The sequence below is a fragment of the Lygodium microphyllum genome, chromosome 28 (genome assembly GCF_053477565.2).
Source record: "Lygodium microphyllum isolate KBCC chromosome 28, Lygodium_microphyllum_v1.1.10, whole genome shotgun sequence".
NCBI lineage: Eukaryota > Viridiplantae > Streptophyta > Polypodiopsida > Schizaeales > Lygodiaceae > Lygodium > Lygodium microphyllum.
The window spans coordinates 80,011,505-80,083,593 of NC_141162.1; the positions used below are offsets into that span (position 1 = coordinate 80,011,505).

Sequence of the window (72,089 nt, forward strand, 5' to 3'; positions counted from 1 at the left end):
CAAATAGCACAAAAAAAAAAATCAGAAGTTGGGTAAAAGGACTGTAGGTACATCTCCAAGTTGCGAAACTAGTAATGGATAATGAGTTGCATGAACTCATGCATGAGCTCACCTTTCTCTCCCACATACAATGGATTAAGGGGAAAGCAAACCCTTAACATACTTATTCAAGAACCAAACGGTAATATGGCTCAATAGTGGCCATGGATATTGGGGGCAAAGAGATAAAATGCACTGAAATTAAGGGTTGAACACAAATCTATTAGCCATTTCTGACCTCTACTCCAAGGATGAACTTAATCCAAAGTAAGAATCACGTATGAACTCAAAGCTAAAATGCACATACTAAGCCTAACCCTCAACCCCATGTTAGAAACCCTTTAGGGCAACACCTACTAAGAAATAACAAAAAATACCTGCAATTCTTCCCATTGTTGCATTGAGTGATGCAATAGGAAAGGAAATGTTGATACTGGGGCATTTTATCTCTCTACCTCCAATATTTTTGGTCATGTAGTCTCGATAGGTGGGTTACTCCATGCTCTCTTTAATGTGACATTGACCAATGGAATGAAGGTTAGACCATTCGAAGTCAAAGGACTAGCCAATCAAGATCATAGGTGTCTACTTTTCAATCAACTTCATCACATGGATTGATTACAATATCTTGCTACTATAGGTAGACCATGGATGAGGGCTACCACTACCACTACCACTACCACTACCACTACCACTATACCTCTCTCTCTCTCTCTCATTAATAGTTAAAAACTACTCCTACTCCTACTCCTCTTCCTCTCTCTCTCTCTCTCTCTCTCTCTCTCTCTCTCTCTCTCTCTCTCTCTCTCTCTCTCTCTCTCTCTCTCTCTCTCTCTCTCTCTCTCTCTCTCTCTCTCTCTCTCTCTCTCTCTCTCTCTCTCTCTCTCTCTCTCTCTCTCACATTCATTAATAGTTAAAAGCATATGTACATAGATATATATGTGTAATACGTTAATTGAAATATAATTATATGTCTTTTATTAATAATTAATTGATATATAATTAATTAATTATTAATATCCAATAAATTATATTAAATTTCTAACTCCTACTCTTGCTCCTCCTCCTCCTCCTCCTCCTCCTCCTCCTCCTCCTCCTCCTCCTCCTCCTCCTCCTCCTCCTCCTCCTACTCCTACTCCTACTCCTACTCCTGCTCCTGCTATACTGCTACTGCTACTGCTATTGCTACTCCTCCTCCCCCCCCTCTCTCTCTCTCTCTCTCTCTCTCTCTCTCTCTCTCTCTCTCTCTCTCTCTCTCTCTCTCTCTCTCTCTCTCTCTCTCTCTCTCTCTCTCTCTCTCTCTCTCTCTCTCTCTCTCTCTCTCTCTCTCTCTCTCTCTCTCTCTCTCTCTCTCTCTCTCTCTCTCTCTCACATTAATAGTTAGAAACATATGTACATAGTTATATATGTGTAATATATTAATTGAAATATAATTATATGTCTTTTATTAATAATTAATTGACATATAAATAATGAATTATTAATATCCAATCAATTATATTAAATTTCTACTAATTATAATCCATACATTACAATTATCATTAATAAAAATAATACATGAAAGATAATTATACATCATAATTATTGGTTTAAAAAATAGCATGTTAATTAATATTATAGATTATAGTTATATATCAATGTATATACATACTACATATAAACATTAAACTATTTTTTAATTATCATTTACATATTTGTTATGCATATTTTATTTAAAAATTAATTAAAATATTAATAGTTATTAAATGTGTAATCAATTATATTAATGTCCTAATAACTATAATCAATACATATATTGTTAACATTTATTATTATATATATTAAACATAATAATACATATTAGAATTATTTATATACATATTAATTTTACATACATACACACACATACACACACACACACACATAATATTAATATAATATAAATAATAACTATACATATAAGGTTAATGCATTGACAATAACTTGAATTATTGCAAGGAATCAAGCAAGAATAAATGGTAAGTTCCATTTTGAATGTACAACATGCCAAAACTATAGAACTCACTTTTTCAAGGAATAGCCAAGGCATAACAAGGAAAAATGTTCACGAAGAAAGGATGTTGCAGATTACTTGCAAGTAGAATAAGAAGATTATTAGTAAGGGCCACATAATCAATCTTATGTTGTAAGTGTCTACATCAATATCTAGTTACTATCCATGTCAACAACATAAAATACGCTTACCGTGTTCATGTCCATGGAGATATCCCAAGGGGGTTAAACCAGAGCTTGAGAAGTGTAGAACAACACCTATTATAGAAGGTGAAAAGCAATGTAGAAGTGGAACCCAGCTAAGAATGTAGCTTAGCATAGCAAAGAGGCATTTGTATATAAAGGCCTTGGGCTAAGAGCTAAACTAAATGCAACTCTTAACTTTTTTAAGTAGCCTCCAACTAGAGAGGTACTAAGGGACTTTTAGTAGTCCAAGGGGTCAGTCCCAATGGAGAAATGGTTACTAGAGAAACCAAGTAACTCACTTTCCCAATTCAGCCTTGTAAACCAAGACCTTGGGCGCCAACTAAATGGTTTGAAATTTTTATTTAAAGAGAAAGGATTAAAAAGCAAACAAATATTAGACTATACCCATGAAAGGAAGTTATTATGCAACTGACAAAGATGAGGGATAAAAAGGAGGAATAAGAGCAAGGCCACAATCACTTAAGAGTGTATAAGAGCAACAAATCATTTTGGAAAAGAAGTTTAAAGACAATATGGTGGATTTTAATCAACTTCTTTTTTAAGACTTATTTATACATCATGAAAACCATAAAAGACTATAGATTACAAGTCACTACAAGCCACGGTGACAAAGGGGCTATGTAGAGTGACCTAAGAAAGGTGAAACAAGCTACAATCATCGCCGATTGTATTATCAAATATTATAATGGGTATGGCAAATGTGTAACATACACCATATTTAGAAGGATTATACTCAAATCAGTTTCTTACTTATGAATAAAGAGCAATTCAACATAAAAAGAATGGTTGATACCAATGTAATGCTAAAAAATAAAATGTAGTAGTAAAGACTAAATGGAATAACCACAAAAAGGTTTAAATCAACTAAGAAATTAAAAAGGTTTGTAGAAGGGCTAATTTAAGTTCCCTACTTATTAATAAAAAATAGTTTAGCATAAAAACAATGTTGATACCAATGTAATGCTGAAAAATAAAATATAGTAGTAAATATTAAATGGAATAGCCATAGAAAGGCTTAAACATAAACCAGCTAAGTAATTAAAATGTTTACAAATGGGCTAAGTAATGTGACCAAGAGAGTGGTCACAGAGGTAGTATCATTGCCCCAAAATTTTCATGATTAAAACTTAGAGATTCCCAACCAATTATACAATTAAAATAATTGTTAAATGAAAGTACTCTATACTAATGGGCATATTAAAGGACATTTAACATAAAGGGAAATCAATTATTAATGGTGTAAACCAAAAAGTATTAATTGGACATGCTTAGGGCAACACTATAAGATTAAATGAAACCCATGTTAATACAATAGCCACATACTATGAATATGAAATGAAGGAGGGGAAGGGAGAGAATACACATAGATGCATTTTATTGCTGACAGAAAAATACACTTAAAATACTATTAATGGTTGGAATACCCAACAATTATGAAGGCAAAGGAAGAAAAGAAACGAATATGCAAAGCTAAAAGAAATTATAAAATTTTGAAATAACATATGAGACGACTTCAAGAGTAGTGCTGCATATTGTCTTTTTAAATCCTTGCTTTCTAATAAACAACCTATCCATAACATATGTCAAAGATTGGCTTAGATATAACTTCAATAAGGAAACTAATGTAACTAGCTAGAAATACAAAGAAGTAGAACTAATAAGCAAAGGTACACAAAATTCAATAATTATTCTTGCAAAAATGTCCTACTAGATAAGAGTGACATGTAAATAAATGGATTAACATAGGGTGTGCAAAGTGATGCCATTTCTCTTTACATGTGGACCTATGGTTATGCTTCAAAAAAGAAACCAACACAAACTAACCATATGCCACGGTATAATTTGTGTCAGAGCCAAGAACTATGATTAGCAAAAAAAAAAAGATGATGCAACAAATTAGAAATATCGCATATGGTCAAGTCCAAATCTGCCATAATCCAAGGCAAATGGCAAAGTAAAGGGCCACATAGACAGCTAGAGGAGACCAGGCAAAAGGAGACAAAAGCAATGTGGCATCATCTACAAAGCAACCAAGTGGCACATTCAAGTTCAAATATGCCAAAAGACAAGGTAAAACGTGGAATAAAGGGTTGTGTAGAGAACCACAACTAACTGAGCTAGAGGAGACAAGACCAAGCAATGCCATCTACTCATCATCCATGTTTTCAACAAGCCAAGAGCAAGAAGAAAAGTCAAAGCAATCGAATGAGGGAGAAAGCCCCAAATCTACCAAGCCCAAGAAACTGAGTTTCAGGAGAACTATGCATGACAGAAGAAGAAGGCATCAATGACAGGGGAACAAGGTTTAGGTCATAAGTTAAAAAGGGAGGAATTAGGCAAAACCTACAACTAAGGGTGTATTCAAACCATGGCTTAGAAAAGCATGAGTCTTGCATTATTAGTACTAGGCAAAAACTAGTTCCAGTAAGCATGCAGTGAATTGACATTTTGAAGGACTAGGATTCCAATAACAATCACCATTATAAGGAGTAGAGTAGTATAACTAATGCCCTTACATGAAATTAAAATGGTGCACAGGAATAAATTGTATGCAAGAATCAGATATATACCAAAACTAATAGCTTAGACAAAAAAATCAACAAGGATTAAACAACTTCAATCTAAGTTTTATTTTTACGCATTTACAATTATCCTTTAATAATGTAATAAAATAGAATTATGAAAATATCCTAGACTCAATAATCAATTTTCAATGTGGTAGAGGTTAGATTCATCAAAACCTTATCATTTACAATCTTGGCCAAGACATGCATGCTAAAAAATACCATAGAGATTATGGTCAAAGAGATAATATAGCCAAAATTAAGGAGATTTGGGAAAAAAACGAACAAAGTTGTTGCCAAATGAAATCAAGTACTATAATCATGGAGCAAGGGTAAGAGGCCGCATGTGTAGTCTAATGCATCATAATACTATGAAGAAATCGTAGACTCAACAATCAATTTCCAATGTGGTAGAGGCTAGATTCATCAAAACCTTATCATTGACAATCATGGCCAAGACATGCATGTTAAAACATACCTTAGAGATTAAGGTCAAAGAGATACTATAGCAAGAATTAAGGAGATTTGGGAAGAAAAGGTGCAAAGTTGTTGCTAGACAAAATCAAGTACTGCAATCATGGAAAAAGGGTAAGAGGCCACATGTGCAGTCTCTGATGCATCATAATACTATGAAGAAAGCCTAGACTCAAGACTCAACAACTAATTTCCAATGTGGCAAAGGCTAGATTCACCAAAACCTTATCATTGACAATCATGGCCAAGACATGTATGCTAAAAAATACATTAGATATTAAGGTTAAGGAGATAGTACAATAAGAATTAAGGAGATTTGGGAAAAAAAGGAACAAAGTTGTTGCCAAAGAGAATTAGGTATTGCAATCATGGAACAAGGGTAATAGGCCACATGTGCAACCTAATGCATCATAATATTGCCAGGTATCAACTTCGATGCCTAGTGTAACCCACCAACCAACCCATACAATTTGGGGCTATGGGCAAGTGGTGGTATACCAAGAGACCACCACCTTCCATAGGAGTGGTCCCAAGATACCCATCAAGATTAGTTGCAAGTCATAGGATGGGATCTAGAAAAAATCTAGCTTTAACATGCTCAAACCCAATTTAAGATACTTGCATGCCAAACACCAAAGATGTGCTTTTTTAAAACCATTGTTTGCAAATGCTTGCTTCGACGAATTTGGGACATTGACCCAATAGAAGTTCATCATAAAAATGAAAGGTATGTGAAAAATGTTTCAAGATATCATACATTCTAGCATGAGCAAAATTCTTGCAAATTTTGTATTCAATGAAGCGAAGTATAGATTACACCACAACGGGAGCAACTCAACCCTACATGAATACCATGGCATTGTCTTTTGATGCTTCCCGAAAGCATAATATAAGTATTATCAATAATCCAAGAGTTAATCTTGTGGCATTCATTAAGTGAAAATGTAATACGGTTAGACCTTTTCTTTAATACCCAACTAGCTTGCTTCGAGGTACTATTGAGGGTTTAAAATGGGGCATTATAGTACTTAAAGGCCCAAGTAATAATTTGTCCAATTACCTCAACCAAACCAAATGAGGGGTGTTCTAATAACACTTGGTTATGTCTACAAAATAGCAACTAAATTATGATTTGTGGTAATTACTAAAAGCTTATTGAGCTGAGTTGATTAACTAAAAGGATTGGGGAATACTCAGACCAGTAAAACCAAAAAAATATGCTCATTGATTTTCCCAACTTATTCCATCATGAATTCTAAGGGAGCACCCAAAATGCCAATCAACTTCAATGTATACTCAGTATAAATTAAGTTTGCAGCATTAGTAAGCTAATGAAAGTCATTTTTTTAGGATTTAAATACGCCCATAAGGAAGGGTAAGCCCCAAATCGTATGAGAAGAGATCTCAAATTTTTCACATTGTTGAATAGCCTGTACAAGGGCATTCATATTAACTTTACCATATATAAAGCCCATAGTGTTAAACCTTCTTTCAGCAAAGGAGAGGATAAGTTATTGACAAAAGAAAGAAGGGTTATTAGTTGCTTTGTCAATCCCAAAAATGTAAAACTCATTAAGAAGTTGATTCAAGTCCTTTCTTCACCTATTATCATTAAAGGAAGGCTTATCAAAGAAGGGAAAGCTTGCCAAATTATTATCAAAGAAGGATTCAAAACTATCCATATAGACTTGTTCTTCCAACTCAAGGATCTCGAGGAATTGTTTAAAGCCACTTACAAATGAATGCTTGACTTCAATAAGATTATACAGTTTGGAAGGTATATGGTTTAAACCTTTAGCCAATTGCCTCCTTAGAGGTATAAGTTGGGTACAATATCAAGACATGTTGTGCCAACATGATCAAATTCCATAAACTAGAAGTCATGAGATGATAGCTATGGCAATTACAAGATATAAAGGAAGCAGTAAAAGGAGCTTCTGGTTTATAAACCATAAATTTGAGCGAAGGTGAAAACTTCCAACCAAATATTAGTTCCTTGAAAATATTCAAGGGTAGAGGTTCACCAATTAGAAAGAAGAACTCTTTAAAGCACTTCTTGGGAGAGACCTTGTCAAGCAAGTCATTACAAAAAGTTAGATGAACAATTGGTGAGGATTGCCTAATTTTAACCAACTTAAAATGACCATGTCTTTGTCACACTAAGACACATGCATTAATTGAACAAAAGTTGCTTAATAGTCAAGCTACAATCATAAAGATGGATGCCTTTTCTTTTAATACTTTGAGAGGTAGATTTGCTAGAACCTTGAATAGAATAGGATGTAGGCCTACTAACAAAGTTTCTAGGCTTGTAGTGGCTTTGGGGGCATCTACTTCCCCTGCCCATAGAACTGGCACTCCTTTTGTTGATGTAATGCAATGAATCTCTTGCTATAGCTTGGAAGGATTAATGCATCTATCTATAATCCTTAGTGCTTCACCTTTCATATTTGGAAGAAGGCTGACACCTTTTTTTGAGACCATAAGATTTATGCCTATACCAAATATGCCATAATTCGAGACAAATCACAAAGTAAATGGTTCAACTCACTACATGTGTCTGTGTGTGTGTGCATGCATGCACGTACATGCGTGTGTGTACATGTGTACATGCACATGTGCACACACACACACTTATGTGTATATGTGTGTATATATATGTGTGTATGTATGTATATGTGTTTTAATACATGTGTGTCTATTTGTGTAGATTGGTTTCATACCTATCGTACCATCTCTGGTTTTGTGCGTCTTGGTGATGACAGGTCTCTTGACATTGTGGGCATTGGAGATGCTAGGCTGCAATTTCCTTCTGGCAGTTCTTTTGTTTTGCATGATGCACGCCATGTACATGCGTTGACTCGCAGCCTTATGTCAACTGGACAGCTTGATGATGCAGGGTATTTTGTGTCTTTTGGAGACTCTGCATGGAAGATTACTCGTGACAGGCTTGTGCTTGCAAGAGGTGCCAAGTCTGGCAACCTCTATCCCTTACTTGTATCTGGAGCTACCTTGGATCATGTTTTGTCTGTGGATTCTATTCCCCATGTATCCCTTTGGCATGCTCATTTGGGGCATATGTCCCTTAAAGGAATGAAAATGCTTAGTGCTTTGCAATATCTTCCGCCATTGACTCTTCGCATTTTGATTCTTGTGATCATTGTTTGTATGGCAGGCAGACTAGAAATATGCATAAAAAGTCTAGTAAGAAACGCATGGGTGAGCCCTTGGCTCTTGTGAACTCATATGTATGTGGGCCCATGCCCTGTCAGTCCCTTGGTGGGGCAAAGTACTTTGTTACTTTCATAAATGATTACTCACGTAAGGTTTGGGCTTATCCCATAAAGAGAAAATTTGATGTCTTAGACACATTTCAGCGTTGGCTTGCATTAGCAGAGAATCAGTTTGGGAAAAGGCTAAAATGCCTAAGGTTAGATAATGGGGGTGAGTATGTATCACGTGCTTTTGAGCAGTTTTGTGTGAGTGGGGTATTAAGCATCAGTTGACCGCCCCTTACACCCCACCCCAAAATGGTATGGCTGAATGCATGAATAGGACCATTCAGGAAAGGGTTCGTGTAGCATGCTTAGCCAAGTTGACTTACCACAGCACTTTTGGGCTGAGGTAGTTACTACTGCAGTGCATCTCATTAACAGGTTGCCTAGTAGTGGCATTGACTTTCAGGTTGCAGAGGAGGTATGGGCAGGCAAGCCGCCCTCTTATGATCATTTGCGTGTCTTTGGATGTGAGGCATTTTTCCGTGTGCCCAAGGACAAACACAATAAGCATGATCCTAAAAGTGTCAAATGCATTTTCATTGGCTATGGAGATGCATGAGAGATGGGTTACCATCTATGGGATCCGTAAGCGTGGAAAGTGATCCGCAGCCATGATGTCATCTTTCATGAGGACAAAATGCATATGTAGCCTGAGAAAGTGGTTGAGGTACGCAGGGTTATCTTTCAGGAGGAGCCACCTGCTCTCGTTCAGCCCGCTGCTCCAAGGCTAGCTAGACAGCGTGCAACATCACCTGATGCTCATGGCCCAAATGTTAGACATGCTGATGTTAGACAGGATGCCGGTTAGGCAGTAGAGCTTGGGTTGAGGTGCTCTACTAGAGATAGACAACCTCCTGACCGTTTTGTGCCCTCTATGGATTATGTATTGGTTACAGATGGAGGAGAGCCTCTCACTTATGATGAGGCTATGCACGGGGGTGATTGTCACTCTTGGGAGAGGGCTATGCAATCTGATCTTGACTCATTGCATAAGAATCAGACTTGGGATTTGGTTTCCTTTCCTCAGGGTAAGAAGGCTTTGCCATGCAAGTGGGTGTACAAGCTGAAAAGTACCCTTGGACACCCCAAGCCGGCATAAAGACTCGATTGGTGCTAAGGGTTTTAAGCAGGAGCATGGTGTTGACTTTGATGTAGTCTTTTCTCCTGTGGTCAATATGACCACCCTATGCTTAGACTTGGCCTTGGTTGCACAACTTGGCTGGGCTTGTACCAGATGGATATCAAGACGGCTTTTTTACATGGGGACTTGCATGATGAGATTTACATGGAGCAACCTAAGGGCTTTGCCAACCCTGGCAGGAACACCTAGTGTGCAAGCTAAAGAAGAGTCTATATGGTGTGAAGCAGGCATCTAGGGAATGGTACCATAAGTTTGATGCATTCATGCAGTCACAGGGCTACAACTGTAGTGCTATGGATCTATGCTTGTACACGAAGAAAGGCCATGACGGTTCTTTATTGATTTTGGTACTCTATGTGGATGACATGCTTTTAGCAGGGACAGCTCATGAGGAGCTAGATGCTCTTAAGGCTTAGCTCAAGAAGAGCTTTGAGATGAAAGATCTAGGACAGGCCTCTCATATAATTGGTATGCACATTATGTGTAATAGATCTCATGCACTACTCTATTTGTCATCACAGATGAAGTACATTCATAAAGTCCTTGAGCACTTTCGTATGTAGGATGTTAAGTCTATTGGCTGTCCATTACCTTCTCATGTAAAGGTTTCACAGGCTGATTGTCTGCAGACAGATGAGCAGAGGGCCAAGATGGCCAAGATTCCCTTTGCATCAGCCGTGGGCAATCTTATGTGTGCCATGATAGCACCCGTCCAGATATTGCTTTTGCAGTTTGGGCTGTGGCACGTTATATGGCTACACTTGGCAAGAAACATTGGGATGCTGTGAAGGGTATCATGAGTTATGTGAAGGACACAACAGATATGTGTCTTTGCTATGGCAGCCAGGATACAGAAGTCGTGGGGTACACTGACTCTGATTATGCAGGACATGCAGATAGTAGGAAGTCCACTTCTGGCTATGTGTTCACTTATGCTGGAGGGGGTATCTCTTAGATATCCAGGGCACAGAAGTGTATGGCCCTTTCTACTATAGAGGCCAAGTATATTGTAGCCACAGAGACTTGCAAGGAGACTATCTGGTTAGGCCGTTTGATTGCAGACCTTGGAAAGACAGATACTATGCCTACATTGCATTCAGATTCTATGAGTGCCATTCAATTGGCCAAGAATCCGGTCTTCCATGTGAAGGACGAAACATATTGAGGTGAGGTATCACTTCATTTGCGAGGTCATTGAGGATAGGTCTGTTGGCCTTGTCAAGATTTCGACTGAGCAGAATCCTGCAGACTTACTCACAAAGAGCCTCACTACAGAGCGCTTTGCCTTCCTCATGAGATTGATGGGCGTTGGATGAGATGATGTCTTTTTCCTCATTCTCTTGTACATGTGTACATGTTGTACTATCTTTTCTTTTTCTCTCTCACTAGGGCAGATTCGCCTTTAAGTGGGAGGTTGTTGGGGGTAAAGGCGCCTTCGCCTAGCCGCTCGTGTATTACTACACTCGCCATTGCACACTGCAGGTGGCGAGCGCCCATCATAGTCACTTATTCTTTATTCTTTTAGTGACAGTTTGAATAAAAGAAGGCCCGGCCACACATTGTGGTTGTTTAAGTTTCACTCTCTCTCTTGCTCTTGCTCTTACTCTCCATCTACCATAGCTCTCACCGCCAAGCTTCTTCCTCCTGGGTTCTACTTCCCTTTCACGTCCTTGGTAACTTCGGCTTGGTCTATGCGGTGGGAAGTTGTGTTTTTATAGAGTGGTTTTAAAAAATTATAAGCCACTTGTATTTTCCTTTTTGGCATTTTGACTTCATCCCTTTGTGTTTTGCTCCCTACTTTTAGGGTGCACTTTCTCAGCATGTGCTTTGAAAGTACTAAGCATGCCTTTCCTTAAGAACACCCATGTAAATTGATGTGTGTGTGGACCTTCTAAAAGGATGGAAAATAAAACAGCACACGTGTTTTTGGTTTGCTTTTGGAGTTTTTCCTTATGTTGACCTTGTATTGATTGCCCTGAGTGCCAATTATGTCTCATGTTCCTTGACTTCTTTATGTCAAGTGCTCTATGGCAACCATATGGTGATGATGATCCTAGCAATCAATGTGTTGATGAGATGATTAGCTCGACGCAACTTGAACTTGCGGGAATGAGCACTTGAGGCAATATGATCATTTTCCCTTGAGGCAATATGCTTTTATTTGCACTCAAGGCAATATGATTTATGCACTTGAGGTAGAAATACTTGAGACAATGATGGCATGCTTGAGCCAAGGGTAGCCACTCGAGGTAGCAACAATGGCTCGAATCAAGAAGCTGGTGACATGGCACTTGAGACCAAGCGCAAAGTGGCACCACTTGAGGTGATCGGTGGGGTACAACATAGCATTTGATGCTATGGCCACTTGAGATGGTGTTATGGGGTGGGTCAAGCCAATGTTATGGCCACTTGAGATGGTGTTATGGGATGGGTCGAGCTAGTGTGATCAATAGAATGATGGTGGCCATGATGTCCAAGGCATGTGTGATATGACACTCAATGCTATGGCAACAACACTCAAGGCAATGACTCAATGTTCTATTTAGATCAACAAGGTGGCTCAATGTGGCACATGGCCACTAGAGATGATGGGGTAGTGTGGTAGGTGATGAAGTGACAAGGGTGGTGTGGTGGTTGGCATGATTCTCAACTACCTAATTGTGTACACATGTCAAGACAATGATCCTTGCACTCAAGATGAAGAGTTATGTACTCCATAGTGAAATTCAAGGCAATGGGCCTTGGTTCCTTTGAGGTGGGCCACCATTTTGGGTGAAAAGAGGGTGGAGAGTTACTCGCTCTCCGTCTTGGGATCTTTTGGCATGGATTTGAATATCGGGATCGGGGATGTCGACTAGGTTGATGCCATCGTTGGTGTGGACTATCACTTTGTCCATCCCCAGCATGTCATACACATCCCATTTTTATTGTTTTTCCACTTTGTTTGGTAGGCCCAATGCTTTCTAAATGAGCTTAGGGCTAGCTCGATTTCTACTTGGCAGGCCTCATTTTCTAGGTGCATTGTGACAGTGCCTCCGATTTTTGTTGAAGGTCCGAAGGAACTCGGTGCACTTCTTATAGTCGATGACTTGGCCCACCTTTTCCACGTACTTCTACAGCCTGCACTGCTTCACCAGCTACTGGATGGCTGGTTCTTCTACAACTACGTTTTCTAGATTCAGGATATACTTGAATTTGAATTGATTATAAGCCCTCGTCTCCAACGAGAGGCTATACTTTGCCTACTCCCCTTTTGAGAATGGAAGTTTGCTGCTTTTATCTTGACCTTGCCATTGTGGGTGCCTATCATAATGCCATAGTTCACCATTAGTGTTCTCAAGGTAATTTCTTGCAAAAAAGTGGGCAGGAATTAATTATGCTTTCTAGGGGAGAATAGCATGCTTAATTACAAAGAAGAACATTTTTTCCTTCAAGCAATCCATTCATTCCAAACATTCTGCAACTTTTCATCAATCACAAGTTGATTATTATCCGCTCTCTCTCACCTGTGGATGTTGATGGATGTTTCATCCATGCGTTTCATTCACCTTACTTGTTTACATGTTTGATTTCACCTTACCTCAGAATCCTTCCTAGCATTAAGGTTTGAGAGTTCAAGGACATTCAATGTTGTCTTGCGGTGCTTTACTTTCGCATAAGCCAATCATAGAAGTTCGGATTATATTCTAGATTGGCATAGAAATCCACATCGAAAGGACGGATGTTGACTTAAGTAATGTAGGTGAGAACATCCATGAGGATGTAATCGGAGTCGATCCTACTAGCAACCTATAGCTCTTCCTCGGTCAGAATTCAGTCTAAGTATGGGTGGGTCACGATGTGCTCTTCCAGGGGCCAATCACAAATGATGGTCAACACCCTATAGGAGGTTGGAGCTACATAAGTGGGATCATACTCAGAGGTCTTAATGGCACGTCATTGCTCAGCATTGGTCATGATTTGGTAGTTGTCTTATTCCCACTGCAATCTGAGAGCATACCACTTCCTCAAGAAAGATGAGCCATTATCAGCTAGCCTGCGAAGCTCGTCGGCTTATGGCAATAACTCTGCTTTTGCTATAGGAGTGATCAGTCATTGTTTGAGGGCTTGGCCTCGAGATATCTCGACATTAGCGATCAACTCTTCCGCGACCGTGGGGGTTTTTATTGTCACGAATTCATATTCCTCCTAGGTGCCTATCATGGAGAGGACCTCCTATGCTAAGGATGGATCAAACAGGCCTAGATCCAAATGCATGTAGCTCTTGGTGAGTAGGGTGAATGTGGCATCCAAGTGCTTGATGTAGGTGATCATGTTGTCTCCTATGTTATCCGCTAGGTCTTTGGCCAATGTGAGGATTGATCGTCATTCATAGGACGACTTAAGACCTGCTGGCGGATAAGGTTTGACTGAACTAGATAATTTGGTAGCTAACGATTCTGGCCTTGGTTTCTCCTGAGAGTGTGGTTGGGCTTCTTTATGTGACGGGCTTGATTAGAGTCAAGGGTGCGGCACTACTAGACGCTAGTGAGGTCGTAGGGGCACTAGTAGGACCGGTTGAGGCAGTATGTGAGTAGCAAGGTATGGCTTTGGTTGATAGACTTGATTAGTTTCCGCCAGCTTCTGCGTGTTGGAGGCCCTATGTGCTTCGTAGTTTGGGTCATGTGTGGTGTTGGTGCCCATTTTGTCACATGGCTTGGTGTGGGTAAGTTTGGGGGTGTTATTGGAGTAGTGTCCTTGTCCATCTTGGCTTTCAAATCTAGGTGTTACCCTCGTAGTAGCATTGCGCTTGCAATAAGGCTTTGGGAACCCATCGCGACTTGACCGTTCATCGATGCCTATAGTTTCTTCTAGGCCTCCTAGGTTTCCAGCGGGATCTCTTAGCCTTGCGAGTTCGCATCTGAGTGCTCCTAAATGGCGGTCATGGATGTTTTGGCACCCATTTGAGCTGGTGTTCAAGGGTTTTAGCTTTGTGGTTGGCTTTTTGCTGGTGTTAAGGTTTGGTGGGTGGTGATGAATCACAACCTCCCTCCTTAGGCTCAATGGTGGGTTTCCCTACCGGTGGCTTTGCAAACTGTGATGGAATCACACAACCCTTGCTGAAAGTCATAACTGTTCGAACATTGCCAATGGCAAGGTGAATGCACTGCGAGTAATAGTCGACATTGCATTGTGCTTGTTTCTTGGATGTATGTCCTAACAGTGATTCCTTACCAGTGGTCTTAGTGTTTGGCATCACATAGAAGGTCACATGTAGGCTTTTAGTCTCGATAGAGACCATTATTCTGCACTTCGCGATAGTGAGTAAGACCGCCCTCCAAATGGGTTGAGTTTTGCATTGGTGGGCTGCAGTTTTGGTTAACCAATGAGGGTCCAATGATCGTGTGTAAGGATGTTATAGTCATCTCCCTTGTCAATGAGTGCATCGAAGACATATGTCATTTGGGTAGTCACACTGACAAGTGTAGGTAGGCAGGTGCTACCACTTCCTCATCTTCATCTTCAATTTTCGTGATGGTGGTCACTCATACCTTGACAGGGCTAGGTTGTCCATGAGAGCTCCTTATCATTATGCACGCTATTGGCTTGCTCGTACTTCTCACCATTCGAGAGTGGCAGATCAATCATGGCAAGCACGTGCATCCAATCTCGCTCATCTTTGAGGCAGGGGATATATTTGGTCAATGGCCCATAAGATTTTCTAATTTGTGCATCACCCTTCAGCATGGTGGAGATGGCATCTAGGTTGACTGGTGCGGTCTTCCATGTATCCATCTCTACTTTTACTGCCTCTGTTCGATTGCCTAAGAAGATTAGACCATTACCCTAGTCTTCTATGACCCGTGCATTACGCATCCAGGACCGGCCTAACAGGATGTCATAGTCCACTCCCTTCATCATGACTATAAAGTCAATAGAGAATTGAATCCTTGCAATCTTCAATGGCTAGTTCTTTAACACTCTAAACGGCCACACTTTCATTGCATTGGCTGGGGTGACATTGAACCTAACATTCTCAATAGGTAGGCTATCCCAGTCCTAGAGAACCGCATGGCTCATCACACTAACTCCTGCTCCTGTATCCACAATTCCATTCCTCATGGTGTCTCCTAGAGCTAGGATTGATAAGACTGCATGCATTTCGGTGCCTTCCCAAAAAGCATTGATGTGCAAGGACTTGGGCATCAAGTGCAGCGTCAGACTAGGTATCTAAGTTATGGCCTCGCAGATTTGCTCGAATTGCTAGTTGCCTAGCACTCACTTTATAAGAAGCTCGCTCAATGTGAGGTTGCCTTCTAGCACTCTTTCCCTCTCTACATCAGGTCCTGTCCTATTTCTGCTTGCTAGGGCTAGCAGAATATTGCACGTTTCTATGTTCTGTCACAAGATTTTGACTTGTTGTTCCTGATTATAGGCCATTATGCCCTACAAAGCTTCCCGCACTAGTCTCCTCTCCTCTTCGACGTCCGCTATGATATCCTTGGATGTTCTATCGTGGTGGTTTTTTCGGATTTGTAGACTATATTTGGTGACTAGCTGCTGGATTTCCATCATGAAACTGCCTAGGTCAAGCTCTTCGACACTTCCATAGTTAGTGCTTGCCTCTACCATGTTTGTGGTCTTGTGCTCCACTAGGTTATCGATGAGATTGATCAAGTTGGGCAGATCCACTCCTCCAATGGTATCGGTCCTTGCATGGTCCTACGCTTGGAGTTTTGATTCACTCGACTATGTTTCAGGGTCTTCTCCTACTAGTGGTTTCGTTCTTATGGTTAGGTCTAAGTGAGTTCCTTATTATTTACAAACAATCCTCAACTTATGCTCACTCGATGTGAGTGTGTGTGTGTGATCTCTTCCGTGCACTGTGTGAAATCAAGCTTTCAGCTTTTCTTAAGTGCACTTCAAGTGTTGAAAAACAATGTGAGTGTGAATACAGAGTGACAATTGCAGCCCTCTCGCACTCTCGTCTACGTACTTGGTCTAATGGGGCTCTAGGCTCGATTCTTGGCTACTTCCATTGGTCTCTAAGGTCTATGCTATGTCGTTCCACTTCTTAGGGTCAAATGGGGTTTGCTGGGTAGCCTACGGCTCTAAGTGTGTCAAATATGCTAATGTGAGTGTTAGCATTGTGCCAAGCTGTTCAGCTGCGGTTCCTAGGGTTAGATTTGCCTATAAGGCTTGCGATGAATTCTCCTATTGCATGTTCTGCTCTCTGTCATTTCAGACATGCTAAATTTGTCAATTTTGATATGTCACAATCTGGTTCAATTCTGCAGAATGCGATTCTACAGTGTCCGATTTCAGGAATCGAACGTTTGATTTGACAGGTGTCCGATTTTGGGATAGATTCTAGGAATCGGACAGGGTGTGTCCAATCGGACAGGTCAAGATGGTCCGATTTCCAAAATCGTACAGGGTGGTCCGAGAATCCGATTTTCAAATTCGGACAAGGTTAGGTCCGAGTGTCTGATCCTCAAGATTGGACGTGTGGTAGTGGTCCCATTATTGGGGTGTCTGAGTCCGGTGTGTCCGAGTGTCGGAGTTCGATTTGTTGGTCCAATCTGACCAGTCAAGTTGGTCAGAGTGTTGGCCGTCCAATTCTCGAAATCGGATGGGTGTAGGGCATTCGAGCGTCCAATTCTGGGAATCTGACACCTATAGATCGCGTCCAATTTCGCACCGATATGTAAATAGTGGCAACTAAAATCTCTTCACGCCAACGATTTTTTGCCACACATGCTAGCAAGATTTACCAAGATCCAAGGTTAGATGCACATAAATGTTTCTATACACCTCAAATCCAAGCAGAAAACTCATGTGGCCTTCGATCGATTTGCCGGAAGCACCAAGTCTTGCACAGGCTCTCAAGCCCCCCCCCCCCCCTCTCTCTCTCTCTCTCTCTCTCTCTCTCTCTCTCTCTCTCTCTCTCTCTCTCTCTCTCTCTCTCTCTCTCTCTCTCTCTCTCTCTTGCAAAACTTGAAAATGAGGTCTCCCTTTGCCTCCCAAGGATTAAACCCTTGTTGGACTCAGCCTTAATCATCCTTATCACTCCCCGTGTGATTCTAACACCTCCAAGCACTCTTCTTTCCCATTTTTCTCCCTGTTTGTGCCCTGTTTGGGCCTATTTAATCATAGAAAACCTAAAGTTTTTTCCTTTGATTTCTTGGTCCTAACCTACTCTAAATGCAACAAAAATCAAAAGCAAAATATTGAAGTGATTCCATCTACTTGCCTAATCATCAAAAACCAAAATACTTGCTTGTTGTAAAGATTAAAAGCCCAAAACCTCCTACCTATATCAAGCTTCGGTTCAAGGATGAAACCCTCACTTTGTCACTCGATTTGAGGCATGCAAGTGCTCAAGCTTGAATCCATTGGTCCCAGCAATGAAACCAAAATGTAGAGGCGAAACCACCAAGACCCATTGACTACTTATTATTTCAAGCGTTTCAAGCGAATACCTATGGCTATCTCTCACCTAGCCGACGCACCTTCAATCCTACTAGGGTGTAGTGAGCTTACCTTGATGCCCAAACGAGTTGCCTCCTCCCTCAAGCACAACGGTAGCTCCACAATTCATGATGCGAGCTCAAGCAACCTCAAGCCTCCACCTTCAAGCTCCATCCTCCATAGCCACGTGTGAGACAAGAGAAGAGAAGAAGACGAGAGATGATGGAGAGCTTCTTCTCCTTTATCCCTCTCCCTCACACACTTATTCCCTCACACTCTCACACTCCCTCTCTCAAGCACACACAAGCAAGTAAGAAGGAGAGAAGAAGATGAGTCCACTTTGCCACACACCAAAGAACAAGCTCTTCATTCACTTTTCAACTTTATATACAAAACCCTAAATCCCTTTTAAGTGGTCATCCCCTTTTTTACATGGCCGGTCGTGTCCGCCCTCTTTCAAATTGTCCTCCTATCTTCCTAGCTTTCTTCCTACCGCCCATCTACTTTTACAATTTGCATAAGAGGGAGCCTAGTGCTCTTTTACAAAAAGTTTTGGGGGTGCCTCGCATTTAAAAGTGCACTTTTTCCTTTGCCTTAGCTTTTGAGACCGCCCTTACACTTTCGGTCGTTTCCCTTCCTACTTCTTCCATTGTGTCCTGGGTTGCCTCTTTTAGGTCCCAACTTGCGTTTTTTCACTTTTTCCACTTTTTATTGTGCTATGATTAACAATATGCTTAATAATCCCATGATAGAAATAGATGAAAAAATAATGAATGTCAATAAAGGCCTAACATTTTTATAGTTTCTCAATTCGTAAAGCATACCATGACTCAAAAATACATATTGGTGCCTTATGATGCTAGTGACAATGATTATCGACAAGTAATGATGCATTATTTTGTGTTTTCCCATAATTTTTATGAATCAAAAAGCAATTCCCTAATCTAATTCATCTTGCCAAATATCCATCCCACTCTAAGAAAATAAGAAAATAACATACACTTATGGGGATTGGTTCCCTTCCTATCCATCTTCCTAAACTAACAAGCACGAGATTTACACATAAAGCTCGCCATGGTGAGAAAGTCAATCCTGCTCAAGTTCAGTGTATTCCACCCGCATTCAATGTTCAGAGACTTGACAAAAGAGATTCCATTGCGCCCCAATAATGGAATCAAAATGTAGGTGTAGTTTGCCTATGCGCTAGAACTAGAGCGAAGCACTTATATTTATCATGCACTCTCTGTAATTGAGGTATCTCACAACCTCTCGCATTACAAGGTCTCCTACCATTTATTTCTACCTACTAGGCTCATCGTAGAAAAAAATATCCATATCTCACCAAGTAATGCAGAATAAATCTAATGAATGGTCAAAGTGAGAAAACTCACCAATTGTTGTAGTCTAGGATTTTGTTGGAAAGCTCCCAAGCTTCGATGATCCGGTTGACCACATGTTGACAACACCCATGTATCTCAATCTCACAAGCTCTATGCAAGGTTGTAGCTCCTCGCTTGTTCCTCCAAAGCCAAGCAAGATACATCTTCTCTCTCTCTCTCTCTCTCTCTCTCTCTCTCTCTCTCTCTCTCTCTCTCTCTCTCTCTCTCTCTCTCTCTCTCTCTCTCTCTCTCTCTCTCTCTCTCTCTCTCTCTCTCTCTCTAGCTCTTCAGCTCCTATTGCAAACTCTTTCTCCCTCTACCTCTCAAACTAGGTAAAACCTAAGAAGGAGAGAATAAGAGATGGACAAGATACAATCGGGAAGCATAAGAATGAAGCTCACCATCTCGATCAAAAATAGATCCTAGTCTCACCAAACAAGCTTGCATGTAATAGAGAAGAACACTTGAGAACGAGTTGTAAACAAAGAAGAAGTCTACCTCTCAAACTAGGTAAAACCCAAGAAGGAGAGAATAAGAGATGGAGAAGATACAATCAGGAAGCATAAGAGAGAAGCTCACCATTCTAATTAGAGATAGACCCCAATCTCACCAAACAAGCTTGCATGCAACAGAGAAGAACACTTGAGAAAGAGTTGTAAACAAAGAAGAAGAGAAGAATATAAGCTTTTGATTTGCAACCTTTGAAATGAATTACATTAATGTTTATCACCTTACATATGGTACCTGGGTTTTAAAATTTGGGCAAGGCCTAATCCTTCATTTTGCTCACCACCCATGGTTCTATTCAAGCCCATCTTTGGGGTTCATGTAACCCATGAGACTATCTATTTAAAATCCTAACTCACTCCACTCACATGCCTTTAGTTATGCATTAAATTACAATTTGCATGGGAGTAAGCCTAGTGCCTTGAAAAATAATACAATTAGATAGTCCTTCATGAGTGGCCACTTGAGTTTATAATTTCAACACATTTTTGAGTTTTCTAGTATGCTTTTCTTCTCTAGCCCTTTTTGTCATCTTTGAACTACGCAATCAAATTTGAAATTCCCCAAATTTTCTTATTGCCCATCTTTGATCAACATCTCTTGTTTTCTTCAATTTTTAATGGCTCTTAACTATTTTTTCTACTCTAAACCTGTAATCGGTTAACTTAATAATGTACTATCGGATTATTTTTCTATTGTTTGTAATGCTTGGCCAATTGACTTGTACTTTTGTAAAATTATTGGGCAAGTTGCTATTGTATTTTAAGTCACGAAGTGTCTAATGGTTGTATTATGTAATTTTTGGATTGATTTTCATTTGAGTTTCCATGTCAATGAATGGCATCTAAGGATTGGTTGATTTATAATATTTGCAAAGGGCTGCTAGGCATTGGAATTCATCATGCCTTCATACATAGGCAATGCTCGCATGGTGTTGAGGAAATGTTGGCATTGGTTTGATCTCTTTTGATTGATTATTAAGAGGATGTTTTGTTGGTTTCGCTATCTATGCATTTGGTTGATCTTATTAACAAACACTTTCGTTTGTAATCTTATTGTAGACTAAACTTGCAGCTTTGAGTGAGGGACTATAGGATAATTTATGTTAGTCACATAAATTTTATCATGCATTGCATGCCTCTTTTCCATGGGAAAATGTGGTGTCACTATGAAATGTTGATAATAAGATGGTCATGGATATTGGACTATTATGCATATGTGCTGACAATATTTTATGGATTTTATAGACTATTGTGCATGCATGTTGATAGTATTTTATGGATTTTCTTGGGCTTCAACAACCCAATTCATCTCATATTACTCATGCTTGTGCTTATTTTGTGAGTTGATTGAATATCAACTTTTGCTTGACTACGTTGGAGGCTAATATTCATGACAATAAGGTGATATATGTCTTGTGGAAATTATCCAATGATAAAAGTCATGGATGGGATGGCCTTATCTATGCTAATCACTTTCCAGTGCCTTGTTGGCAACTATGTGTTAGGAGGGTTGGGCATGTAGAATGCATAGCTCATGGAAAGAGGGTGTTATTAAGGTGATTCCAAGGGTTTCCTCATCCTCAATGTTCAAACGTTGGAGACCAATCCCATTGATAGGCAACATGAATAAGATATTCTCTAAGATGTTGGCTAATCATCTCCATAAGCATCTTCCCGATATTGCATATTTGAGCTTATATGGTTTTATCAAGAGGACAAATGCTTAATATAATATCCTAAATGTGCAAATGGATATTGATTATGTATAGCACACAAACCAGGAGGTGGTTCCCATATATTTAGATTTGGAGAAAGCTTTCAATTACTTGGAATGGTATTTTCTTACTAACTTTAGGTAGAAATGGGGTTTGGGTCCCATGTGTCTTATTTAATATACACTATTAACACTAGTGGTGGTGCATCCTCCAAAATCATGCTTAATGATGGTGTTACTAAACCATTTGTTCTCTCTTGATTGGTCATTCAGGTTGTGCCCTAAGTCCTCTATTTTTAGTTCTTTCTATGCATCCTATTCTAGGAAGTTAGTGGGCTCATCTCTTCCTTCAAACTAGTAATTCATAATTGGCCAAGCCTTGGCTAATGATACTTTTGAAGGCTAATCGGGCCTTGGGGTGGCACGATGAGGCAATACCCAAAGGAAGTATTGTAAGGCACTTGGGTTACTCTTAGGATGTATTTTTGCTAGCGTGGAAGGCAAATTCACTTATTGGAAATTGCAAGCATGGCCTTTCCATGTGAAATTTAAAGTGGCACAAACAATTATGTTGCCTGTGCTTTCCTACTATTTGTTGCTATTACCTTGGTCTAGGACTAGCTTGAGGGATATTGCTCTAGTCATCTACTTTATGCTTTGGAAAAAGGACTCTTTATATGCTAGAATTTATTGGGTTTCATGGGGTCATATTTGTATGTCTAAAATAATGGAAGATTCAGCCATTTTAGGCGCAGAGGTGCACACAGTGGCAACCCCTCCTTCATCTGCAACTCAAATAGCTTTTTCATGAGATACACCTTGTTAGAGGTTGTTTCTTTCTCATAAGTGTCACATACCTTTTTCCATAAGTCATGTGTACTGGTCGTCTTATTCACAATTGCAAAATACACAGATTTTGCCTAGTGTAGCCTAATAGTAGATTTGGCTAATGCATCAAGTGGAAGTGGAAACAATAAAGGTTGCTTTCCAAGACGCAATGCTACCTATTATTTTGTAACGTAGGGCAAGTATTGGTGTACCGAGTGTGTAGATAGAGGGCACAAGTAATACTTTAGGTGGTGAGACCAAGGCAATCATAGTGCAAAGAGTAGTCAAATTCACCATAGGTGAAAGTTTTCAAGTCATGTGCTTTGGTCAACAACCTTGGGTCTCCATAACCGGCTTTTTCCTTGAAGATAAGGGGTTTATACATGGGAATACTAGAATACAAGGTTCTTACTGGCATGTACTCAAAGGTAATTAGCTTGCTCTAGTATATAATATTTGATCTTCTTGACTCATTTGGTTTGTTCATGGAAAGTCTTGCTTCAAAAACTTGGGCTAGCACAAGGATTGATTGCATGCCAAATCTCTATAAATTGAATTGCTTGTAGTTTTTAATATTATTTCATGGGAAGGAAAACAAGATTTGGGACTATGGTCAAATGGCATTGCTTGGACTACTTTCTATTATTGTTGATGCAACTTTGCTAGCATGGTGTGATTTCTTTTCGATAAATTCAATGAAATTTTGTGTCCCTTGAGGATATCGTGACTTATATGATACACTATCCTCATCTTTATGTGATTAACATCCCTTTCCTAGACTCTCTTTGGATAATCCATTGGTAGGATTGGAGGCTTATGGGGAAGTTGCATTTGGAGTGTATCTCAATTAATCATATTTTTCATTTGCTTATGAAGGATCATAATTGGTTGTAACTAAAGGCAATTCCATTTGGGGCCTTAATAAAAGTAGGATATGGTGAAAATTGACCATAATCGAGGGATGGATAAAAAAAACTCCATTTAAATGCAAACTCTTTCTTTGGCAAATGTATTGCTCCTTGCTTTAGCCCTTTTTCAATAAAATCTCTCTAATGGCTCTTATTGCCTATACATTACAAGTATGGAGACTTCTTGCCACACATTTGTCTCCTATCCAGTGACAAGGAAGGTTTGGTCTCTTTTGTCAAAGATTTGGTGATGGGTGGTGGGACCTATTTTGCATCCTTGTGATTGGGTGTTTGCCAAAGCCAAACTTTTCAAATCCTATATGTGGTGACACATGAAGACAATGTTCCACATTGTGTGTTTATAGGATTGTTGGAGTAATTGCGCCACGTGGAATGCTTTTATTTTTGAGTCCCACTCATACATTCAAAGTCATATTGCTTGATTGAAAGGCCTTCTTCATTGGTAGATTGATATTGTGCAGCATTTAGGGCTTCTCCATTGTAGGATTTGGTCTCATGGCATACACTGGTTTGCTCCATTGCTCTACCATCCTATTCATTTTTGACTCTTTTACCTTTTTAGTAATCAATGTAATTACCCAGAGCAAGAGAGAGTTGAAATCCAAATTTTGGTTGGGGACTATGTGGAGGTTTGGGGATCACCAAACTCATAACTAATATACAATAATATAGATAGATGTACATTGCTTTGGTTCAAACCTTGCTCATGATATCAATATTTTATTTTATGTATAATGCTAATAATAATATTAAAGCAATGGCAAGTATTCATAGATTCTATGATAATGTGAAAAGGAGAGAGAAATCGAGATTGAGAGAGAAGGGGCTTGAGAAAGGCTTGAAATTTCAAAGATGCCTCAAGGGTGTATCCTAAACTCACACACCCAGGTACATCTTACTGCAATGGGCCCCTTCATCCTAGAGATAGTATTAGGAGTTGGCTCCTTTACCCTAGAGAGAGTGGAATTCGAAAACCTTCTTGCGAAAGCCAATTCCTTTTGTGTTAAGAGATACTTCTTAAAACAGACAATACTGGCCACCTGACGACTACCAACCCACTTGCTTATCATATATATCAGTGGTCACAGAAAATGGTCCTTTAGTGTATTTTTTTCAAGCAAGATTCTCAAAAAATCGGTTGAAATCGAAGCTTGGCTTGATGAAAACCGGCATTTTTTTGACATTTCAGTTACAAGACTGAGGCTGGTTACACACCAAATGACTAATGCACACTTTGTAAGCTTTAACCAATCGAAACACTTATTTAAAGGTTGGGTGTCTGCAATCCTTTACACACTGGAGAGGACATGACCTATTGTTTACCTGTTAAATAGGTGAACTCCCCGCCCACTTTTGGACGGGGAGTCTCCTCTGCCCACTTTGTAAAGTGACGGACAAGGGTGCACTTTAAATTATAAGTTTATTATTTATTATTTTTTTTCAAATTGTGTCCATTTGGTGTGTAAAGATATGACGCCCATGTCCACGCTCAGTTCCAAAAAGTGCATGCCCACACTTTGAAGTTTGGTGGGGGTTGGCCGTCCATCACTTCGTGTGTAACCAGCCTGACTATTTCCCTCCCCAAACCAGTATAAGCCGGATCCCTTTTTGAAAAAAGTCTTTCCAGCACCGATACACATCATCATTCCACTCGTCTACTACACAGGAAGTAGTTGTCCCGCCCCCACTCAACAGGCTACAGAGCGATGAGGTCCCCCGCAGTTGAGATCAAGGACTTGAGCTTCACGTATCCGGGCATCGATGACCAGCCACCGCCCGGATCCACACCCCTCGTCCAGCGCTTCTCCCTCAGCCTCGCTTCCGGCGATCGATGTCTCTTCGTCGGTGCCAACGGAGCGGGTACGGTTTCTCTGCTGCCCCCCGCAGCAGCCATGAAAATGGGGTGTGGTGCCTCCATGGTTCGCTCCTCCAGACCCCTCACCCGACTTCGGAAACGGTTCTCATTTGAATTTGACGTGGTTGCTGTAGCCCTGTTGTCTCACAGGGATTGGTTCTATTGGCATATGGTTGAAATCCTCCGGATAATTTCCACTCACATTAGGTTTTCCCACGGTCTCACATGTGGTTGCAATAGCCGTGTAGCTCTGTTGCCTCATGGATTGGTTTCAGGTTTCTCTGTATAAGGCTCTGAAATCCATGCCATTGTGAACCTGCACAATTCACGACCATGCATATGTCTAACCATGTGAATGATAGACCGAAGATTATTGCTGTGCTCATGAATTAGAATCAGGTGTAGACATGACTTCAAACACCAGCTCTTTGTCTGAGAATGAGGGTGTAGGCTGGGAGGGTCCGCGCAGGAAGAAGGGCGACTCTTTTATAACAACAGACTGGGTAATTCGGGAGAGTTCAGGATGAAGCAAGTCGAGGTTCTACTTGTGTTTGTGCAGCGTGCAATGTTGAAGTTGTGACATTGTTGGGAGCTCCTTAATGCTGAAAACACGACACCAAGGATGCAGACAGGATCAAATCTGAGCGCTGGAATCTGTTTGGGTCACCTAAGGCATGGATGTTTCACAATGGTTATGGTCAGCATGTTAAGGCCTCCAGATGATGTCAAAAGGCTGAAGATTGTTCTTGAGAAAGAATTTGGAAAACTTTTAAGTAGGAATGGCCTTCTTATGCTTTTTATTCTCGAGGGGATGCTGATGTGGAACTGATACATTTGTTGTACCTTGTGAGGTCATACTATTTTATAGTCCGAACATTGATTTCTTTCATTTTTCTGCATTGTTTATCACCCAGGGAAAACAACAATTCTAAGAATCATCGGAGGACAGCACATGGTTGATCCTGAAATGGTTCGTGTTCTTGGAAGATCTGCATTTCATGACACATCATTGATAGCATCTGGGGAGCTATCTTATCTCGGTGGAGAGGTATCTGTATGACCAATCCTTTGACATCCTGTGTGTATGTGCTTGCCTTACACAAGTGCACCATGATAACTGTGGAGTTATGCAAAGCAGAAGAAATGCTCTTCATTCACGACTTTGATCAGCAGTACGCACCTTTTTTATGGTTGCTGATACTTATTTTGCACGCATATAACTTGAAGTATTTAGACAATGTAAAAGAATTGCAGAAATCTCCCTGATTGGCTGATTAGGATAGACAGTCTGTGCAGCCTGACCCTCTTGTGAATTGTGAGGAAGAAGGTCAAGCCACTTTTTTTTTGTGAGCTGCCGTTTGCAAACTGTGCAATAATTTTACAAATTCAGGCTGATCGGGTCTTTTGGTGTTATGCATATCGTATCTAGCATTTTATCATCCATGCATGATCTCTTGCCATTGCACATATTTGATTGCATGGAAAAAGTTACCATGAATTTTTATGTTGTCTTGCAGTGGAGGAGAGATGTAGCTTTTGCAGGCTTTGATGTTCCTCTGCAGATGGACATATCAGCAGAGAAGATGATATTTGGTGTGCAAGGCATTGATCCTGAGAGAAGGAGCCGCCTAATTAAGGTGCGGAGGGCTGTCTAGGTATCCTTGAGATCCTTTTCTTTACACATGAGATGTTTATTTGTAAGAATGTAGTCCACATTTTCAATTTTGATAGTTTCACTAAAATTTATATGAAGTGTATGAGAGAAAGATGACCTACTTTGAAATGCATGTATTCGGTAAATTGATACTCTGTATGAGATAATTTTATGTGTTGTTCATGCACATTACTGGGTCATTCTTACTGGTTATTTGACATCTTTAAAAATTGGAACAAATTACATACATCACTTGAACTTTTTACATGTGAAAGCTTAGGGGTTTTTTGGGATGCCCAAGTAGACCCTAAACAAGTGTGCTGCATAAACCTGGATTGAACTAACATGTTAAATGTTGGGTTCTTGAGATGGTGATATACATATCCTAATCTAATGGGCTTATTATGTTTTAAGTGCGAAAATTTAGGACTTTGAATCTTTGTGTCTTATTGTTAGGATTTCTATGCGCAATTAAAAGAGGCACACCAGGGTAGTGTTTTGATGTCAAACGAGGCAGGTGCAGCAACCTATGGTAAACAAGGCAACTGCAGCAATATTGCATTCCCCCCAAAAACTAAGAAAAGCTTAAAAGATATTTGAAAAGAAAAAAGTGATGGGGAGAAAATGAGAAGCAGGTAGGAAAAGTAGTTCCTCTACTTCTAGTTGCAGTGTGCTCTTTGTGTGTAGATTATTCTTTATGTTGATGCTTGGAACCTTACGTTGAGCAAAAATATGCATTACTTGCTGATTAGCTTCTTAAACAGCCCCAAAACACATTAAAAATGCTATTTTAGAGTAAAACCCTTAAACGGGGAGCAGTTTGAGAGAGTTCAGTGGAAACCCTAAAACGGGGAGCGGTTCGAGAGAGTTCAGTGGAAACCCTAGTTTTTGGGGCACCCTTTCACATCTATAAATAGACAGATTGCCCCCACACCCTTTGTTACTGTTGGCGCCCAGTTTCCAGCCTGCAGTCTACCTCCATCTGCTGTCCAGCTATCATCAACTGCAGCCACACTATCTTTAGCCTGTCCATTGCTATAGGCGATAGCTCTCAGTTGCTGGCGACTGCTCCAGACCGTCCCAAACTGTTGTTCAACTTGTTGTCCATCATCTCCATGGTCAGCCAGGTTGCGTTCTCAGCATTGCAGGCCCTGACACCCTCAAACACTGTTTCAGCCTGCTGTTTACAGGAGACTGTGCATAGTTTTCAGCCTCCGATTAGTGGTGCAATGTTGCGTTTACCAGATTCTAGCCTCCAGACCATAGAAACAGGGAACGCCCGTTCCGGGCCTTAGAAACAGATTAACGCGTTCCGGCATGTGTCTACCAGTGAAACGCCCAGGAACGTTCCTGTCCGTTCCCAGCCCCGTTCCTACTCGTTTCGCACTGTTCTGGGCCGTTCTAGCAGAGCTGTTCCCTGCTTGGAACGGCCGTTCCTTGGAACCCGCTTGCTCTCGCTAGCTCCCGTCTCTGTCGCCTGCTCCGCCTCCCTCGCCCGCCTGCTCCCGCTTGCCTCGCATAGGCCCTACCGGCTCCTGCCTCTCTTGCCCGCCTGAGTGAGTGAGTGGGTGAGAGACATACACACGAGATAGATATTAGATACACACACATCACACATATATACAAACATGTATGCATGTGTGGGTGTGTGTGACATATGATTACTAATCATGTTACTACTAATTGTATTGTTGGTCCCCCCTTGAAAAGCGTGATCCATTAGGTCACTAAATTGGCACGTCGAACATGACCTTTTCAATGTCTACCATACTACTACCCATAATCTAGTTGTCCCATATTGTACCTAGCATATCATGCCACCCTTCTCACTTCCACCATGCTACTAGATAAACCAATTTGCAATCTTTCAACTAACTTAATCTATGAGCTCTCTCTCTCTCTCTCTATATATATATATATATATATACATATATATACATATATATATACATATATATACATATATATATACATATATATACATATATATACATATATATATACATATATATACATATATATATACATATATATACATATATATATACATATATATACATATATATATACATATATATACATATATATATACATATATATACATATATATATACATATATATACATATATATATACATATATATACATATATATATACATATATATACATATATATATACATATATATACATATATATATACATATTAGGCTTTCCCCTCGTTTCGGGGGTTCTCGTTTTCGTTCCCGTTCCCCGTTCTTGGTAACTATGCTTCAGACTGCTGCGTTTTGGTGACCAGCCTGTTGCCATTCACTATTTAGTACTCCTACACTCCGACTGGTGGTCACAGACTTGAGATCCGTCTTCGGTGGACTTCACACTCCGACATTGCTCTGCCGTTGAGCACACTATACACTCTTACATTCATTTACTTTAGAGTTGTGTTTTCTCTCTCCCTTATTCTTTTTGTTTTTGAGCTTTTGTGTTTGAGTTTTTGAGTTTTGCGTTTAGGGTTTGAGTTTTGTGCTCTGTGTCTGTGTCTGTCTCTTTGTGTTTCTGTCGTGGTCGTACATTGTATGTTCTTAGTGCAAACCCTAGCAATTTCCTTCATATGGTATCAAAGTCGGTGCTCTTGTAAAGAGTATCTTGCGGATATTGTGGAGAGCTAGTCTTTGTGCGAGGCACACAATATGACTCGTAACCGAATCATAATGTCCCAGACACCTTTTTCTCCAGTTCCTATGATGTCTTATCAAGCTTCTCTATCATTGGAGGCCCTGAGACGGCATTATGGACTCGGTGAGGACGACACTCCACCTTCACCAGATTTCACTAACATGACAGAGAAGGACTTTAAGGAGTACTATCGCAACAAAGTATGTTTACACCCCTCCTACCAGTTTTGCAACCACATCCGGACTGGTTGGTGAGACTGGCCATCTCTTCGATCATGGAGGACATACAACATTTAGAACCTCTAGCGATTCATCTTCATCATCTCAGCCAGGTTCAATGTCAGGTTTGTACAATTCTTTTGTGTTGCATGAATTAAAACCCTCGCTTGTTTTTTCTTTTGAGGTACAGGATCCGGATGGCTTTGCATATGTGAACTTCAATAGAGGGGGCTCACGAAGCAGACAAAGTTCAGGTACATCTACAGCTTCTGTTTCATTTGAGCATATCACACACACTTCTCACTTTCCTCCCATCCCACCCTCTTCTATATCACACCTCTCATCATCTTTCCAAAACCTTGGATTACACTCCATATCTGCATCACACACCCTAGGGGTTGGATCTTTCATCTCCTCTCGTAGCACCTTTTCCTTCTCCACCCCATTTTCTACCTCTTTGCACCATGGTACTTCGTTAGGGGGAATGCCACCCTTTAACGTAGTGCCTCTCACTTTTTAGCACATGAGCACACCCATAACTCCTGGGACGACTGTGATGGGCATTCCCCTCACTATCCCCAGCTTCACATCTCCCATGACCACTCATACGTAGGGGTTTTCATCCTCAACTTGTGGTGCGTCTTCACACTCTCCTCGAGTTACATCTACGTAGGGATTCCCATCTGCTCACCGTGTTCCCGTCCCACCTCCTTGGGTTTCTCATGTGGCTATCATGCCTATGCCTAGTCAACCCATCTCTACATGTGGATCCATCTTGCACACTACACGCATGCCTGGTGGGTACTCTAGGGCCCATTCCCAAGTGTACTCCACTCTCCCATTCTACCCACACTACACTTTTTCACACTATCCATCTCCGAGCACTACCACTCTTGTTGTAACGGCCAAGAATGCCTTCATGGATAAGACACGCTTCAATGGGTCAAATTTCACCATGTGGTCTAATTTCATGTAACAAGTATTTGAGTCTCAGGGTCTTTGGGACCTGGTCATTGGTCTAGAGCTTATGCCGGACCCTCGACTAGCTAACTCTGATTACATCCGTCAATGGAGAGCTCGCAATACCATAACCAATGTTGAGCTGATGTAGGGATTGCTTCTTGAGTTTCACTCTTAGTTGTAGCACTTTCCGCTCGTGTCAGAGCGTTGGAGTCACCTTCTCGAATCTGAAAGTCAAGTTGGCTGAATATAGGCGGTTACTTGCCGAGTTCGCTATTACTGGCTCTCTAAAGTCAGATGACGATCATGTTACATTCTTCTTGAATAAGTTGCCCGACAAGTACTTCAATTTCATTTGACACATCATCTCCCAACCTAGAATGCCAACCTTCTACGAGTTTAAGTGCCAGTTCTTGCGTCACGCGAGGTTGTATGATTAAGTCCACAAAAATCCTCATCACTGCCTTATTCTGAGCAGAGGGGGTTGATTGTCTCTTCTTCGAGAGGGACAACCACTAGTGGCAAGAACTCGCTAGATGCGAAGGCAAGCCAATCAAAGGGTGACTCCTCTTTCTCAGATGAAAACAAAGAATCTAGAGCTATCTGGCAACAACTCCCTAAGAAAAACCGGTTTTGTACACATTGCTAGAGAGCAGACCATGTGGACGAGGAGTGTGGCTCCAAGGCCCAAGGTCTTCCACCTAAAAAGCCTCAGCAGACCGCTGCGACTGCACAGTCCAGTGGGGCTATGCCCTTCGCTCTTGCTTCATCTGCTCCTTCAGCACCCGTTGTTGTTGATGTTGGACATGTGGCTCGAGTACAGTCTCAGTGGCCCATCTCTTTTACTACCCCTAAGGGATTGGTTGATTGGTCTGCAGGTTCCGATCCCGTTGGACTTCATGCATCCATCTCACCTTCCTTTCCACCTCGTCCAGCGTTCCCTTGGGAGAGCCCTGCTACTGGACATACGCAATGGTAGTCACCTTCTTCAACTCACATGCCTCTACGTCCTATCGGATACACTATGTCAATCTAGCATTCATTTTTTGCACTCTTAGAGTCGGGCCCATAGGATTTATTATCCTTAGTTTTTTCATTTTTTTGTCTTCTGTTGCATTTTCTCACACACATATACACTTGTTGCATTTCTTTTGAGTTAGATTTTTTTTCTGTTTTGTTTTACTTTGGAGCATCTTACCACTAACCTCTGTGTTTGCAGATTCTCATCTCTTTCTCAGGGTTTTGTCTTTCAGTGTAGGGCTAACTTGCAGATTGCTTTGTTTCCCCCCGAGCTAAAGACGTGGGGATGCGCACCGTTTCTTTCATGGTTTCATCATCCTAGGAGTGCTTGCCCTTCTTCTAGCATGGCGGTTTCCCCTCCCAAGGCAGATCGTGCAGCATCTCTCTCGATGCTATCATGGTGGTGATTTCTACCTTGCTCTTCTAGCGGGGTGCTTCATTTACTTTATCTTCTTTCATTCCTTATGATTCTCGGCACCATATGAAGATTGACATCAGGCTTCTCTTCCTTCTTCGGCATCTACATCTAGGTTGAGAGGGGATTCCTACCCTTCTTGGTATTCTACAGGTTTCAGCACTTTGTCTTCGACATCGTCTTCTTCCCCTTGTTATACCTTACCCTTTGCTTTGCATAACTATATCATCCTTGTACTAGGGCGCTTGGGCAAGTGAACAATTTCCCCACGAGGGACATTGTCCAAGTGGCACTTGCTGCATGAGCATTCTTCAGCATGTAGCATACTTTGCATCTCATTGTGTAGAGCACCGCTTGCACGGGTCCTAAGCTGTTTCCACCGGCGGCTGTTGTTACCACACCACTATCCTTCTTCATCACATGGATATCTCATTACCTATTATTCCTCGTCATCGACACCCTGAGTGGATGGGTTAGCTTATACTGTTTTGTGATGTGTTGGGTGTACCCTCCCTATTTCCGTCTTGTGGGTCACTTTTACTCAATCGGCCGTATCCCATCAAATTTACTTCACTTCTTCTTCTTCTTAAAAAAAAATCCATGTAGTTCCATCCGCCTTTGTAGGGCTTGGTAGGCCATTGGGCAGCCGATGTGCACCCCTTTTTTCGATGCCCTGTCCTCTCTGGGGTGACTACTTGGATTCCCTTGGTAAGATAACCATTGCCTCTGTAGTCTTGGTAGGCCACTTGACAGCCGACGTGCACCCTTTGTACGATGCCTTGGCTACTTTTTGGGGTGGGACGCCTTGGGATACATAAATATCACAATGGCTGGCCTAACCTTTCAGCTCAGTTTTGGGCCTGAGAGGGGGTGTTGAGCTAAAATATGTCTTACTTGCTAATTAGGCTCTTAAACAGCCCCAAAACACACTAAAAATGCTATTTTAGAGTAAAACCCTTAAACGGAGAGCGGTTTGAGAGAGTTCAGTGGAAACCCTAAAACGGGGAGCGGTTCGAGAGAGTTTAGTGAAAACCCTAATTTTTGGGGCGCCCTTCCACATCTATAAATAGACAGGCTGCCCCCATTGAGCCATTATCCTTGTTTGCAGGTTACACCAGCCCATACACCCTCTGTTGCTGTTAGCACACAGTTTCCAGCATGCAGTCCGTCTCCATCTGCTGTCGAGCCATCATCGACTGTAGCCACATTATCTTCAGCCTGTCCATTGCTGTAGGCGACAACTCTTAGTTGTTGGCAACTGCTCCAGATTGCTGTTCAGCCTGCTGTCCATCATCTCTAGGGTCAGCAAGTCTACGTTTTCAGCATTGCAGGCCTTGATACTCTCAGACACTGTTTCAGCCTGTTGTTTACAGGAGACTGTGCATAGTTTCCAGCCTCCGATCGGTGGTACAATGCTGCGTTTACCAGTTTCCAGCCTCTAGACTGCTGCGTTTTGGTGACCAGTCTGTTGCCATTCTGAAACCAGCCTTCCTTCTCGGATAGGGTGGTTTAACCTGATTAAGCACTTAATTACAACAATAAATAAATGTATATAAAATGAAATACACACTTTACCATAACATTCTTGGACAATAGGCACCTTGTTGGCCCCAAAATTAGCGCCCCTTGCGGTATTTCTTTAGCTTCCTTTCAATTGAAAGGAGTATAACTCGAGATTCTTCAATCTCCTCCTGCTAACCAATTGCTCTTGCTGTCATAAATGATCAGCACGCCTTTTGGGTCATTTGCCCCTTGATTCACCCAGGACTTCTTCTCCAATTTGACCCTTGGCTGGCCAAATGCTGCCCCAAATCAATTTGGAATGGGTTGGCTCCTGAAGTCCCTTGATAATCTTCAATTATCAGCTGCTGATTTTAGTCCCTTGAGCCTTCAATCTCTGGCACGGATCCCAAGGAGGCTGCTAAACCCTAATTTCTGCTGTAAATTAGGGTTTATTGCAGAAATTACAGATCGGCCCACCAAAAATGACTGAAATCTCCTCCAAATGGCTAAGAATTGCTGAGAATGGCTGAGCATAGGTTGAAGGAGATGAGAGAATGCTGTAGAGAGAGAAAATTTTGAGATTTGTCGCGAAGAACTGATCAAAATCAGTTGCTGCCCTGCTGTACCAGCCCCAAACGGATGCACCAACAACAATAGGAGCATCAGAGACTGTGATCTTTAGGAGAAAGTGCATCAATAGCAATTGCTAGCTTCCCAAGTTTAAGAATATGCAATCTCCATCACCAAAATGGTCTCCAATGGCTGGGAAATGGCCTCAAAAGCTGGCAGCAATAGTCCAGTACCTCTTCCCAATAGCTCCAAAATGAAAAAACGAGATTTCCCTCTCCCTTCAGCCCTACTTAGCCTTTCCCCCACTTGCATGGGAAAGTTTTGCCAAGTGGCAGCTTTCTTAATCAAATTTTAGCAATTTTCAGTTATTTAATTAATTTTCAGAATTAATTAATTCTGAAAATTAATTCAGCCCTTCATCCTTGCCCAGAAAATTGACATTGCCCATCCAAAAATTAATTGGCTATGCATTAATACACATTGAATCATGTTGAATAAATGATGTTGATATAATGGAGCAAAATCTTGAAGATGATTGCGATGTTCTAGCTGATTAGGTGGCAGCAGCTGTAAGGAATCTGCATAGGGAAGGGAGTGAAATGCTTTGTCAGTGCTGTGAATGCCAAATAAAGTGCACTAAATGCTGCCTGTGACAGAAAATGTCCACCGTGTCCAAGACAATAAATGCTTGCCCACAAATGAGGAAAACAGGCTACTTGGTGTACAATGCAGGAGTGGACCTACACCTAAAGTGTTTGGGACAAATGAAATGACGAACGAATACATTGTTGGAGCTCCTACTGTTCTCGTTTGATTCAGATCGAGGCTTACAAGCAGGAGATGACCATACAAGACACACGATTGCTAACACCTTTGGCCTCTCAAGTGGAAGTTCCCCAAGCAAAGAGCCACAAAAGCAAATCCTAAAACTCCTTCAATAAGTCCATCTGCCTTTTATTCAACATTGAAACATTAGACTTTGGCTCTTCATGACGAAAGGGGGGTTATTCTCCCTTCAACATAACATCCAAAACATGCTGCTTTCCTTACTGCACCGAGCAATCATCTTTGTTGTATATATCCACCATTGCATGAACCCTACAACATTGCCCTTGCTGTCCACATAATTTTGCAAGTGAATACAGAGCTTCCCAATAAATACTAGCCTCACTTGTAGAACTTGTATCACCATTTTGGATTCTCAACTAGGCTGCCAAGTCAGGAGAGAGAAAGTTAGCATGGGCACCAGAATCAAGGAACACCAGTGCTGTCTGGTCTCTCACTTTGTTCCAAGTACAGTGTAGCTCTATAGCATCCCCATTTGCCTGCACACCAAGTTATTCAAGCAGTAATCAGGTTGATGGCTCAGGTTTCTTGCCTTTTTACTCCCTTCTTTCTTAACGACTATCCTTTGACTTTCAGCAATGCACCTGCTGTATTTAAATCTCTATCAATTGTTCCATGCTGCTCAATTTTCTCTTTGTGCGGTAATCGCAGATTTCTTTGGGAAAACCACACCAATAGGCAATGGAACAGTTACAAGTTGCAAAAGATCTCAACTGTTCTTGATAACCTGCCTAAATTGACTGCCTTTGTGGCCTGTTCATTGTGTGGAAGTTTGAATGCTTTGGATGTTTAAGTGTCTTTCTCCTATTTTTTGATGCCATCATATGTATTCAGGTGTTGGACATTGATCTAAGTTGGCGCTTGCATATGGTGTCAGATGGACAAAGGAGGCGAGTTCAAATTTGCATGGGATTACTTCGTCCATTCAAGGTGGTTAATAGTTTTATTAGAATGTAAGAACATTTCTTTGCCAAATACATATTCGCAACTGACACCTGTGCTCAGGTACTTCTCTTGGATGAGATCACTGTTGATCTGGATGTACTAGCTAGAGCAGATCTTTTATCGTTCTTGGTCTCAGAATCTGAAGATAGAGGAGCAACAATAATTTATGCAACTCACATATTTGATGGTCTTGAATCATGGCCATCTCACATTGTAAGAACTTTTTTGCTCAAAACTATATTTCACAGGTGCTGTAATGACTTTGTATATGAAATTCATGAAGGTTGTATTATGATTGTATGGATATTCTCTTAACAAAATAAAGGAATCTAGACACCTATAGAAGATTGTAGGATCATGAATCCATATTGGGAGCACATATGTGTTGACCTCTACCTGGCATGATGAAAATCATGCTGCTGTTTTATGTATGTCTTGCTTTCAGGAAGGAAATTTGTAACACAAATATTTCTTTTATGTGTATGTGTGTTGACTGTCTTCGGTAAGCTAAGCAGCTGAGTGGAAAATTCTTACCTTTATCTTCAGATAGACATGCTTGTCAGCCTCCGCAAATCTGAGAGTGCAAGTAAAGAAGCACAGCAGCATAGATAAAGATTTGCAACTTATTTAGAAAGCTTCTTTGTTTCGTTTTGTAATAGTCCACACCTGGTAATACCCAACATCATGGTGGGATGTTTTCACATCGGTTGAGAAGATGGGCATTATCCTGGCAGGCGCTGTTTCTTCCAACTATGTTACCTGATTGGATCCAGGCATTCTCTGCCTGACCAGCTATTTTTTGTCCCTCTCAAAACATTCATCCAAGATCACAAAACTTTTCAACGGCTATTGGACGGCTCTGCTCTACAGGGATCTTTTGAAACTGTAAAGTTTGTCAGGCATCATAGCCATCACACCTCAGTTAATTAATGTGCAGTATATCTGGGTAGGCCTGATTATTAACTGCAGTGTAGATCAGAACCTAGTAGTATGATAACAGTTTACCTGGTAACACTACGTTTTATTGATGCTCTTGTCTTGAATCAAAACATCTCCCTAATGTGGTTTATGCAGGCGTACATTGCAGAAGGAAGGTTACAATTTGCCAAGCCTTTAGCAGAAGTCAAAGAAGTGAAAGAAATGACACTCATGGTATGAACTTGTGTTTGATGACAGGTTAAAGAATTCTCACTTTATTCAAGGTTAAGACATTGTAATATTTCTTCATTACTCGATGAATTTGGTGGTAAAAGAAGTGGAACAAGAAGCCTGTATATGAAAATTTCTACATGAATGCATGTAGGCACATACAGACACGGGGAAGGACTAATGAATTGAAATATTTTTGTCCGTCTTTTACTGGTTTAGAGGGCAGTTGAGAAATGGCTCAGGAAGGAAATAGAAGCCCAGAGAGTGAAACGGAAGGAAAAGCGTGCGAAAGGGCCTTCAGGCATGGATGGTGCAGCAACGTTGCTGTTAAACAATGGCTGGGCAGGGGGGCGGCTGCACTCTACTCTGGCTGGTGAAGAGCCCTACAATCTCAGTTCGAACCGTGTGCTGCGGCTCTAGGTTGATCCAATTATCAACATTCGGTCTTGCAAGAGGGCATCTCATATGAAATGCCATCAAGGCTACTATGGTATGGTAATGTGCCAACAAGGTCCACAACGCTGACAGCTGCAATCAACTCAGCACCAATTCATCGACATTTTTGCACAAAAGATGCATCTACTTGAAGCCACCTAAAGCTATGACAAGAATTCTTATGTATGATATATACAGTTAATGTGAGTTGAACAGTTGAGCCAAATAAATTCTCAATATTTTAGATTTTGTAAAATCTTAAAACAATGCTTGCTTCAGCGTCACTCTATTGGCCCCTCCTTGTTACTGTTGATGTTAATGCACCTTTTTTTATTTCTTTGTCTCTCCCTTTTGTCTTGTGTTACTTATGATTAGATTAGAAGGATTCTTACTCATGTGCCATTACTTCATGATCATGGCTTCTTCTTAGGCGGTATGTGCTTTGCATTCATCTCCTTATTGATGGGTGGAAATTGCCATTGTATGGAACATTGTAATATTGAAGAGTATTATTGAAATACTTACCACAAAAGTCGTGTTGATACCCCTTGTTTGAGATGCCAAGTTGTAAAATTTGATTAAAGAGGTTTTGAATTGGTTTTACTTGGTTTAGGATGCCAGTGCTCATGTTTTTTTTGTGTGTGTGTGATACCTAAAGTAGAAGAACAACTTGCACATTTTGATTGCCCAACTCTCTCTATATCTTTCTATAATTAATATACACTAACATAAGCTAAGAATATGGAATTCAGCCCCTTACAATGGTAGCTCTCTCTCTCTCTCTCTCTAGTTGAAATCACAGCCTCAAAAAATCCATTTCAATTCTAGCTTTGTGTGTGTGTGTAAACTTAAGGCTTTTAGTGGATGTTGACACATATCCTTGGAATCAGTGGATGTTGACACCTTTTGACAAGGGCTTATATGATAAGCTTCACCTTGATCACCCTCCTTCAAAAATTGCTCACTTTGATGTTAATTGTTAATCATGCACTTGATCTTTGCTTCCAAATTGTTAAAGTCTCTTCAAGAGATGAAGATAGTGATAGTGACAATGCATTCATAGTATGACTTGTTTTAACATTGTGATGGGTATTTAATGGCAAAAAATTTGTTGCTTGCTATAACCTCTTCTATCTTGGTATGAGAAACTAAATTTTTTAAGTTAGCGGTGAAATTATGTATCATTTCTATGTGTGGATGGTGCAATGTTTTGTGAGGTCTTTTACCTTTCAATAGCATTGGTTAGAAGATGTATTCTCTAGTTCGAAATGACATGTAGCAAGGATGGTTCACTTTTCCATTAGAAATTTCTCAATCAAGTAAAATGTTATCACAATTCATTTTCTAGTATAGGGGATGCGATATATAGATGTCTTCGAGCATTTTGGGTGCAGACACTTCATTGTCACTAAAGTGATCCTCGACTTTGCATCCTCATTAGGAAGAAACGACCAATATTTATTGGATTGATCTCAAAATAGAACCAAAGCTTAATGATGTCTAAGAGTGCTTCAAAGCTCTTCATGGCTTCTTAAATTGTTGTGGAGCCATTGATGTTGCTCATTTGAAATTGGACTTAGCTTCCATTTGAAAGTGTTTTGGATTGGTGTAATTTCTATGGATACTATAGCATGATAGTTCAAGGAATTGTAGAGGTAGATATATATTCTTTTAAAGTAAATATTGGATATCTTGGGTTTGCTCATGATATAATAGTGTTGTGAAATTCTACTTTCTTGATGCTTTGCCAAGGGAAAATGAGATTGATTTTGGATTTAATGAGTGCAACATTAAAAAAAAAGAACAAATAGGCCTCTTTTTCTAAACTTAGGCTAAGGTCATTCCTAGGGAAGGCTAGGCTTAAAATGAGCAAGCCATTCTTAGGGAGGGCTAGTAGCTTAAAATGAACAAATAAACCTCTTTTTCTAATCTTAGGTCAATAACATTCCTAAAGAGTGCTAAGGGCTTATAAACGAGGTAGAGTCAAATGTGTGTGGGACAATGCTCATTAATAGCAATCTCAAAATGCAAAATTAGTACGTGCCATCATATCCATGGTATGTAAACTTACATGAGGCCAATATTTTGAGTATTGTTGTATTTGATGACTCTTTTGTTGTGAATTATTTTCGTGGAAACTTTTAAATAGTTAAAGTTATGCTAGAATGCTTTTAGATTTTCTCATAATAGCATGATCACGCGCGCGCACGCATGCACGCACGCACGCACACACGCACACACACAGAGGTGATCAAGTAAAGTAGTTGTAAACTAGCAAAAAGCCACTCTACATATCAAATCAATGGTTTAGAAGCTTCAATTGTAGCAAATGTAATGTGAAGTTTTAACATGAATAATATACAATTAAAGCATTATATTTGTGCAATAAGTAATTGCAAAAATGACACCTTGCTACTTACCAAAAGATATAGAGAGTGAAAGATGCTCCTCATTGGTAACATAGGAGTGGTAAGATAGTTAAATGAGATATTAGAAAATATTGCAAGCACCTCTTGGTAGTACTTCAAAACTTGAATATTGATGTATAAGCAAAAATTTCTTTTAATATCTGGTTGCAAGTTTACTGTCTGTGAAGAAAGATATAACGAGTATGAGATTCAAAAATTGACCGAGTAGACAATTTTTTAAAAATTGTGAGTCAAGAGCATTCCTCAGAGGGGGAAGGGGGTTGCTACTAACTTACAAGAAAAGAGTCAAGGTGTGTAAGAGAAGGCTCATTTACAACCAATTGCAAATGGTATTAATCTTGACTTCTTAAGATAGTTGGGATGGTCAAGTAACATCTAGCAATAATACTCTAAGGTATTGTAAAGTAGAGTTACAATTAAAGGACATGATTACAAGTCATGATGTTACATTTTCCTTCTACCATAAATGTTTTAGGTTGATTGATAACCAACTAGATCCAATGGACCAAGACATTAGTTCTTTTAGTCCTAGAAGGGTAATTGCTCCACATGGACATATGGATATAGAGGTTAGTGTTTTGAAAGAATTTTCATTCATTTTCAGCAATTAAAAAAAGAGAGTACATGAGACATTTGTGTCGAGTTTGATGTTTATACTACTCAAAGCTCACGATTACATTGAATATATTATGTCATTAATACAAAACTTAAAGGATGAGTAATAGTTAGTATGGAAAGTAAGAGTACAAGCAGAGAGGATGTGATGGAGTAGGATGGTCTTGAGGTGGAAAACATTTACATATACAGACTACTACTAATCTTGTGCAAGCAATAGTACATAGGAGGACTGGGTGGCATGGCACACATCAACTATGCCCTTAAGTTAGAAGAAATGGTAGTTGATGCTACAAAAGAAATGAAGACATACCTATGTAAACATTTGCTTCCATCACATAAAGTACTCTTTCCTATATATCATATGAAGAAGCCTAACTCAAAACTCGATAAACAATGGGAAGGCAGTCAATAAGGATTTCACTTGGAAAGGGAGATCTGGATTCAAAGGCGATTCTTCTTTTGGGTGTTGAAAGGTGGTGTGATTTGTGGGCTACAAATATTTTCTTTAAGGTTGTTAATGATATTGTTAGAGTTCAAAATCTTGAGGAGTTTGATTGGAAACATCATATATAGGATAATTGTAAGGTCCACTTCCTTTGTAGGTGAATGATGATAGTCTTCTTTACTTTTGGGTGAATCACAAAGGTAAGCCCCTTAAGAAGTTGAAAGAAGAAAATTTTGCAAAATCTAATGTGGGTGCTTAATGGATAAGATGCTTTTCTACGGATTCACTCACATGATATTGAAATTTAGAATATCCTATGTTGTTAGGATTTATAGGCTCCTATTCATGTGTGCATTGGCCAAAATATAGTAGCTCATTAGTGGATTTTCCAAGGTTTGGGGGTGAAGCAATGAGATATGCATGTGAAGCATGGGAGAGGCAAAGCAACATCTGGTGAGTAGTCTACCACATCTCCCATCAATCTCATCACTATTATTCCAAGAGCTATACAGGGACACTAAATTACTAAGTCATATTTGATTTTCTTGTGACCCAATGCAACACCGATTGTCTTAGCAAGTACACGTTCATGCGTAGAACAACTTGACGTTAGCGCTCACTCGCATGCTCTGTGTGTGTGTGTGCGCACACGCGCACAAAATATACATACACATAGGTCCACATACACACATCTATATGGGCTCGTTTGACCATTGTAAAAGATTGACTCAAATGATATTTTGTTACTTGTTTTTGCTAATTCATCAAAACATGTGCCAAATGTCAATTTGTATTACTAAAGTGCCTCTATTATACACAAACTTGCATGAGCACAAAGTACACATACTTCTAGATACGTATATATATGTGTGTATGTTTATACACGAAATATATGCACACATAGATCCACACCCACACATGTATTTGCATTAGTTTGAACATTATGACATATAGACTCAAATGATATTTTATTGCTTATTTTTTCTTATTCAACAGAAAATGTAGCAAATGTTGGTTTGTATAAGTAAAATGCCTCTATTGAGTAGCTTTCCTATGGCAAGGGACCATGTCAATTAAGTTTTTGGCCTTGCCTATATGGGCATTGACCTACCTATAGGCAAGGTTGTAGCCTTTGTCCTTGGTCACTTGAATACCCGAAAGGAGGATGCCTCCTCTCCAAATATTAGTCAATAGGTGAGGAAGACGGAACTAATTTTGATTATTTTCCATCGATTTTGCCTCCACAACTCATTTTCTCACTCTAGTATAAGGCATGTCGTATTTTAGTGGATTTTGTTTTTATTAGCCTACTTATTTTGCAGTAGTTTTTAAGTTTGATTAGAATAGATGATATTATGGCCAAGAAATGGAATCTTTGATGGAAACCAATGAAATAGGCACTTCATCTATAATGTAATCCCTTCATAGCTGCTAGCCGACATAGTGGAGACAGCTTAAGAAGTAGTCACTATAAGCAAGTTGATTTCAAACAGATAGTTTTGACACAAATAAGATTTAGCAACCACCACGTTGTACTTCATAGATCAAGAGGGTCATAGAACAGATCTAGGCATCCTTACTCAATAAAAATGCCAAAATCTGGTCGAATTACGTAATTGGACTCCTAAGGAAATACAAAGTTGGCTAAGATTTTCATATATGGTCCATCGTGTCTAGATGGACCTCAAGCAAGCAAATGAGAAGGATACTTTGCATTGTTATTTTTGAAGAAAATTTAATGGAATGGAAAAAACTTATTTTATTAAGCGACAGCTAATAAAATAATAAGCAAACACTTCTAATGTGACAGCATGTTTCAAAGACTAGACCATAAACTTTGCCATATGGGAGCTCTGTACATAAATTTAATGACATCATTCAATGTAAGGTTGCATTTGAAAGGATCGGGCTCAACAAGTATTTCCTTAAGTGCCAAATCAGAAAGGCACTGTGGAAATTCCATAATTTCTAAACAATAACCCGGCTTGCATGAGCGTCTAACCCAGTTAACTTGTCAAATGGCTAGCTAAAGATGGAACAGGAGCTTTATCGAGCATAGAGCTTATTTTTTTTCTAGATCAATAGAACTACAAGAAAAGAAAAAAAGACTTTATAAGTAAAGGTAGCTGGCTTAGCCTTATTTCGGATAGGAATTCTTTAAATAATCCGAATCTATATTTAACTATATATATACCTTTTAATACATTTATTTGAAATTTTTTAGAAATAAAAAGAAGATATCAACTTTAACTCCTATGTAAGCACGACTATGCTAAATACACACAATTTTTGATATTTTGGCTTATATAGATATAAAATTTATTTAATCTAAGAGAAGTCGTATGAGGCGTAAGCTGCATGTATGGTTTTGAAGCCGAGCCTTTCCGGCAACAATGGGGCCGCTTAGGAAGCGATATGATGATTGGTTTAGGTAGGGCGACCATAGGCTCACCTATATGAATACTGATTGTGAAACTGCAATTCACATGCGAGGCATAAGACTTACTTGATTACTTGGAAACAAAGACAAGAAACCTAGCATGTCACAAAAGCGAGGCTCAAAGGATATTTGCTAGCCCTATTTAAGGATAAGAGCTTGCCTTGACAAGCCTTGCAAGCTTCTTAATGTGAAACAATATGGGACAAAATATATCTATTTTCCATACCAAACTATCAACCCCCGCAATTAATTAAAGGAAAATACCAAGGAAGCATGCAAACACACATTTTCATATCCTTTGCCTTACTGTGCTGCTACCTAGAGGACATGCTAGGCATAAAGTGACCTCGACTTCGCCTTAGCATAGGGACAGATTATCCGTCTAGTGAAGGGAGACATCAAAGGTAGCTGTTGTAAAACATTATGATCTATAGGTGACAACGACGAGACTTAATAGGGGAGAGCAACCCAATGATTGGGAGTCGGAGGATCCATAGTACTTCTTACCTAGTATTCATCTTACAAAACATTGACTAACAGGAAAGGGATCTATACATCTGCGAGATGGTATCAGGTCTCATAAAAAAATTTTGATGATAAATAAAATATAAAGTAGCCAAGACTAAAAATATAACCAGATTAAAGTATGTCGCTGTTAGCAAAAATCATGAAAAAATACCAACAGGCCTCTTATAGAAATATGGCTAATAGCCTACATCGATAACAAACTGTGATAACAGAATTGCAGCGTCTTTATCAAAAGTTATAAATGCACGTAATGTTGGCCTATTTTACGGTATATATTTGAGCAGAAAAAAAGAATCATTGCCTTATTGACTACTAAAGGAGTCAAGACAAATTGCCATAAGAAATGGTTATCAGGATGCTCCCAAACTTAATGCACAAGCTAATAAGAGCAGTGATGCTTTTTATGTTTTAGATCATGAGTGCACAAGTTCATTATAATAATTAGGCCTTAAGTTGAAGGCTATAAGGCTAAGATTGGGGTTATAAGTTTTGATTGGCATTGGAAACAAAAATTCATTTTATATGCCATTTAATTTGAAACTAAAACCCAAAAAAAACCAATAAGACAACGGCCAAAAACACTTCGCTCCACAAATAAGCTAGTGAAGTGCAAAGATGGGGCAAAAGCTTAAAGACTTGATAAGCTAAAAAAAGTGCAAAACACAGGAAGTAAGCGCTTCTTTACTTCATTGCAAGCAAAAAGCAGATTAAAAAAAAGTATGATGCTTTGCTTCTTTTCCATTTAAGAGCCCCTTCTTTTTTGATCAAACGGCGTCTGCTCTTAGCAATAAATAGCCTATGTGTCTCATAGCGGCCATAGGATAATGTCGGCTAGAGAAGCTAGTCTTAATTGGGTGTTGACATGGGGTCTCTTTTCAACGAAAAGAGCCAAATGGCTAGCCGTAAAAAATTGAACACCACACCAAAATAATAATAAAGGCTAATTAAGCAACTAATCCTAGAAAATATTGCAAGATATCTTAATATAACCTTTTGAAATCTTCATGTCTTACTTGGCTACGCTTTGCATAAGAGGCTAAAGACCTATTAACAATAGCTTCTATGTGTAGTAGTTATTAGCTTCATAAGTGAGCCTTTAGGCTAAATTAGATTTCAGGGATCCACACCAAGAGCATGCCTCATTGCGTATGAAATGCTATATGGACATTCGGAAGGGAAGTGAGGTTTTAATGATACAATTGCATGTAAGTTTCAAAAGTAGAGGATTTTCATGGAGCAAGCAGGGTGCATGAGTTGTGCAATAGTTGACAACTATTTGACACGGTTGTTCGAAGGGCACTTTTGTAAGCTTGGCATGGGTTCACATTTTGATCCCTACCTAATTTTTGGGCCAATTCCCCTTTAATACTACCCTGAAATGAGATTCTTGCGAAATCTGAGTTTGCCACTTTAACCACTATCAAACCAATCCCTATTCTGTTCAATGCTTTAGGGGCTTTTAGGGGATATCATGTAAATATTCCTATGAATACATTTCCCTTTTTTGTTAGAATTAGTACTTTTGGTAATGGACTTTATCGATTTTTAAACAGACGCCAGTTTTTTGATAAAATATTTAATGATTTCATTGTAGGATCATTTTTGTATTTTGGATACAAAATCTCATTTAAAGCATTAGACATGGGTGCTATCGAAGTACTAGGTCCCCATGGGATTTCCTATACGTTTCGGAAACTAGCCAAGCAAATAAGTGAACTTTAAAGTGGATTTGTTGCACGAAGAACACGTTATAACTTGTTAGCCTCCTCAAGTTCCATAGTGAGTAAATAATAGATCTGACTTCACGAGTCCTTTGGACAGCCTAGGGGTGTGAAGACTGGAGTCAGCACAGTGTTGACCATAAGCTATATTAATGAGTTCTGACAAAGGGGTTCTTCTATCCATGAGGCATGTCAAAATGGATAGAGGCATGGTGAGCATATTTGACCAAGGCTAGGGCATGTCAAGTTTCACTAAAGCAGGGGAAATGGTAGCTCTCTGCCCTCTCTTGAAGATATATAGCTACATTGCTGTGGCCGATCAGAAGTCTGGAAAGAAAAATGGTCAGAGCATAGGAGAATGATGATTTTGGCAAGAGCCATAGATAATAACAATTAGTGTCTTTAAGGCTCTGGGATCTCTCGTAAACTACCGTATAATACAGGGAAAATATTGGCAGAAGCAGTGATAAAAATTATTTACAAAGCATTGTCGAAAGCTGGATGAAAGGGAACCTTCATGTCCAGTTCGAAGGGCGATGATATCTCAACCCTACTACCATTACACTTATAGGGAAGAAAAGCAAGGAACAGATGACTTGGGGGACAAAGTAAAGATAAAGTGATTGGATGATTTTTCTCTTAAATTTTTATTCATACCCACATGCCGGATAGTAACAATTTTAGGGAATTTATCTTATCCTTAAACTTATTAACCGATCTTTTAAATGGGCGTAGGTTTGCTTGCATAGGACTAGCGGGTATGTCTAACTCTGATCAATTTATACTTTCTTTCGAAGATTCTGTTATTAAAATAGCAGTTTCTATGCTTAAAGCTTATTCAAATCCGAGTCTTCCTTCAGCTCTAAACGCTCTTTACATACTCTGTCATAATGAAGAAAAGGAAAAAAAGAAAGAAGGTCTATTAAATAGAATAGTAATGGAGATTGTATGGGACTTAAGTCCCGATTCTAATGAAAGTCAATAAATTCTAGGGAACATTCGATGCTTTCTAGGATTAGGAAAAACTTTCATTTATCGGTAAGACCCCCAGCTTTTAAGATAAATAAAGTAAATTATCTAAAGCTAAAATGACAAAACAACTATCTATGATAAAAAATGAATGCCTAGTCGGGGCTGTATGATTTAAAATAGGTTAAATGTTATTATTCAGATATAGATCATCCAACTCTAAGAAATATAAGATATTGGTGGGGATTTGGTTCGTTAGTTGGTTTTTGTTTGGTCATTTAAGTCATTAGTGTTTTTTTTATAGTTATGCATTATACACCTCATGTTGATTTAGCTTTCAACAGCGTAGAACATATCATGAGAGATGTGAAGGGAGGCTGGTTGCTTTGCTACATATATGCAAATGGGACTAGTATGTTTTTCATTGTAGTTCATATTTATATTTTTTGTGGTTTGTATTATGGAAGTTACACTAGTCCTAGGGAATTTGTTTGGTGCATTGGAGTGGTCATTCCTTTATTAATGATCGTTATTGCTTTTATAGGCTATGTATTTTCTTGGGGTTAAATGACTTTTTGGGGAGCTACTGTGATTACTAGTTTAGCAAGTGCCATATTTGTGATAGGAGATACCATAGTTACTTGGCTATGGGGCAAGTTTTCTCTGTAGATAATGCTACCTTGAGTCATTTTTTAAGTTCATATCACCTATTATTTTCTATAATTGTAGGTGCTAGTCTTATTCATTTGGTTGCATTGTATGAATACATATCTAATAATCTATTGGGTCTAAATTCGTTTGTAGTTAGAATTGTTTTTTATCTCTATTTCTACATCAAAGATTTGGTAGGTTGGGTAGCATTTTCCATCTTTTTCTCCATTTGGCTATTTTATTCGTTTTCGTCAATAGCATCTATTCTATTCCGATTTCGACGGACCGTGCTCCACCCTGGTGAACCTATGCGATTTTGACGGGCCCAGAGGCTAAAGGCGAATCCGTTCATAGTCCATTAGACCGACTTCTCTAAGATAGCCATAGCCTAGTTTTGGTCATGCTTTACTGAGCTTATACACATTTGCCTCTGCGATGTCCTTCCTTCGACTCACCCTAGCCTTCATCTAAATAGACATTATTATCAAGGCATCACACTAAGCCTTTATAGTCGAAGCATGCTTGAATAGGGTAAAAAAAAACCATTACCCAATAGAAACTTTTTCCATATCGCAATCGATGTCTTCGTGTCGCACAACCTCTTAACATTACACCACTAAATCCCCAATCCAAGGCTTGTTGTGTAGTGACAATGCCAATGTCGATTAATCATTGTTTCCAGACACTGTTATTGGTTGACATCTCTTCTGGTTCACCAATACGAGAAGCAAATTGTTATGTGAATAAAAAAATATCTTCACCCAAGCCCAAAGGCAAACCTTGTGCCAGTCCATCTGGTAATATGTAGCTAGTATACATCTTGGCTACTGAAACTCTTTCAGGGAATTCGAGAAGTTTCTCTCATTCCTCAAAAGCCCATGGAAAGAGAATTAATGCTCCCATGTCCATCGCATAAGTAGTTAAAGCAAGTAAGTGATTCGAAATTCAAGTTATTTCACAAAATAACACCCATATATATTAGACTCATAACGGTACCTCGCAATTACAAAGTCTTTCTATGGCTAAAGGATAAGCGTGTTCTTAAGCCATCATAGAAACATAAATAGAGTGAAAAGTTACTTGATGCCATCCAACATTGTGTCACTTGCATCATATAATCAAGTGCTCTCTAAAACATACTAGATAGTTGCCTATCATATGGCTCATTGATTTGATAATTGTAAAAGAACAGAGTTTAGTTGCTATCAAACAGCAACGATTTCACATTAAGAGAACATCCAAATCTTTACCTTCATCAATAATGCTAACGAAGCAGTAAATGTAAGTTAAAGGCTTTGCTTTTTCCTAAAAGCTAAAAAAAGTACGAAATCGCTTTTTCACCCCATTCCATGCACACTATGAAAAGACTAGTTAAGGCAAATAAAACACTAAGTTGTTCTCTGGCCTCGAAACTCATACATTCCAATAACATATCACAAAGTGGTTAAATTAACTGACTAGTCCCTCATCCAGATGTTTTGACATGAACTTTGCTCTTAATAGTTCAAATGGAAAGCATTAATCTTAAAGCCATTAATCTAAACTCCTTCCCTTCTATGACACTAATAGCCTTTTTTCTTCATATACTGTCTAGGTACTGCGAACTTTCTGTCTTACACATCTAGTAAGCAAATGCATAATTCACCGGTTCCATTAAATGCTCTTATCCTTTATCAAAGATCATGTGAGTGTACAGTTATGCTTCAAATGTTTACGATAGCCATGTCAAATCTTAGTTTCCCTCTTTTTTGGTGCATTTGCTTTAGATCTCCGATACACACAAGGAAAAATGCTAAAGAAAAAAACCTTATGTCCAAGCCTTATCGAGTTGATCATTTCACTAGCATTTCGCATTCACAAGACTCTCCATTCAACTGCCACTTAAAGATATAGTGAAAAATATGGCAAATGTTGGCTGTGTTTGGTTATCTTTTTTAATGACATATTAGAGTCTTTGCCATATCTTATATTTCAATAAAAAATACTTGCGTTGCTGTGCTTCCTTGCAACACTTGGCTTCATTTGATGGCTCCATGGCCGCTCTCTGAACAATCAAAATGAGGTAAAGCTTAAAGATATGTTTTGTACTCGATTAACTTTTCTGTTCCTCTAGTTGGATAGGCGCTTCTTTTCTATCAACTAAATCCCCCCAATAGAACCGTACATGCAAGTTTTCTCGCATACGGCTCACGCACTTTGCTATGGGCAAGGTGGCCTGGTTTTTCTTTTTCAATGAAAGAAATCTCATTAGAATTCAGTTCAAAAAGGGGCCTTACCATTTCCATCAAATGACTTGGCCTTTTGGCTTGACTGCCTGGTCATGCTTTTTTGATTGGTCTAGTCGGTTTTTGTTTTGGGTTCCTTTTTTGCTATGCTTTTAGTTTAGCCAATGGGCTTGCCACATCCAGTGCCTAAGCATTTCTAGCAAATTCTTTGCCAATGGTGCCATCCTAACTACCCTGGGGATTTGGTTTGTTCTTTGCAGTTAACCTATTTCTTCCAATATGAGTAAAAGTAGGATCCAGGGCCAGTCACACGTTCTACTATGCTGAGATACAGAGGGTATTGGTTATGATATCACCCCGCAGGGCACGCGTATGCGTCTTTAGAAAGCACTCCAACACCTGCCGATGCGTCTTTGTTTTCAAGAAACCCCGATGATTGATTTGCATAACAATGGAAGAGAGCAAAGTTTCTTTTTGACTAGATCCTTAATATAGGTGACGAGGCCACCTTCATGACCTTTTAATTCCATTCCCCAGAGGCCTCACTTGAATCACTTGGCCTTTTCAGACTTAATGCTTATGCCACAAAAGTTCCCTTTATGTGCCATCCGTGCCACGGGACAAGTAGGGCATCGCTGGCAACATAAAATATGTCAACTCGGTAGCAACAGCTTTGTGTTGCACTGAAATAATCCAATATGTGGTTCCGCACATTCTACTACTTCCCCATCCATTTTCGATACTGATCATCGGACACCATGAGCAGCAAGGTATTAAGGTCCAAGATTTGAAGTGAAATTCTTGATTTGTCTACTCAATGCCATATTGATTTCCTTTCTGCCTTTTTTCCACCAACTTATGACTCAAACCAACTTGTCGTTTCCCGATAATAGAAAGGGTCCACCTAAAGAGCTGCGTAAGCCACACAATTCGCTAATGATAGTCTTACTAGTTTGGATGGTATCCTAAAATATTTTTTAATGCATCGTTTAAAATCTATAGGCTGCGAAAATTCCCTATGGTTTCCAAAACATCCACAAAATTTAACAAAATCATTTCATAGCCTCAACAATTAGGTTAGAATGTTTTTTTTCTAGATATTCTCATTAGTCTTTGTCGCCTTCACGACCCTATTTTTCTTACACCAGAAACCATGATATTGCATTTTTTTTGCTTCTAGTTGCCATCGTTTAGCCATTAGTCATAATGCAATAAAAAAGAATTAATCGATAACCATTCTAAGAATCACAAATTTCACTCGTAGAAAGAAATTGACAATTTTACTTTGGCTTTCAGGCATATTTGATCGATGTAAAACCTTGTTGATCTGTGGAATGCTGAAGCCATTTCTATAAGGTTATATTTTTGCTTATAAAGAAACTATCTTCTAAATTCTTATCAGATAAAGCACATAATAATTAATATACCTATAAATCCACTTTGTTTTGATGTTTCTTGGTTATTGAACTTTAAGAAATAAAAGGGGTGCCGACTCCTTTTCGAGTCGGCATTCATAAATAATCTGTCCATGCTAGCAAAATAATGTAAACAACATTATCATTTTATTTCCTTCGAGTCGTCATTCCTAGTTAATATCGCTTCTATTTGACTAATAATAGGAGTGATTATAAAATAGAAAAAAGACATTGCAAAAACCACTTATCCAATAGTAACATACGATGCCTCTACGAGTTAACATCCAATCCAACCCAAAAGTAAGCAATCAGTCAGAAACAACCAAAACATTCTCTAATAAATCAATCAAAACTCGAACTCCGTACTACAAAAATGTTAATAAAAAACAAAACCAATGATAGCGCAAAAACTAATCTTGTAGCAGCCACTCCTCCTAATTTGTCAGGGATACTTCACAAAATGACATAAATTGGTAAAAAATACCGTTCCAGTACAATATGAGCCAGAATGAACATCGGATTCATAGGGATATAATTATCAAAATGTCCTAAAGCACGTGACAAGCCTATATCCATATAGATGTCCTATGTATAAGGTTAAATACATTACAAGATATGGGTAGAGGAAGGCTCAAAGACTAAAGGCTGGGCCCCATTGTGTGATTTTCTTTTTCGGCATCAAATTAGATAAGAAGATAGTCTATTTGACTAAAGAAAATTAGGCTTTCATTACAGGTCGATTCAAGCGGAAAGAAAGGCATAAAAGGTTTAGCCACAGAGTGTAATTGAGTGAAATAATGCTAAATAATTTGTCAGCCTTTGATCGCATAATATGTAAACTTAAGAAAAAGACTTAGCAGATCATTGAGAGATCCCGTCCATTGTCAAATTGCGTATCGCAACGTAATGCATGTTGTTGCAAGTATAGCATGTGTTTTGGTTTTGGGGTTGATTCCTTATGACTATAAACCATATATCCAGTAATATGAGGTCAATAAATAGATCTTTGCTGCTTATGTAGGCAAAAAATGACTCAAATGAGCTAAAGATAGGCATTGCGAGAAATGGTTTGGATTTTTGACTAGAATTTATTGGCTGCTATAAGCAGGCATTCATATATAGACTAAGAATGTTTTTGGTTTCTAAGCGCCTGCCCATAAACATGTCATAGGATTGAGAATCAATATGAGCCATATGAAGGGTAATTTTCATATATGGTTCTTAGGAAGGGAAAGCCAAATAAAAGGGCCCATCTACTTCAACTAGGAGTATGTCGAGATCCGTGAAAAGCAGCACCTTATGATGTTTATGACTAATCTGATTTTGACATATCAGTAGGTACTAGGGGAGATTTTATGATTGTTATTGCATTTGTATTGAAGAAATGTGACAAAGTATTCGAATTATTGTGTAATGCTTTAACTACATGCTCAATGACATGATTAGATTTGGTAATCGTAAGTTATGTCCTTCGTCACAGCCTTAAATGAAGTAATTCATGGAATCTTTGATCCATCACCTTAAACTTTATACAGAAGGGTTTTATGTACTAGCTTCTTTCACCCATACCGTAGTTGAAGCATTTAAAGGGGAATTTGGCATGTTTTCGTTCAGTAATAAACAGAACCAATTGTTCATAATGCCATAAAATAAGAGCGCATGGCTTTGCTAATTTACAAGGACTTGATTTTATGTCCAAATATTACATGCTAGCTAATGTAGTCACCATTATAGGTACTTAAGATATTGTATTTGGAGAAGTAGATAGATAGAGGTACAAAATTTGAAACTAAAAATATACCTAGCATTTAGCGGCTTAGCCTTTGAGGCCTTTGCCATGGTTTAAGTTTTTTTGATCTAGCACCATGTTATAATATAATATGATAAGTGCCGACAACGTGTCTGCACCTTTACCGAGGGGCCTACTCGATTAAAAAAAGTAGAATCTAGCTGCCGCAAAACATATAAGCAAATAATTCTATACTTTCTTCATCTATCGGCCTCCCTTCACAAGTTGGCTAGCATTGCTCCTATTCACAAGTTGGATAGCTTGCAAGTGTTTGAGTCGGCAATAGCTTGGACTTTCATGCCCACGAAGGACTTGTGTTTCATTTAGATGTTTCATTTGGATTAAAATCCAAGAATCCATTGAAGAGATGACTAAGAACAACCAAGAGTATTTGTTAAATTTCTCTGTGAAGATTGGGAAGAGGCACACAATGGGTGGAAAATAAGGCTTATTCTGTTGGTGTAACTTATATGGTGTGATCATTGTGAGACTTCCATGAGATATGCACAATGCTCAAATAGAAAACTTGGAGAAGAGAATCAATGAAAAGATAAGAAAAATGGGGATATGCCACATTGTTCCATAAACATGTAAGCATTTTCATGCTTTACCATTTCCAAGTTGTAGTTAGTCAATAAAGTTCTTGATTGCGGTGACATGAACATGCCTAATTTAAATGTTGCATGATCATTTTTAAATCAAGATTGAAACATTACCTACTGCAAAATACTTGAAATTTTAATTGTTGAGAGAGAGAGAGAGAGAGAGAGAGAGAGAGAGAGAGAGAGAGAGAGAGAGAGAGAGAGAGAGAGAGAGAGAGAGAGAGAGAGAGAGAGAGAGAGAGAGAGAGAGAGAGAGAGAGAGAGAGAGAGAGAGAGAGAGAGAGAGAGAGAGAGAGAGAGAGAGAGAGAGAGAGAGAGAGAGAGAGAGAGATGAATTGTACGTGAATCATATTTAACCACTCAGAGATAGAGGCTCCTCATTTGTAAGATTAAGTGCATTGTCAACAACTAAATTTATTAGCGTATAGACGTGTATTTCTTGTGAAATGAAAAGAATAGACATTCATACTAGACAAATGGAAATTTTTGTATGAAGATACAAACCACTCAGACATAGAGGCTCCTCATTTGTAAGGTCAAGTGCATTTTCAACAACTAGATTTATTAGCGTATAGACATGTATTTCTTGTGAAATGAAAAGAATAGACATTCATACTAGACAAATGAAAATTTTTGTATGAAGATACAAATGTAAATTTTTGGAAATGGTCTAGTCTTTTTAATTTGGCATTGCATAATTTTGATTACAAGTTGTTGAAATGTCTTCAAATGATTCTTGAGTAGATAGCTCTACACATGCAAGGGCATGGCAATGGTTTTCACAATACATAGACAAAATGCATTGTCAACAAAAATGGATTTATTAATGTGCACACATTCATACCCTTGTCTACAACCTCATAGCTAATGATTCTAATGCTATCAAGTGCTTTCCAAGCACCAAATTGATCCTTTGGCATTCTACTAGCTTTTAGCACTTGCATTATAAATGTTGAAACAAAAGAGACATGAAGCTTAGGATAATTCATGTGCGAATGAGAAGCTTTTACAATAATTGGCTTCTAGGGAGAGGCAAGGTAAAAATGGGCTCAAAGAGTGGATAATGCGAGCATTTATTCCTAGATATGTGGGCTTGAAGAGGATGGTTACATCTTCTTTGTCGGAATTTCATCGTCTTTATCATCCTCATCCTTTGAGGTTGGCAGCTATATATGTGGTGCTAGCATTGTTGGAGGCAGTGGCTCCACAAGGACCTTGTCTTTTATCTGTTGCAAAAATTCTATTTTTGAGTAAGGATGCAAATTGCGCATATCCTTGACCCCCATTGCAATGGCATGAGTAGTGTATAATATGTAGTAAGGAGCCCTTAAAGATTGGCATCCATACTCGTGCCAAACACCTATAATGCAAATCTCCTTTCGACTAAAATTATTTTCTGTGCATTTTCTAGAAGGAGACAACCTTCACAAAACTTGGTCAGTACCTTCAATGCAAAAAGGGATAGCCTTGCATTGTTGGGAGAATACTCAAAGTAAAAAGTTATAATACATAACAATGAACATAATGTTAATCATTTATTCAAATTATTACAATCCTTCTCTGTGCAATAAATCATAGGACATAGTATTTGCACATACCGCATCTACCTTTGTATGATCCATTGTGAAAGATCCACATTTGTTTTGTGCCCTATTGACTTGGAGATACTAGCGGCCAGTGTCCTTGAGCCCCTTGCTTGAGTAAGAAAGTTGTTGCAAGTCCTAAAATATTGGTTAATTTTTATAACTTTCAAGAAAACATGGTATCCACAATGGGATTGTGCCACTCCCATCCTTGTGTGCAGCTGCTGTCCCATAATTTCCCATATTGTCTAGGTCAAGCCTTTCAATTATTGCAACTCTTTCTTCTTTAGTAGGCCATTGTTGTTGCTCATAAGCCCTATGCTAAGTTAGCAAGACTATAACCCTCACAGTTCTCTATTGGACGTGCTTCCTCTCTTACATATATCTATTGATTGCACACCCTCTAGGTCATCAGGGGTAGCTAGGGCTCAATAAAAACTTTGTAGAGTATCCGTTGCTCTATCCTTCACTGCATTGAAGGGTATCATCACATCTACCTCTTCAATCTCTTTAATGATAATGGTAGATTGTCTTCTATTCTTAGCATGTGGTACTTGTGAAGTCCCTTCTGAGTCATTCTCATCCCCTAGGCGATATAAATAGCAAAGGAATCGGAAGGGGATTGTAGAAGATGACATCTCTTTGAGTGTATTGAGCAATTCTCTGTGCCCTATTGTGCATTACTAGGTACTTTATCAAATGCCCGGGCTAGCTTTTTCTTTGCAACTTTATTGGTCACAAAGTCATGAGTATGAATACATTTAGGTGCCTCTATGGTCATTATGCCCCTGGAAGTTTTTCTTTGGTATTCCTCCATGTGGACACTTTTAGCACATGTGTATAGGAACACAAAACATTCTCAATAGGAAATGGTGAAATAAACATACACAAAAACTCATGAGTATGGAAATGAGAGCGCACATTATAGAGGAACATAAAAAGCTTCTCATTTGGGGTTTCCTCCATGCCATCCTCAAACTATAGCTCCTCGAACTTCGTATTGTTTCTTATTTACAAAAGAGAGAATAAGCAAAAAGGATTAAAAAAAGTTCTCTAAGCTAAATAATCCACATAAAAAGAATAAGCAAAAAGGATTAAAAAAAGTTCTCTAAGCTAAATAATCCACATAAAAAATTCTCATCCACATAATAAATGAGGGTCACCACCAAGTGATATGAGGTACCTTTGCAACTAGGAGGGGGCTCCCTTGCTTAATATTGAACCATGTGGGTTTCATTACATACGAGGATCACTACAAAGTGATATGGGGACCCTCCATAAGTTGGACTCCCTCGCTTGGTGGTGTCATGTATAGGATTTATTGCACACACAGGTCACCACCAAGTGATATAGGGGCCCTCCGCAACTAGGAAGGACCTCTGTAGCTTTAGAAGGGTTCTTCCTCCCTTGGTGGTGACCCATGTGGGCTTCATTGTACATGAGGGTTACTACTAAGAGATACGGATCTCTACATAAATAGAAGAAACCTCCATTGCTTGGTTGTGGCCCATGTGGGCTTCACAACACATGAGGGTCACCACCAAGTGATATGGAGGCCTTCCATAACTAGGAGGGCACTCTCTCACCTGGTGATGACCCATGCAGGCTTTACTGCACACAAGGGGCACTACCAAAGCAATACTTAAGGGGAGTTTTGAGGTCTTGAAAATGCCTTTTAGGAGATAGAGAGAGAGTGCTCTGGACCAATAGGAGTAAATTCTCCATAACAGAACTTATATTTTAAAAAAGACAAAAAATTATTTTACAAAAAGATATATATAAAATAAAATTACGAATTTCTATTATCAATATCTATTTTTAGCCTCTTATATTTGGGATTATGACATTCTTTGCATTAAATATACAGTCTTAGCCACTTTTATTTAATGATATGTTTGGATGAATGATAATGATGGGTTTAATATAAATTTAAATTAGTAAAAAGCTTAGCAGTTATTTTTTTCCATTCTTTCTTTTATCCCTCTCGTGTTTTTTCCTCCTTTGGTAGCCTAGTCCTCTCTCTCTCACTCTCTCACTCACTCACTCACTCTCTCTCTCTCTCTGTGTGTGTGCTATGGATACACAAATTCAACCTTCAACAAGGCATCCAAGCTCCCAAATCACATCCATATCAATATTTAACTCATTCCAAAAAGATGAAAGATGGATTTCTATAATCATTAGCAAAGGCAACTGGATCACCATGCAACATGCAAAACATGGGAAAAGGTGAAGATATGAGAGCTCATTCATCTCTACTTGGAAGGGCAGAATCTAAGATTTCAAGCTTAGAGTAAGTAAGAATAGCATAAAATATATTTGTTGACTTCCTTTCTAATGCTGAGATAAGAAGATCAAAGGCCATGCTTTTAGTGAAGAGACTAACATATGATCATGTCATACAATTGTTGATGAGGGATGGGACACTAGGATAGAAGGAAAAATTATATGTAAGATAGATCAAGACTGAAGAGCTTGTAAATATATGATTGCTACTCAAATTTTCATCCTTAGCTTTTATTATAGTAGATGGCATTATGTTGGGAGTAGTCTAGTTGCTTTAGACCAAAAACTTGATAACTTTAGCAAAGATCCTATAGTGGATCTTGATGTTTGGTTCAATAAGGACATTATTGCGATCCTAAAGGTTAGATTATCATGTACACTACATCAAGTGAGGATGGATTTAAAGAATGAAGATATTGAATTACCATGCTCATTTGTGTTCTAACTTAATATCAAACGAGTAAGTTTTTATATCATATTATATCCACTTAGGTGTATATATGATTCCACTTCTTGATTAATAAACATTTGTAATATTATTTTTGTAGATATCACACACACACACACACACACACACAACGAGGAGAGAGAAGAATATATAATGCAAGGATATTGAAGAAAAGATCCCTTTACTATTCATATAAAATACATGTACAAATTTTGTGATAAATTTTTATTAGCCATCTCCATGACTTATACACACAAGGGCTTACAAGCAATGAGGCAAAGCTACTTCTTTTTTGAGAACTTTTCTTAGGAGAAGGGACATCCTTTTTAGGAGTCCTTTTGCCTTTCTTTGATGCTTTGGTTGCCTTGGGTGTTGAAGGTATAGCTTCACCTACTGCTGCAGTCACATGCACCTCCTCTCCTTCAATATCTAAACCCCACTATTGTCCATTCTTGTTGGTTGCATACAATTGACAATTATGTACTTTATGACCTTTGCTCATATATACCAAACATACTCATTTGTTTAGCAATCCCTTGTAAATTGTCATACATTTGTAAGAAACGATTTTTAGTTCATTGTTATTTTTTACAATGGACTATATTATTATTATCAATGGACTATTTTGTAACAAATCTCTATCTTAAAATTTAGTATCTTTCACATTACCTTTATAAGTTTATTATCATTGAGATAAATAAACTTAACCAATCTTATGGCATTTGCAATTACTCTTCAGCCATAAGAGTGACTATCATCCTGATGCAGACACTACAATCAACAATATAAAGTAAAACTATGAAACTTGTTTATGGTATTTTATATAATAAATTTTCTTATTATGTTCCAACCATTCAAATTAAGATCTTATCGCAACTTGTCTATATTGCATCATTGCAATTAAATTAGAAGGTATGGGAGGCTTTTGCTCTAGCACTTCAATCAATCTTTTTATAGTTCTCTACCAAAAAGACAATAAAATTTGGAGTAATTGAAAAAAAAAGACCAAAATATTTAGAGTACTTGAAAAAAATATATTAAAATATCAAGGAGACCCCGGATTATATAACTTACAACTTGGCATTTTCATGGCTTCCTTTCATAGAATTGATGAGAAACATTGCCTCACCACATAGTCTATTCCAATTAGGCTCCAATGAGAATTGAAAACAATCATATTTCAATAATTTAGCAAGACAAAATATCATAAAATCTAACAGAATATCAAATTACTTACTTTTCATTGTATTGAACTAGAAGAACCTCCAAAGTTTCAAAGTCAATTGGATTAAACTAATGATCAAATGCACTTGCATCAAGCTCACTCCTCATATACTATGAGATAGATGGATCAAAAATCTCAAAATTTTTAATTGTATATCAAAGGGGATCTCATGCATTACACATTTAGCAAAGGAATGGAGATAGTGAGCATCAACATGATAGCTTATTGCTAGAAAAATATAGTGAGTAAAAACAAATTTGGCATATTATACCTCATCCCTGCAAGAAGAATAGAGTCATTTACTTTTCTCATTTTATTCTTGAGGAGTAAAAAAACACCATATTAGATCTTTTGTTAATATCACCAAGTAAAAAGAAATAGACATTGAAGCCCTTATGGTCAGCTCTTTCAAGAAGGGTAGATAGCTCTCCTTCAAAAGATGGGAGTTGCTCTGCTTCCTTTTCTTCTGCCTTCTTCCTTTTATAGTCCCTCCATTTATCTGCCTACTCTTCCGTGGCCTTTTTATTTTTCTCATGTAGTTTTGTGTCCTTTTTATGGGTGACATCTTTAACCTTAGAACTTGGATCACCTTTCTTTTTTCTATATGGAGGCACATTTAAAATATTGAAAGCCTTCACATTAGAAAGGGAGTTTGTCTCAAGGACCTTTGAAAACATGTACCTCAATCTCCTAAGAATTATCATGTCTTTGTCCATAAGTGTAACCCTATGTGCATGAGCAATATAAATATAGGAATCTTGAAAAAACTCAATCAAAAAATCTTTTGCAACATCTTGAATGCAATTGAGAGCCTTTGAAAAGACTATAAAGACTATGCTTGTCACAAATTTATCTGATAAGCCTTTGAAAAGGCAATTTTAGAATTGCATTATCAGAGGCTTCATTGCACTTGTAATCTCCTATAGGCATCTAACATGCTGTGAAAACCTTCTCCTTGGCTTTGATTTCCTTATAAGTTTGGAAGGCTTGGAGGATTGATGGATCTTTGAAGCAAGACCCCTAGGATCTACTTTCTGCTTCCTTATAGTGGCCTTAGTTCTAGCCATATGAAATATCCAGATATAACAAAAAACAACTCAAAATTAGGATAGATCTCCAGATCTTTGATATAATGTTATTCACAATCATTTAGTGGTAAAAAAAACACTATTCTGATAGTCTCAATCTCACGCCGATTATATATTCATTATTTGACAATAAGTTATTTTATCAAATGATAAAACCAAATTTCAATAATTTATCAAAGTTATGCTATCATTCTAGCTCAAATTTCCATTGAACATTGTATCCCCCTGACATATAAAATGCAAATTGGAACTTCTAAATAAGGTAGACATATGCCTTTTCGCGTTTCATACGTGACTTTTTTGGGGTGAAAATTTTGATCAAATTCGGAGAGAATTCAAAAAATAAGTTCGTAAGCATTTCAAATATGATTTTGTTATTGGACTAGCTAAGACCTTTCAAATTTCCAGTTCCTTGAACATAGAAGCATGGTAACCAATATATTTAGTTACCCAAACAAATCTTACATGTGAGCTCAATAGTAAAAATCAATTGTAGAGTAGTGCAAGATTAGGCCAAAGACCTCCAAATCTTTGATATAATTTCATTTTCAATCACTTAGTGGTAGATTTAATAGTGTAGCCCCTCTAGACGTATAAAACATGAGCTGGCTACTCTGCATGGGGAGAGCTATACCTTATCGCATTTCATTTGTTATGCTTTTTTGGAAAAAAATTAAATAGATTTGGAGAAGATTTCAAAGAAAAATTCGGTAGTAATTTTTGGAAATGACATTGTTATTGAGCTAACTAAGATTTTTCAAAAAATTTACATTTCTGAAACTTTAGCACGTTGTATGCTAGGTGATGAAGTCTTACCCTATGTGGTGGGTGTTGAAGAATTTTGAGTTATGATGAAATCGCCTTGTGTTGGTGTTTCAGAGCAGTGAAAGAGCTTGGTCTTGAAAAAATGCTTTTATGGTTCAAAAATTGGTTTTAAAAGGAACTTTATTCATACACGTGGCTATTATAATGTGCAGTTAACTTGACACGTGTGATGGGTAGACCGATGTTGCCTTGGAACTTGTGCCACATGTCACTGTCATTTTTGGACATGATGGCACCTTTATGGCACCGCTTTTTGGGTGTAAAGGAGAATTTTTAGCCTCTTCTTTTTCACTTTAAATATAACCCTTCTGAATGAGTGTGTGGTACTTTTCTAAACAAACCCATGGTAATCGTCGATGTATATATATAAGAACTCAAGCTTGTGTTTATGTAAATTTTTCTTCCACACATTTTATTTTCTCTTTCACAACTATATCTTTTGTGCATCGCAAGACAAAAGTATGCGTATTCCTAACAAAATCCATTTTTTCTCGAGTAACAAAGTTTTATTTGTCACTTTTTTTTACAATCTTTAAAAAATAGTTGAATGAGATATTTCAAGGTATTAAAGATGATTAAAACTATTATTTTTTATCTAAAGTGATTGATTGTTGTATGAAACACAATATTATCAACATGCAAAGGGTTTTGGATCCCCGTTGCCGCGTTTCATAAGTCCTTCATTTAGAATAATATCTGCTCAATGAAATACAAAATTTCATGCCTGCTCTGTAGCCCAAAGACTCAGATATTCATGGCAATGGGAAGTTGGTATTTCATGATTATTTTCCCATAGTGGTATTAGTCATAATACCGCATTTACTAGAGTAGTGTTGTAATTATAATTTTTAGCATTGTGTACTTTGAGAGTTTATTACTTGCAATTGGTGGATAGCTCCATACATTGGTATTCCCTCCTATTTTTCCCTTGTTTTGGCTAAGTTTTGGGGCTAATTTGCAGTCATTTATAGCAACCCATTCTCTTGGATTTTGCATTTGTTCACTATCATTATGGCTAGTGCTTTGAATGATACTACTATTTCAATATTGAAAATCTTGATGGCACAAATTTCTCCGATGCATATATGGTAGGTACTAGTCCAAAAGAAGTACGTTAGGCCATTCAAAACCAAGAATGTAAAGCATGAAGGCATAGATTAGGATGATTCGGATGAGTTGAATAAGGTATGTAAATCCACCCTTATACTATCAATCCCAAACAAGTTTATTTCAGTATTGTTATACTTGAGGATGATGCTTGATAGTTATGGAAAAAGATATGCAATCTTTATAACAAAGCCCTATATCATAGATATATCGGTTGAAACATGGATTTGAATGATTTTCAACCATTTTGACTTCATAGGGTATTGATTCAAGGATAGCATACCTCCCTTGTTCTTACTTGTGACACTTCTTGAGTCATGGGATGCTTTTTGTACATCCATTTGTACTAACATACCTAAGGATGACTTGAAACTCCAAGATGAGGATGCTCTACTCATAATAGAGGAGATAAATAAAAAGAGTATAGATGTACCCCATATGTAATATCCCCGTGCCTCTAATAAAATTTTTTAAAACATAAATGTAAGTTAGTAAGTTAGTTCATAAGTTAGTAAGGTCAAACAGTAAGTTAGTAAGTTAGTTCATTAGTAAGTAAAGTTGATTAGTAAGTTAGTAGGTAAAGTTATGAGCTAGTAACTAATAACTAACGTTAGAAAAATTAACGTTAAAAAAAAGAAAAGGGGCATTGAATTGACGCCCATTGCCATTGTAAAGAGTGCCCCCTAATCAAAACAGTCCATGGGCCTTATCATCACCATCATCATCATCATCATCATCATCATCATCATCATCATCATCATCATCATCATCATCATCATCATCATCATCATCATCATCATCATCATCATCGTCATCATTATTATCATCTTCATCGTCATCTTCTTTATCATCATCATTAGTGCCAATATCCTCATGACCCCCCTTTTAAAAAAAATTTAAGAGAATTGTTTTTTAAAATATAAAGAGAGAAGGTCCCACTTTGAGTAAATGAGTTATTTTAATATTAAGCGAGGAGAAAGAAGGGAGAGGCCACATGCACTCCCTTCTGCCTTTATAAAGGCATGCTCTCTACTCAGTTGTGGAGGTAGAAGGAGACCCTAGGAGGTTGCAAGAGAGAGAGAGAGAGAGAGAGAGAGAGAGAGAGAGAGAGAGAGAGAGAGAGAGAGAGAGAGAGAGAGAGAGAGAGAGAGAGAGAGAGAGAGAGAGAGAGAGAGAGAGAGAGAGAGAGAGAGAGAGAGAGAGAGAGAGAGAGAGAGAGAGGGAGAGGGAGAGGGAGAGGGAGAGGGAGAGGGAGAGGGAGAGGGAGAGGGAGAGGGAGAGGGAGAGGGAGGGAGGGAGGGAGGGAGAGAAGAGGATCCCGAGAGGCTACAAGAGGGAGTTAGAGAGAGAGAGGGAGTTAACCCGAGAGGCTGCTAAAAAGAGACATAGAGAGGGAGAGAGTTAGCTCAACCCCCCCTCTCTTGATCTTCAACTAGGCCAGCTTCTCTCACGCTCTCCCATCCCGAATTTATTCCTCCTTCTTTATCTCTTGAACCCAGTCGCGAACGATGCCTCCAAAGCAATGAGCTATAAAGACCATCAGATCCATCGCAACCACGGGTACTGCCAGAGATACGGGAGTGCCTGAGGTTGTTGGAGTTGCCATTACCAATGGAACATCATGTGTGGCGAATGTGAGTTCAAGCAAAGGTGAAATTCCCAATGTCGTCATGCCAAACAAGGTTATTCACGACTTAAAATTAGGTTATTATTTTCATATCGCCACATAAAATAATAAGGTTTTTTCTTAAATTTTTTAGCTTTTTCATAAAATGGTACAAAAACTACTTGTTAGATTCCATGGACAGCATCCATAAAAAAATTAAGTACATAAAATATTAGCTTCCATATTTATGTTTACATGAAATGATAGCTGCATCTAGAGAGCATAATAATACACACATAAAATTAAGTACATAAAATATTAGCTTCCATATTTACATTTACACGAAATGACAGCTTCCATCTAGAGAGTGTAATAATACATGCATAAATGGTTAATTGCTGCATATGATTAATCGAGATTATCTTTTCGTAAAATTTTGATAGAAATAATTGCAAGTGGATATTACATGAAATAAGTAAAGGATTATATGTACATTCAAGATTAGTTAAATAAAATAACTTGATATATTTATTGTCAAACACGGTAAGATTAAGGGTTGATTAATGCCTAAAAAGTGAAAGTCTATTTAAAGGTTTTGTAAATCATCTCGTTAAGTTATTGTCGCAATATTTTTTTAAGTACCAATTAAAGAAATTTTACTTATGTTGGGTAAGTTAGCCCTAAACAGGAAATTCATGTCTTGCTTAACACAGTTAAAAGAATTGTACTCAACACTTCTTTATGGGGAGGAGAATTCTCATCAAATTATAAGGTTACCTTAGGTTAAGGTCTACCTTGGCTATGTGAAGCTATGAGCTACATGATGGTGTGATTGTCATTGCATCATTATATGTTTGAAAGGATTATTTGTGTTTGCTAGAATCTAGATCTCTGATTAAAAACATTAACAAACAGGATAAAGGGAAAGATTGCACTAAGCTACCCCCAAGCTAGCTACGAGACCCTACCCCAAGGGAGTCATGGTTGTCGCTTCGAGAGACTTAGATTGGCTCCGTAGCGGAAAGGTTTGTTCGTAGGGATACTCTCGAGCAGTAGGAAATGTGGATGCCAATAGGGGGGGACTCTGGCCGTAAATTCCAGCATTTCTTCTAGAATCTAATGAGCCCCTTCGTAACCCCAGATGGGATCTTGGAACCCTAATACTAGTTACAAGGGTGGAATCTTGGTAGGCAAAATACCCTCGTGGAATTTTGTATATCTTTCGTAGGATCAAAAAGATACAAATTGTAATAAACTTCCAATATAATAAAGGAATTTGTTTTACTTAAGGGTTGTTTAAATTGCATGCGTGTCTGTGAGATAAATTACATGAAGGAACCTATGATTTAATGGACTAATTAAAGAAAGTGGTTGTATATGTTTCAATAAAGGTACTATAGGTAATTAAAAAACTAAAGATGATACCATCATCAAAGGAAAGTGGGTGGGCGTGACCCTCGATGGATCTATCCAATGGTAGGGTGGTCCTAGTTAGCTGGGAGCTTTTCTAACTCGGCAATAAAAATAGGAGAACAATAAATTGACCAACTAGTTGCTAGGTAGAACTGACTTGCATTGTTTTAGGGGGATCAGAATGGGATTTTTCCTTATGGGCAGGAGGGTTGGCATACTGCACTCCCCTTTGTCTCCCATTCTCTTTGAACCAAGTGCAATGGCAAGTCCGAGTAATCCTGTAGGAAGTGGAAACTCAAAATTACTGATGCTAGGAGCTTGCTATTAGGAGACCTGTCTAATTTTAGGAACCCGAAAAATTAGGTCGATCCTAGTGGGTTCGACCTGCGATCGGAACTCTTCCGTTGCGATGTAAACTCAGTAGGGTCTAAGTGACAAACCTTGTGATACTCTGAGTGCTGGGTGGCATCATTTGGAAAACCTACTAATCGACTACAAAAAGGTGCGCCTTGGAATGAGCCTGGCAGACATCTCACACCATACTTCTCATGCATTGACTATTAAGGGGAGACATGATGGTAAGACCAGTAATGACTGCCATGATGGAGACTCACAGAGGACTCACTCTTACAAATAGTCTCACAGTAAGTCCCGTGGTCATGAGTCCTCTCAGATATGTTATTATTATGGAAAGTAGGGTCATATTTGGCCGCAATGCCATAAGATGTGTGTGCAAAGATAAAGGTACGAGCAAAGTGTAGGAAAAGTATGATGATTGTAGTGTTGTTCCTAGTAAGTCCAATGTAGAGATTAAATAGATAAATACAATGCAACCATAATCAAATAATGAGTACATCTCAATAACTTCCTCTCTTGATGCTTCTCCGTTTACCTGATGCTTCATCTACACATTCTCAATGTTGGCTGCTTGATTTGGGGACTTCCTTTCATGTTACCTCACATAGGGATTGGTTTCAACCCTGTTAACCCCAATACGAAGAAAGCAGAAAAGACGCAGGGCAAAGGCAGAAAAAAGGTAGCCCGACTGAAGAAAGAAGAGGAAAAAAGACCAAAAGCGCAAGGGCAGCCTCAAAAGTCCAAGGCAAATGTCGAAGGGGAAAGACGCATTTTAAAATGGAAAAGGCGCACCCTGAAATCGTGTAAAAGAGCGCCGGGCTCTCACCTGTGCAATTTGTAAATGTAGACAGGCGGTGGAAAGGAAGCTAGAAGGATAGACGGACAATGAGAAAAGGGGCCTAGGCTAATGGCCGGCCATGTAAAAAAGGGGGATGACCGCCCATGGAAATTAGGGCATGTATATAAAGTTAAAAGGTAAATGAGAAGATGATCCTCGTGTGTGGCAGACAACGTCTTCTTCTTCTCCTCCTGTTTCTCACCTTCGTGCCTCCTTGCTTGTGCTTGTGAGAGGGACTGAGAGCGTGTGAGGGAGTGATCGTGGAAGGGCAAGGGATCTTGGAGACGAAGCTCTCCATTCTCCCTCTTCATCTTCTCCTCCTCTCTTCTCTCCTCTGGTCTTGAACGTGGCTATGGAGGATGAAGCTCATGGGAGAGGGGTTGAGGTTGTTTGAGCTCGCCTCAAGGATCGTGGAGCTGTAGGGGTGCAAGAGAGAGGAAGGTACTCGATCGAGCATCAAGGTAAGCTCACTACACCCACAAGGTAGGCGTTGCACGACGGCTATGTGAGAGGTAGCCATGGCTGCTCAGTTCGAAACACTTGAGTAATAAGTGGTCCGTAGGTCTCAGGGTAGAGCTCGAAGAGCTCCCACATTTTGATTCCATTGTCGGGACCAACGAATTCGAGCTTTGAGCGCCGCGTGTATCAGATCGAGCACGGAAGTAGGGTTTGCAGCCTGAACCAGTGCTCGAGATAACTAGGAGACTTAGGAGGTTTTAATCTAAGGAACATGTAAGTATTTGGGTTTGTTGGAAGCATTAGATTAGGACTACTATTCTGCATTTCTGTTTTTCATATTGGCTGCACTAGATGGAGGTTAGATTAGGGTAAAACCAGAGAAAACAGAGGTTCTGGCTGCTGCTGGAAACAAGAAAACAGGGGACCAGACTCAAGCTTCTGGGTGAACCAGGGACAGGGAACTGGCTGTAAGGTTTTGCAGTGCTGGGAAAGAACCTTAAGAGGCCTAGGAGTGATGCCAGGAGGCATATTTCACGGTGGATTCCGTGCCACAGTGGATTCCGTGCCACGGTGGATTCCGTGAGGTTTTACGGTGGATTCCGTAAACTTTGATGACCGGGGCTCATACACAAAGTGGATTCTTTGTGCGAGAAGTTGATGGGGACGCCTATCCTTTTCGGACGTTTCATTAATTTAGTGTGTACATGGGTGATTCCATAGCGGGTGATTCCGCAAAATGCATATTAAATTAATAAACGTTTATGAGTTTAGAGTGCGCACTCGTAATAAATTAAGGTTAGGATTTATTTCTAACCAGTTGATTTATTTATGTAGCTGAAGACTGCTAGGTATTCACTTTTGTCGGTTTAATTGTATTATTTTACTAACGATTGTGAATGCTTCAGTTGATGTGTAGAGATAGCTGCAGTGGCGGAGGAAAGCATTGGAGTCTAGCGAGTATTCGACCTATGGATTATATTTTGATAGGCGTCACGCCTATATTTTGTCATGTTTATTGAGGCATCGATTATTTATTATTATTTTGTATGCGCCTATGCGCACGGATATGTTATTTCTATTTGGACATTGTGTTGGGCGTGCCAGACTCTTTGGGCACCGTCCATTAGCTTTATTCCTATTTTTGTAAAAACAAACTCAAAAGCTAAAAGCTTGTCATATTTTTGTAAATTGGGCTATTATTGAGCATGAAGATGGAAATATACATAAAATACATGCTTTGTGAAGTGCTCACACAAGGCATGGGGGGAGATTGAACCCAATTGGTCTCTTGCTCTTGTCGTTTATGCTTTTTACATTGTAATTTGTGCAAAAGGTAGAGTTTATTGTTCTTGGGGACCTTCCGGGATTCACTACGTGAGCATACAGCGACCGATCTGCGCACCAGTGGTATCAAAGCGGAGCTGAGATCAAGAGCTTCCAATCGCTACCCATCTTGTGCGAAGGCGGAGCTCCTGGAACGATCGGGCTCTACGGTCAATCTCGTCGCGAACCGTCGATACAGGCAGACTTCTGGCGATCAAGAACCCCTGTTTCTGTCATCAGATCGCGAAGGACCAGGCAATACAGGCGGAGGACCACTCCTTCATCTCCATCATCAAGTCGTCAAACAGAGAGATAAGTAACAAATCCCAAAATTCAAATATCTCAAATCTTCAAACACTTGAGCTTCAGAAGCTTAGTTTAAGCTTTAAGGAAGCTCAAAGCTTCAATTTTTTCAACGAGGTATCAGAGGGGCTGCCGAATTTTTCGCCGCCTGGAAAAAAACGCCCCCCCCCCCCCCCCACGAAATCCGTCGATTAAGCTTTTTAAGCTTAATCCATTAAGCTAAATCAATCAAGCAACACAAGTCATCTCCTGCAAGTCATCAAACTCCAGGTCCCGCACCTCAGAGATCAAGTTCTGCAAGTCATCTGTGATCAAGTTCTGCAAGTTCACTAAGTCGGCTAAGTTCTGCAAGTCTGCAACTTTGCAAGTCACATAAGTCTGCAACTCTGCAAGTCAGACTAGTCAACTGGAGTCAGAACTGACTTGTGCTCAAAACTCCTAGAAGGGCTGTTCCTGCGCAGAAACTCCGAACTGCAAAGTTGTTCGTTGGAAGGTATTCTACCCATACGCAGGTTTGCTGAAGCATTTTCAGCATACGAAGCATACGAAGAAGGAAAAATCGCAGATTTTCTGAAGATTGAGAAAGAAATACCCAAAAACACATAAGCCTTGTAACCCCGAATTTGAGCTACGCTCATCCCGCTAACCTGATTTTGAGTGAGAAAGGTCTTTTGAGTTTTACAGGATGACGGAACCACATATGGATGATCTTATGGCTGAAGACGACCTACCTGAGCCTACGATGGAGCAAAAGCTGGACTTAATCATGATGCAATTGGAAGAAGAACGAAGGGCTAGGCAAGCATTGCAAGCGCAATTGGCAAAATTACAAAGAGCGTCTACCGACAAAGAAGAACCTCAAGCTGAAGATCTGATTCGACGTACCATCGACGCCACTCTTGAAGCTCAAACCATTCGCAAGGAATCAAAGATAAGTAAACGAAGTTTCAAATTTCATACTTTCAATGGCATATGAGAAGGAAAGACTGTTCTAGCATTCATTAGTCAGTTTGATGACTATTTCCATGGGGAAACTTATCCAGAAAAAGATAAAATCAAGTGTGTTACTAATCATTTGGTAGACAGAGTATCACTTTGGTGGACTGTAGTACGCAAGAGCATAGAATATCCTACTACTTGGGAAGATTTCAAGAAGAAGTTCATGCAGAATTTCCTTCCACCGCAATTTCATGAGAAGGCTATCAAGCAATGGGATCTACTCCAGCAACGGGATCGTAAGCCTATACCTCAGTATACTGAGCGTTTTTGGAATGCACTCCTCAAGCTACGCATGCTTGAAGACGTACCAGAGACGACACATAAGCGGAAGTATATGTCTGGACTTCTTGGGCATTACTACGCTGAAGTGAACATGTTCAAGCTTGCTACCCTTGAAGACGCCATTTCACTAGCTCACGACACTGAAGATAAGCTACGCGGTAGAGACAGACAACCACAGCAATTCCAAGCCAATGGTAATTATGGATCTAAACAATTCAATTCCAATTTTAGAAGATTTAATCTAGGTCGTTTCTCTTCATCATCTTTCCGCAAGAATTGGGCTAAACCACCTGCATTACCATCCAATGTCAATCCAAATCCTAAGCCTATTCCACAAGCAAATCCAAATGTACCTAGACTTCCCGCCATTGCAAATAATGTAACCAAAGCCAAGCCAATAGTATGCTATAAATGTCACCAGCCTGGACATCTCGCAGCAAATTGTCATTCAAAGAAGCCACAAGCTCATATCAACTATCTTGGAGCCATGGACGAAGACGAACATGAGGATATGCCTGATTTCACTGAAGATGAGGACGACACTACTACTATTTCCGACACTTTACCAGGTATGCCTACTCCACATTCATTATTGACTATGAAATGTTTGGTGCATGGAAAGGAAAATACTATTTTGCATGATGACGGTAGTACTCATGATTTTATTTCAGCAAAATTGGTAAAGGAACTGAAATTACAGACTGTACCTACGCATTATCGCATAAAAGCTGCATTTTTAGGCACTAGGTATAATGGTACACAAGAAGTGCAAGATTTAGAGATTCAAATTGGTTCATACACTGAAAGAAGAAATTTCTTAGTTGTTCCATTACAGTCGAGTGATATTATTTTAGGTATGCCTTGGCGACACCAGCATAATCCAGATATAGATTATTCCACACACACAATGTATATTAATTTTCAAGGAAAATCTATTACATTATATGGTATGCATGCATCTAATGTTTTTCCACTACTTTCGTATACTCAAGCTAAACGTGCATTACGCAAGAGTAGTAAATCCTATCTCATTTGGGTGAATGAATTGCAAGTAAAGGAAAATTATATGCACCCTAGGCATAAGGAATTTCTTGCATATTTTAAGGATTGTTTTGCAGAAGACCTACCACCAGGTTTACCTCCTTCACGTCCAGAAGACCATAAGATAGATTTGATCCCTGGCACACAACCACCTTGCAAAGCACCATATAGGCACAACCAGATAAAGCAAAAAGAAATTCAGAGTCAAGTTGAGGAATTACTAAATAGAGGTTTGATTAGACCTAGCAGTTCTCCATTCGGTGCACCTGTATTGTTAGTCAAGAAAAAGAATAATACCTATCGTATGTGCATTGACTATCGAGGTTTAAATAAGATCACTGTAAAGAATAGGTATCCTATTCCTAGAGTTGATGACCTTATGGACAAACTGCAAGGATCTTCTATATTTAGTAAAATTGACCTTAAGTCTGGTTATCATCAGGTGAGGCTAGATAAGTCTGACATATTCAAGACTGCATTCAGAACACAGTTTGGTCATTACGAATTTTTAGTCATGCATTTGGATTGACTAATGCACCTGCTACCTTTAGTAGAATGATGAACCGTATCTTTTTGAAATATCAGTTTTCTTTGATGATATTTTGGTGTTTAGTCAAAATGAGAAATAACATTATGAGCATTTGTCATTGGTTTTTCAGTTATTGAAAGAAAATCAACTGTATGCAAATCCTGAAAAGAGTGAATTCTTTAAGACAGAAATTGAGTATTTAGGTCATATTGTATCATCTGAAGGAATTCAAGTTGATCCTAAGAAAATTGATGCAATATTGAATTGGCCTGTTCCTAAAAACGTGCATGAGTTACGCTCATTCCTTGGTCTTGCTAGTTTCTATAGGAAGTTTGTACGTAATTTTTCATTACTTGCTTTATCATTAACCAAACTTCTCAAGAAAGGAATTGTTTATCAATGGACCGAAAATCAACAGAAATCCTTTGATTTACTGAAACATGCATTAACCAATGCCCCTGTTCTACATTTGCCTGACTTTAACAGACCATTCTTTCTAGTAGTGACCGATGCTAGTGGATCAGGAATAGGAGCCGTACTTATGCAAGACAATCATCCTATAGCATATTCTAGTTGTAAGCTGAAACCCTCTGAGCTGAAATATTCCACATATGACAAAGAACTATTAGTAGTTGTACAAGCATTAAGACAGTGGAAACACTACTTAATGGGTTCAGAATTTATGATAAAGACCGATCAGCAAAGTATTAGACATTTACTTAGCCAACCTTAAATCTCTGACCGTCATATCAAATG

The 72,089-nt window shown here is 39.0% G+C and overlaps 1 protein-coding gene across 2 annotated transcripts; it reads left to right on the plus strand.

Moving 5' to 3' along the window:
- The first annotated feature begins 25,160 nt into the window (after positions 1–25,160).
- On the plus strand, positions 25,161–38,132 carry ABCI20 (non-intrinsic ABC protein 9). Of its 2 annotated transcripts, none has more exons than XM_087670061.1 (7): positions 25,161–25,404; positions 26,314–26,447; positions 26,917–27,036; positions 36,095–36,190; positions 36,266–36,418; positions 37,280–37,357; positions 37,574–38,132. In XM_087670061.1, exons 1-7 carry the CDS (start codon positions 25,251–25,253, stop codon positions 37,772–37,774), a joined length of 936 nt encoding a protein of 311 aa, XP_087526187.1. In that variant the 5' UTR covers positions 25,161–25,250; the 3' UTR covers positions 37,775–38,132. The 2 variants fall into 2 exon arrangements, with proteins under 2 accessions (XP_087526187.1, XP_087526188.1); XM_087670062.1 differs by having other exon boundaries at positions 25,221–25,463.
- Positions 38,133–72,089: the final 33,957 nt, after the last annotated feature.

Excerpts from the sequence above, each read along its gene's own strand:
- ABCI20 (XM_087670061.1), top strand. The coding sequence starts at position 25,251 with ATGAGGTCCCCCGCAGTTGAGATCAAGGACTTGAGCTTCACGTATCCG. Across the intron at positions 26,448-26,916 it reads TATCTTATCTCGGTGGAGAG|TGGAGGAGAGATGTAGCTTT; the intron begins GTATCTGTATGA and ends GTTGTCTTGCAG. Across the intron at positions 36,191-36,265 it reads GATTACTTCGTCCATTCAAG|GTACTTCTCTTGGATGAGAT; the intron begins GTGGTTAATAGT and ends ACCTGTGCTCAG.